This window comes from Podarcis bocagei, assembly GCF_964188305.1.
Source record: "Podarcis bocagei genome assembly, chromosome: 4".
NCBI classification, from domain to species: domain Eukaryota; kingdom Metazoa; phylum Chordata; class Lepidosauria; order Squamata; family Lacertidae; genus Podarcis; species Podarcis bocagei.
Window position 1 is genome coordinate 31,632,764 of NC_138128.1, and position 71,705 is coordinate 31,704,468.

Below are 71,705 nucleotides of genomic sequence, written 5' to 3' on the forward strand. Positions count from 1 at the left end.
CATGTACACACTTTACTGGAGGCCAGAATTGGACACCCACCCTCCCATCTCTTCTGAACTGAAAAGACGTGCAAAGAGCTTCTCTTTGTGATTGTGTGTGGCGGCGGCTGCCTTTCCCCTCATTGATGGGACAGCTGATGGGGGGCATGTCCACACAACTCGGTTGTCCTGTCTTTTTGTTTGATTTAGTCATATGCCATTTTCCCACAAAGAGCTTACTGCAAACATTCAAAGCATCAACATACAGAGCACTTGGAAACATGCAAAATACAGAAGATGATGGTTAAATTAAAAGATGACAAAATTCAACCATGTGGCGGAAACAGTATAAATTCCATATTACAAAAAAAAAAAAACCCTTAACAATCTAGTCTTAAGTACATAAATACAAAGCAAACCAAGTCAACCGACAATTAAGTTTCTGGTACTAGTCCAGCTGTATTCCAAGCAGCCTGGCTTAAATACAGTTCAGAGAGTGGATGGCATCCGCTTGTTAAGATAGGGCAGGTATTATGCCGTAACCCCTGACCCGCTGGTGCCCACAGCACATTATCAAAATTCCAGTATGGAGGCACTAATAAGAGCATGATATGCAATCTCTGCAAAATAATACTTATAGTTCTACTGCATGGCATACAGAGCAGTTTCAGTTGAGGTGTGCCAACTTGCTGTGACCTGTTGGTTGCAATATACTGTTTGTTTACTTTCTGCAACTGTGATTTTCTATTTGTGTGTATTTAGGTTTTGAGATTTGGATCATTGTTCTTCCACTGGTGGGTCAGGAGTTTGAAACAGATCATGTAGGATATCCTGGCAATTGGGGGGTTGTGCATCCACACATGCCCAATGATGTTGTGGGTAGGTGTATACGAAGATCACAATCACTACTTCATTCTTGATTCACCTGGGGCATGTGTAGGGAGGAAGAGGTATGGGTAACCTAATCAAGGGGAGGGTTTTAAAATGTGTACCAAGTAACCACACCTTCATGGACCACAGAATCTAGAATTTATCTAGGTTGAAAGCAGCACGCTGAGGACAAGAACGAGCAATTCTGGAATGAAAATAAAATATATTGTTGCGCTACAAACGGGTCAGTATGTACACAGCCAAAAAGAATGTGCAAGGTCACATAAACTGTAGAGTCACATTCCCTTAACATAGTTTAGCTAGACCTTTGCATCCATAACCCATCAACCAGAGTAATTGAAGGGTGGTAAAGGGTTGGAATTGCTCCTGGTCTTCCAATGTATGCTTATAAGTTATGAGGAGATTCTGATTCACATTTGTGATAACAAACAGGAAACCAGGCAGAGGTAGTTAGTTATTATGAGTTATTTAAAGCAGACATCAGAGGTGTGATCTTGAATATGCACCCTCAGATTCAAATAACAGGAAGCCAGACTTTGTATATGTGTAATGAACAATGCTCAGTTACAAACACTCAAATATACGGTACATTTAAGTTCAGGCAAAATAATGTTTTCACTGCAGTTAATGCTGCACATGTGAATAATATGATGCATACCTATCCATCTTCACAAGCCTGAAGGCTGCTTATTTACAAAGTTCTTATTGTCTAAAATAATTGGTACTGGAGCTCAAATCTGCTGTATGTCACTCTCTCTGCCATGTACAAAAAGCTGGCCTTATCATCTCACTCTAGTTTAGCCTTCCACAACATGGTACCCTCCAGATATTTTGAACTACAGGAAAACAAAGTTGATCACTGGTGTATTCTTGACAGCCTACTGACTGTCACAGAAGTGACTTTCAACATAATAGGTTATATGGCTACAGTGCATTGTATCCAATGTTACTCCTACTCTGAGTAGACACATTGAAAATAATGGATATGACTCACTTAGTTGGGTACAACTGGTATAAACATGTGACTTCAGAGGTTATATCCAGTAGTGGACTTTGGGCTCTGAAATTTCAGTAGCAATGCTAAAATTTGGTGCCCCCCCCACCTCTCATACTCCATTCTACAGCATTGTTGTGGTGCCCCCTGCAGCCCAGCACCCAGTGCTGCTGCACTGATTGAACTAAAACAGCCTCTGTTGTATCAGTTGCTAAAACCCTCTTGAAACCTATTTGCTATATTCATGACAAACTGTAATTTTTGAAAAAGGGCCATCATATATCAATTCCATCATTTCAAATTTCATACCATCTCCAAAGTGTCTTAGCACTGATATATATCTGAAACAGGCCTACAATCCTTTATCATTTCACTTCATTTCACAAATTATCCAACTCCAAACTGACAAAAATATGGATTTGCTGTTGTTCTTAGCGACACCATTCAAAACATTTATGAGAGTCTTCTTTCAATACTGCAAAGTATTAATGTCCATATGGAGTAATACTGTTGACTTCCAACAATTTTCACATTCTGAATTTCAATGCCAATTTCAGCACTCTTAAGTTCCCAGTCACTGAAAAAAACAACAACATATGCAGCCATGTTGGTCTATTAGGGAAAAAAGTCCAAAATAGTACAGCAATACTATTTCCTGACATTTTGTTTTAATAAATGTATTACCATATTGTGGATTTCAATTTGCACCTGGCACTTAAGAAACACATCATTTATCTTTAGACCTGAACTTTTTAGCTCTATCCTAGCATGTTGAAATGAATAACAACCTGTTTTTTCAGTCTCAGTATAAAGTTTATTGCAAGCATGACAAATGAAGGCAAGCTGACCTGTATATATGCTATATGTGGTTTCTACTTACACTGGACGAAATTTTGGTACTTTATGATATTGACATCTGTGAAAGATTAATGTTCTATGGGTGTGATCATTTAAATTTTGTGCAAAAACAGGAGAAGTTTGAAAAATAATTTGGGAAATGTGCATGAACAAATAGCAGTAGACAGAAGGCTCAAGCAGACATGATGAGAGTGAAGACAAAGTCCTGTTGCATCCATGGAAGCTGCCAATCAGAGTTTACAATTAAGATTTATACCCCTCCCTTTGAGCATGCTATCCGGATGGCTTGTCATAAATTATTAAAAACACTGTAAGATAATTCATAAATAAAAATAAGCTAAACCTGGAAAATTGGTAAAAGTAGCATTAAAAATACTATCAAAACAATCAGAATAAAACAAAACAAGTTCACTTGAAGCTGGAAAAATCAGAGTGGACACCAGGTGAGCCTCTAAAATTAGGGTGCCACAACTGACAAAGTCCCTCTCCCTGATGGGCTCCCACAACATCTTTAGATGGTGGAAAAACCTGGAGAAAGGCTTTTGATGATGATCTCAAACTATGGAACATTTGAAGCAGATGAGGTGCTCCTCATTGTTCCTGTGCAGGATGAAGTACATGGAGCCACATGGGTCTTTTCAGTGGTAGCCCCCTCCACATGGAGGTTCCCCTCTACGGAGGACCCCTTCTATTTAGTTTCAGGCAGCTAGTTAAGGTACACCTTTTTAGGTGGGCATTTGGAGAGACCTGATCGGATAAATTGGTTAGTTGCTGCTGCTTTTGGTAGATTGTTATTTAGTAAATTGTTACGCAGCTGTTATTTTAAAGGTTGTGTTAATTTATTGACTTTATGCATATGTGTGTGTGTGTGTGCATACACACACACTGCCCAATAAAACATCTTGCCTTTCCTTTTCATGGGATTAATTCACCCAGTCACCTGCACCGGCTCTTTTTGCAGCTCCTTCATCTGGTTTGTATTATTCTGTTTTCTGTAATTATCTTATGGTAGACAAGCTAGAGTATTGTCAAGTATTTTCAACAGCTAAAATAAAATATCGTTTCCTAAGTATGCCTGGTTGGGGAAAGTTTTGTTTTCTATTTGCTTATGCAACACAGCTGTATCATAACTAATAAAAGTAGTGATGCCTTGTGGGAGACATGGGGTAGGCGGGCAACCTATGACCCTCCAAGTGTTGAGCCATCCCTCAGCATCCCTGACTACCATCGATGATGAGAATAAGGAGTCTGAGGTAACCCAAGAGCCACAAGCACCCGCCCCTGGTTCTACGGGAGAAATAGCAGCAGCAGCAGCCACGAATGTGTGCGTGTTTTACATGAGGGCCCCGCAGAAGATGCGCCATTTGGTCCACCGCCAGCCAAACGCCCTTGGCCAGGCACTCAAGGCGAATGGGGGGGGGGCGCTCCAAACCTCCCGAGTGATTTCCTAAGAGAGGCCTCCAGGCAAGCAACGGGTTAAAAGCGGGTTTAACCGAAACAAACGACCAACCGCACTACGTGCAAACCCGAATCGCCGCCTCCTGCCGCCTGCGTAGCACGTGACAGCTAAATCCACCCACTCGCCGCCTCCTCCGCGCCACCACCCGCCAATCACCAGCACCGCTCGCTCGCTCGCCCGCCCGCCTCCTCCAGCTTCCCTAGGGTCAGTGGGAAGAAAGACAACACTCCTTACCTCTCCACCCCCCCCCGCCCCGCGCGCCTCCTATTATCGCGGGAGCCGTTTGGAGCTCTCGCGAGACTTGGCGGCCCCACTCTGCTCCCCCTTCCTCCCTCCTCCCCGCCGACTGCGCTCCTCCCCTTTCCTCCTCCCTCCCCTCCTCTCTCTCTTGCGCCGCCGCCGCCCCCGCCGGATCTGTCTGTGTCTCTGCGTGAGGGGAGGGGGGGCCTGTTCGGCCCTGCGCACTGAGCGATGTTTGGCCGCCATCGCGGCGGAGAAGGAGGAGGAGGCGCAGGAGGCTGAGGGAGCCGCCGCCGCCGCCACTGCCGCCGCCGCGTACAGACGGCCACTTGGGCCTGCCTCGCCTCAACCTCGCCTCTCCGCCCGCCCTCGGAGTGAAGGTCGCCGCCGCCTGAGGGGGGCTTCTCCCCGGCCCCGTTTCCCTCTCCCCGCCCCTCAGGAAAGGGGGGCTCCGCTCCCGCCGGGCCCGAAGATGTCGAACCTGAGCAAGGGGACCGGCAGCCGGAAGGACACCAAGATGCGGATCCGAGCCTTCCCGGTGAGTGAGGGAGCGAGAGGGACGTCGCGGCGCCGGGCCGGGACCGGGGCCTGGCGGCGAGACGAGCCGCCGGCCGCGGCCTTGCGTGCAAGGGAGCCCCGTCTCTTCGTCGCCCGACCTGGCTTGTCACAGGGGCGTCTGTGGGGCGGCGGAGGGAGCGGGCCGCGGGCTCTGAGGGGAGGCCCTCCGGGGAGCCCCTCAGGAGAGGCTGTCAGCGGGCGGGGAGCCCAAGTTCCCGTCCCAGGAAAGGGAGAGGCAGGTTAGAGGGCCCGGCGGCCCCCCCGCAGCCTCCCCAGGAAAGGGGCTCTGGGGAGATCGCGGCTTTCCCCTCGGGCCCTTGACAATGGCCTGCCTAGTACAGCGCCTGTTATTAAATAATAATAATAATAATAATAGTGACAATAAATTGCGTGAAGGTCTTAAGAACACACATATACACACACACTCGCCCGAAGAGTCCAACGTCATACTAGTTCTGTATCAACTTCAAACTTGTTGTGTTTTGTTTTGTTTTTTGTCTCGCCAGTATCAATAAATGAAGCTGAATATTGTAAGGATTTTGACACCGGACAGTTTTTATGACATCCCCCCCCCCTCTGTGGGGTTGTCATACGGGGAGGGAGCATTTTCGAGGTGATTTGTAGCATAAATTACCTCATATCTTTCCTGACCGATAGTTGTTTCAGCTGAAGATTGAAAGCCAATGGACACCCAAGATGAAGGCCTGGGTTTGTTTTTTGTAACGTGTAAAGTTTTTGTTTTAAGGATATCTGACTTGCTGATTGCCAGAGTACTGGAGTGTTTATACACATACATATATGCTTAAAAGGAGATGTTTGGTTGTACGTTTTTTAGGCTTGAGCAAAAGTTTTTGTTGCGTTTGAGTCAGGAAACTAGTGGCAAATAATTGTTGCCTTCACAAAGAAACTGGCTCTACCTGTTTATGTGAATGAACTAACAACTGTCACCGTCAGCATTTGATCAACCTGCAGTTCCATTCTCAAAATTAAACTTGTATTTATATATTTTAAGTTATTACTGCCCAATCCTATTTACTCAGAAGCCCAATTGAAACCATTAGTGTTTTCTTCCAAGTCAGCATAGTTAGATTAGGAAAATTAACTCTGCAAAAGAGCAACAAAACTTGCTTATTATATATTTACCCTGTTTTTCAGCTAAGATTGACTCCCTGAATGACAATGTAATAGATTCTGAAGATAAAGAGATCTGTGTTTTTAAATAAAGTGCTGTGTTCTTAGGAGCTGTTGAAAGTACAACATGTTAGTCAAGTTAATTTTGAAATGTCTTAAAGTTGGTTTTGGCTGCCTGAATAGCAGTGGGAGATGCTATCATGATAATCAACAATGACAGTTGCTTACAGTGTTTTACAATTATTCTCTAAGTAAAACATATATTACAAGTGTTTCTTGAAGCCTTTTAAATTTGGATGATGAGATTTATGCATCAAACACTTGGTTGTATATGGGAGTTGAACAGATTGAGAGAAACAAAGTTTGCAGTCAGGGTAAACATTTTTCATTTTCCTTTCTTGCAGATGAGCCTATAAAATGTTAGTGGGTGAAGAATGTTCACACAGCCTTCTCACACAAAGTAGAACATTGTTTTCCCTGTAAAAGTGTTTTTTGTTAGCAGTTGTCATAATTGTGGCTCATTCTAGAAAAATATTTTAAAATAGCTATATTTAATGCCTACTTAGTGGGGAGGGTACATAGACATCATGAGCTGAAGATAATTAAAATAACCATTGTTAAAGCAAACTAACAGTAGTCTTCAACATTTTTGGACCAGGGACCGGCCTTTAACTCAAAGATGTATTTGGGGACCCAGTTTCTTTGTATTTTCCCCCTTACTACATATGTGTGCATGTTTTTATATGTATGTACAGAGGTGCCCCGCAAGACGAATGCCTCGCAAGACGAAAAACTCGCTAGACGAAAGGGTTTTTCGCTTTTGTGTTGCTTCGCCAGGCGAATTTCCCTATGGGCTTGCTTTGCAAGATGAAAACGTCTTGCGCTTTTTTTTTAAAGCCACTTGAAGAGGCGCAGTTGTGACGGACCGTGCTTCGCAAGACGAAAAACATTGCAAGACGAAAAGACTCACGGAACGAATTCTTTTTGTCTTGCGAGGCACCACTGTATTGTGGTAGTGCTGCATTTGCACCCTACCTTGGATCAGACTGATCTGGAACTGAGTCCAGCCCACCAGTTGGAGCTAATTTCTAGACAGGTTTATATACAGTGGTACCTTGGTTTAAGAACAGCTTAGTTTATGAACAACTTGAATTAAGAACGCTGCAAACCTGGAAGTAGCTGAACATGTTCCGCTTCCTGTTTAGTGTGTTCCATTTGTAAATTGAGTGCCCCACTGCTATGGGAAAGCACACCTTGGTTTAAGAACGCTTTGGTTTAAGAACAGACTTCCAGAACGGATTAAGTTCGCAAACCGAGGTACCACTGTATATATAAACTGCCATTCTTTACCATCCAACTTCCAGCAGCAGCAAAACAAAGCAAAAACAACAAAACCTTGCGTTTTTACCTTGAGGCATACCTTTTCATGTTTTGGCCTGGAATAGGGAGGGGGAAGCATATTTTTAACTCAGCTCTTTAGAATATCGTGGGGAAGGGTTGCATCTAAATAATTTGACTGAAGGCTGTCAGTAGGCAAGAAGTTGTCACTGAGCTACCGATAGAAGCAAAGATCTTCAGTACATGGGTACCAAGCATGGTGCAACTTACTCAGCAAAAAAGCAGCATTAGAAAATCAAGAGGAATGACAAAAAGATGGGTGCCCACAATTCAAAGTTGAATTATGGGGATAATTAACCACGATCTACACTAGTTTATACATAAAGTATGTACAATGTAGTATTGATCACATGCTGAGACAACCTTACTTAGTCCATATATTGACTTTGGATTGGGTTGATGAAAGTTTTGAATTTGTGCTAGTGGGTTGTAAAATTTTGTGGACAGAATTAATTGTTGCATAAGTAGACTTGCATTTGTGCCTTAACCTTCCTTTCCCTTAAATAACACCCCCAACCTGTTCCCAAAATCCACTCCAGAAGGCCTTCTAGCCTTCTGTTCTACTTGTGCACAAACAGCATACAACCCTGTGAGAGACCCCTAATAAAATCTGATGGGTTACACTTAATGACCTATAAAGTGCTTTCTAACTGACTTTATCATTCATAGGGGAACACACTGAGAGAAAGCATATTTTTCTTTGGGAGTTAAGGGATCAACTGACCTAAGTTCAATATAGTAATTGAACAGGTCATTATTGATCACAATATCTGCTTTTTAATTCAGTGCCTGTTATGTGATCTTAATGTCTGTTAAATGTCAAATGAAGTAAAATAGGATATTGATGTAATAAATAAAAGTTATTTTGCTCCAACAGAAATTTGGACAGATTCTGAAAACCTCTCCCCTGTAGCAAAGCAATGCAGTCTCAGAAAGTTTAGGAAATGGTTGGGGCAACATCCAACTGTCCTTCTACCAAGAGTGATTTTGGTGTCCTAGCTCAGTTTCCCAACCTTTTCCTGACCATGGCCCTCTTCTGACCTTGTTTCCTTCCTGTGGCCTCCCATGGGTGTAGCCGGGGGGGGGGCAGGGGGCAGTTGCCCCCTCCACTAAGTAAAAATCAATGTTCTTCACCCCCCCCCCAACAAAAGACTGCCCCCCTAACAAAATCCTGGCTATGCCCATGCCCCCCTCATCCTACTGGTAGAAAGGTAGCTATTTAAATATTTTGTTTGTAAATAGAACATGTTTTATTTATAGTTTTTATTATTTATACAAAATACAATTACATAAAATGATAGGAACATAATGAAATATTGTTGAAGGAGAAAAACATAGAATCATGGAGCTGGAAGGGGCCCCAAGGGTCATCTTTCTAGTATAACACCATGCAATGCAAGGATACTCAGCTAAAGCATCCATTACAGATGGCCATCCAATCTCTGCTTAGAAACCTCCAAGGAAGGAGAGTGCAGAACCTCCTGAGGAAGATCCATCTTCCACGTAGTATAAAAAGTAAACAACACTTATCTGACCTCAATTATTTGACACAGGAGAAAACCTACAGATAAAAGTCCAAAAGGCGTGCAGGGAGTTCTGTATATAGGAGAATTTTAAAAATCAAGTTCTCCTCGCTGACCTGGTGCAAAAAGATCTTGTCATCTGGAGGAGCACTGGCTGCCTAGATAAAACACTATCCCCTCCACACCCTTACCTGGGAATAAGGCCCACTGAATTCAGTGCAACTTTTTCTGAGTAGACACTTAGTTATTTACTAGATGCAAGTCAGCAGTACCAGATGATTTCACTCGGCTATGCGCTGGGGTGGATTGCACCCTGCATCTTGCAGAGTCAGGCCCAGGCTGTCACCAGGCCCAGCACTGGCAGCAGCAACAAGCAGCTCCGGCTCACCCATTGCCACACCACCACCGCACTTACCTGACCTGGGGATTTTGGATTGCGGGCTCTACTGGTCAAAATTGGAGCCTCAGTGATCGCCCCCTCTCGCCGGAAACAATCCAGGACTTATCCAAGAAAACACACATGGCAAAAAGGAGCTCTAGGCCCTGGTGGGCCAACCCCTTACCCGTTTGTGATTGGCGAAGCCGATAGCCAGCCGATCAGAACTTTTTTTCTTTTTAAAAAAAGGTTTTCCCCTCCTTCACTTCTCACATTCCTCTCTGGCCTCCTAGCCTCGTGCTGTGTCCTCCCTTACACGATTTTCACCTGTGGCCCCCTTGGACTATCCTGGCCCCTGGTTGGGAAACACTGCCCTAGGTGATGGTTAAACTTAGCCATACTTGTTTGTTTCCCTCTTGCCTGCCTCTGCATAGGCTCCTTATGTGGTGCTTTTCTACAAGCTTTCCTTCTGCACCCACCCTAGGCAGTGACTTTAGTGACAGTGGTAACTTTTCCCTGTAGGGTAGGGATTGTTAACCTGGTGCCTGCTGCCAACAAATGTTTTTACCAGTGCCCTAGGGCAGAGGCCTCAGACTCTGTGAAATGGGAGTCAGTGTGAGGTGGCCACCTTGTATTTTTTTCCTGGTGCTGAGGATTGCTTCCTGTTGCTATTGGACAAAGACAGTATCAGTGTGTTTGTAAAAAAATAATATTGTGTGATCTCCACAGTAAGGATTAGCAGGACATAGATGGCTTCCCATAGTAAACATAAGGATGTCATGGGTGGTGATCTCCTATTGTGTGTTATGCCATGCTCCCCATGGCAGCCATTTTGTGTTATACCACAACCTCACCCCAGCAGTTGATTTGTTATGGGAACCCTCATCACTCTTTCAACATTCAAAAGTTGTCCTCTGGTCCAAAAAAGTTGGTGATTCCTGCTATAGGGAGTGGCCAAGTCACACAGCAATAGATATAGGTATATTGTTTAAGTTGAAGACTTTGTGTCTTACTTAAATATTTTGTAAACAAGGACACTGCAAAATATTGCAGATTGGTGTAAACATATTTTATGCAGCAGTTCTACTAGAAGGTGACAATTCTGTTTTTGAGCCCATTGTTCACTGCCTAATCCCTTTCAGCCTCTTTCTTTGTGAGTTACCCAATACCCTACTTCAGGAGATATATTTGTAGTTTGCTTCACATTTTCAGTTTGAATAATGATGCATTCTCTGTTTGATAGAGGTGGTGGCCAATTCATTTAAATGAAATTTCAGCAAGTGTTTGTTGAGTTTCCCAGTTGGTAAGTGATGCAGCCTTGCAATTCTGAACCCCACATCTGGCTGGAGGGAGTTAGAAAGAAATAACAATGGCTCTTCAGTAGGGAAGAGCTTCGCCAGCAGAGACTCATAATCTGCCATTGAGGGACCCTGCTATGCCTTCATATACTTAGATCTACCACTGGCCGTCTTTCTACCAGTGGTCCCAAAATGGGAGTTTCTGGGACAGGACATAGGCAGCCTTGGATTCAAGGATCTTTCATTCATTCGAGAGGTCCTAAACTGGATCCTGTATGTCTGGTATTGGTGTAACTATTTCACACACACTAACAGATCAAAAGAGAGGTAAGTCCACCACCACCCCTTCTGTTCTGGCTGGTGTGTTTGTTGGCAGGATTTTAGAAGTGCTGATAGATTCTGGAACTTTGCACACATCCCCATCACATTTAAGGTTGAACTCCTAGTCACAAACCAATCACAGGCCTTGTATTTTACTTGCTTGTTATGGTGGTGGGGGCAAGACTTCAGTGTGCAGTAGGAGGGTATTTTTGTTGCAATTATTATTCTGTCTCGGGGTAGGTTACAACAATTTAAAAATACAAGATTGAAATATGTTAAAGCAAATTGCTGTTGATAGAATAGTTGGGTCTTAAAAATAGAGTTCTGTTTGAAGCATGTTGTCATTATAACACTCAAACCTGTGCTCAGTCTGGCATTTTGTCCAATTAGATAATGCATCTGTAATAAGGGTTGACAAAAGGTGCTTTCAACTGCTTTCAAAAATCTCCATACTAAAAAAATCACTTATTTTATTTCAGAGTTCTCTGTTTTTCAAGAACTTTTCCCATTTGTTATAATTGAGACTATAAAATTGTGCTAACCTATATGTGGTGAGGCAGCCAAGTATGTTTGTTTGCATACTTGCCCCATTCACAGGAAGCAAGAAGGTCTACTTTTTACCCCCGCAAAATGTAGTTGCCAGGAATCGAACTTCCTACACACTGCTGTTTGGAGAACTTTTGTCATGGCCCTGGCTCACATTGGAGCCAAGCTTGGCGAAAAGAGCCTGAAGGGATGCAGGGTTCAGGATGTAAGGTATGGGAGGAGGTAGAGTTCAGCTGCTTTCAGCTATAAACTTTTTGCTGGAAAATGTAGATTCTTATCACCATACATTAAGGCAATGGATGTAAAGAATTTTTTTTGTTCCTGTCATGTCTTGTGTGGCCCTTAACAGGAGCCCACAAATCCTAGTTTACCTTAGTAGGTCACATGCATGGAGGTGTAATCCTTGACATTGCACTGTACCCTAAGGACCAGGAAAATTATCTTCTGCCCTTTCCAGCTTCAAACTTGCCACAGTGGAGGAAAGAGTTGTTCCCACTTCAGCCCCTTGGAAGCACAATCTAACAAGCACAAGTTCTAGCCCTCCTCTTGGGCTTGGAGTTGGAGCTGAATAGGGGAGTGTCCTTGCAATTGCATTGTTTTTTGGAGGGCCTCTGGTATAGCACAAATGTGGAGATAACTTCTCCCCTCCCCACATCCCCAGCTTTAAACTCAAGAGAGTTTAAACTCAAGGGGTTTGTGTATGTTGCATTGTGCTTACAAGAACTCATCATGGTAATTGGAATTGTGGACCCTTGGCAAGCCTCAAATGTAAATATATAAAATTCATTTTCATTACCATTATTTCTCAGTTATCAAGAAACCTAAAACATTGATAATGAAATTATGGCTTTGGGGTTGAAGAAGTCTTAAAACGTGTAACTGATCATCTTGCATGTCCAGAGATCTATACCCAAACACGCTCTTCCTGATTCCTGTTATGGAAGTACATGTACTTTATTTGTATCTTAGTGTTTGGTTTATATCCATTTCTGTGGTGGGAAGCAAGAAAATACTTCACATGTATTACTTTTATTTAGAAAAGCCAATAGCAGTCTCTGTGCAAAGCCAAAAAGCAAACTTTGCTTCCTTGAAATATTTCTTCTTGCTATGGGTTTTTGATAAGTTAGGGGGCTATATTTGGAAATATAAAGCTAGTGTAAGTGCTGAAGTTATCAAAGTCTTCCTAAACTTATTTTAAGTTATAGGGAAGTCCTGAATCCTAAGTTTAATGAAGAGTAACGGAACAATGAAGAAGACAAAAATTAGAATGACACCTCATAATTTGGGATTCTAATAGTAAAGACATACATAGGTGTGATGGAACTCGTTGAAATGCATATTTACTGCCATGAAGAGAAATGTGTTTTTACAGCAGTAAATGTTTGTTCAAACAATTTGCAGCAAAATTAAAATATTACATCTGTTTTTATTGTAAGAACAGGGTGAACAGTAAATACAATGTTACAGTTTAGGATCATATTTTTGACAAATTCAGAGTTTAATAACCAGTTGGAAAGCAAAGAGAAATTTTAAAATGGAGTTTAGTTTTGAAAAGGCATAAATATATTTATTTAATATGAGCATATTAACACAGGAGAGAAGCAGATGCACAACTTCTGGCTTATGTGTTACCTTTATCACACTTGACAGTTTCTCCATGCTCCATCACAACATGTAGCAGTGGCTATCATATGATTTTTTCACATTTAAAAAAGAGTTTCTACATGAGCTCCACCTGTTCCTAATAATATCAGGTGTTGGCAGTGGCATGGAAAGACTTCATACCAGAAAGCCATATGATTAGTCATACTGCATGTTACAGCATCAACATGGAAAAGCTGATAATTGGTGATAATTTACAACTTTCCTCTTCATGAAAAATGTAATGTCTGGACTGGCTCCAGAATGTAACTAATAACTAATGAAAAACCACAGTAAGGTTTTATAAGTATATCTGAAGAAACTCAAAGAAATTGAATTGACAGTTACCCTCAACAGGAAAAATGACAGAATTTATGGAGACTGGGGTACAGTGGTACCTCGCAAGACGAATGCCTCGCAAGACGGAAAACCCGCAAGACAAAAGGGTTTTCTGTTTTGGAGGCGCTTCGCAAGACGAATTTCCCTATGGGCTTGCTTCGCAAGACAAAAGCCCATAGGGAAATCTCCGGGGACCTCTTTTAAATGCTGGTGGTGGGGAGCAAAGCCTTTCCCCCCCTCCGGCCTTCAGAAGAGGTCCAGGAAGGCCGGCGGGGGCCGAAAGGCTTTGCTCCCCACCGCCAGCATTTTAAAAGCAGTCCGGGATAGCAGGGAAGCGCTTCCCGCTATCGCGGACGGCTTTTGAAGGCAGGCGGGGGGGAGCAAAGACTTTCGCCCCCCGCCCGCCTTCAGAAGAGGTCCAGGACCTCTTCTGAAGGCGGACGGGGGGCAAAAGTCTTTGTCCCCCCTGCCTGCCTTCCCAGGAGAGCGGAGAAAGGCAGCACGTTTCTCCGCTGTCCCGGACGGCTTTTGAAGGCAGGCGGGGGGGGCAAAGACTTTCGCCCCCCCCGCCCGCCTTCAGAAGAGGTCCAGGACCTCTTCTGAAGGCGGGCGGGGGGGGCAAAAGTCTTTGCTCCCCCCTGCCTGCCTTCCCGGGAGAGCGGAGAAAGGCAGCGCGTTTCTCCGCTGTCCCGGACGGCTTTTGAAGGCAGGCGGGGGGGCAAAGACTTTCGCTCCCCACCCGCCTTCAGAAGAGGTCCAGGACCTCTTCTGAAGGCGGGCGGGGGGCGAAAGTCTTTGCTCCCCCCACCTGCCTTCCTGGGAGAGCGGAGAAAGGCAGCGCGTTTCTCCGCTGTCCCGGACGGCTTTTGAAGGCAGGCGGGGGGGCAAAGACTTTCGCCCCCCGCCCGCCTTCAGAAGAGGTCCAGGACCTCTTCTGAAGGCGGATGGGGGGCGAAAGTCTTTGCTCCCCCCTGCCTGCCTTCCCGGGAGAGCGGAGAAAGGCAGCGCGTTTCTCCGCTGTCCCGAACGGCTTTTGAAGGCAGGCGAGGGGGGGCAAAGACTTCTCCGGGGACCTCTTTTAAATGCTGGTGGTGGGGAGCAAAGCCTTTCCCCCCCCTCCGGCCTTCAGAAGAGGTCCAGGAAGGCCGGCGGGGGCCGAAAGGCTTTGCTCCCCACCGCCAGCATTTTAAAAGCAGTCCGGGATAGCAGGGAAGCTCTTCTGAAGGCGGGCGGGGGGCGAAAGTCTTTGCTCCCCCCACCTGCCTTCCTGGGAGAGCGGAGAAAGGCAGCGCGTTTCTCCGCTGTCCCGGACGGCTTTTGAAGGCAGGCGGGGGGGGCAAAGACTTTCGCCCCCCGCCCGCCTTCAGAAGAGGTCCAGGACCTCTTCTGAAGGCGGGCGGGGGGCGAAAGTCTTTGCTCCCCCCTGCCTGCCTTCCCGGGAGAGCGGAGAAAGGCAGCGCGTTTCTCCGCTGTCCCGGACGGCTTTTGAAGGCAGGCGGGGGGGGCAAAGACTTTCGCCCCCCGCCCGCCTTCAGAAGAGGTCCAGGACCTCTTCTGAAGGCGGGCGGGGGGCGAAAGTCTTTGCTCCCCCCTGCCTGCCTTCCCGGGAGAGCGGAGAAAGGCAGCGCGTTTCTCCGCTGTCCCGGACGGCTTTTGAAGGCAGGCGGGGGGGGCAAAGACTTTCGCCCCCCGCCCGCCTTCAGAAGAGGTCCAGGACCTCTTCTGAAGGCGGGCGGGGGGCAAAAGTCTTTGCTCCCCCCTGCCTGCCTTCCCGGGAGAGCGGAGAAAGGCAGCACGTTTCTCCGCTGTCCCGGACGGCTTTGGAAGGCAGGCGGTGGGGAGCAAAGACTTTCGCCCCCCGCCCGCCTTCAGAAGAGGTCCAGGACCTCTTCTGAAGGCGGGTGGGGGGCGAAAGTCTTTGCTCCCCCCTGCCTGCCTTCCCAGGGGCTTTTACATCGCCCCGGACAGCGGAGAAGTCCTCCGCTGTCCCGGGCGATTTTAAAATGCCGCCCGCCAGCATTTTAAGATCGCCCTGGACAGCGGAGAAGTCCTCCGCTGTCCCGGGGTTTTTAAAAATGCTGGGGGTGGGAAGAAAAGCCCTTGTCCCCCCCCCCCCCAGCCTTCAGAAGAGGTCGGGGGACAGACTGTCCCCGGACCTGGTCTGAAGGCGGTTTCCATAGGAACGCATTAATTGATTTTCAATGCATTCCTATGGGAAACCGTGCATCGCAAGACGAAAAACTCGCAAGAAGAAAAAACTTGCGGAACGAATTAATTTCGTCTTGCGAGGCACCACTGTACTTCATATTTACAGAGAATGGAGCCTTGCTTAGATGTAGAACACCAATGAAGGCAAGGCAAAAATCCTTGTCAGGATAACAGGAAAGTGTGTTTAAGAATTCTTGGATAATCTACAGTCATTCAAATGATGACAATCTGATTACATTAGTTAATCAGTATTGGACTCCAGAATTCATGAGACAGTTGTACAGTCATAGGAGACTAAAGAGCAAATGGCACTAATGTCTTAAAAACAAAAACAAAAAAACTTGGTTTAGTGTCTGTGCTTGAAAAGTGATGAAACAAATAAACTTGTAAGTTCTCATGAGAATATGGAATATTACTTGTCAGCATGGTATTATTGTTTAAGAAATCTGCATACCAACCTAAGATGTACTACCCTAGTTTCCTTCTTGAGCAACCAACTGGTTTAATAGACTAGAACAGGATTTCCACACTTGTGTTTCCAGCTGTTTTTGGACTACAACTACAACAACTGAGCTAGTGAGATTAGTGGTCAGGGATGATGGAAGCAGTAGTCCAAAAATAGCTGGAGACCCAAGTTTGGGAAACCCTGGACTAGAGGAAAACAGCAAAGTTTCGGATGTGGTTTCATGTGATACTTTGATTCAGGAGCAGTTGTTGAACAAGATGCCGCTAAAGAGCTTGTCTCCAGAGCCAGTCCGGCACTTTTGATTCAGTGGAGAGAGTAGGTGATATTTTTTTCCTGATTCCTGTCTGCAGCCATGTGAATCAGCTTTAGAGAGCAGCATGTAAGGGGTGAGGGGTGGGAACTGGTGAAAATAATCTACCCCTCTTCTTCTGTTAGTGGATGTATCTGCGGGTTCAAAACTCCATCTCACTCAGTATGCTAGCAGCTCTTTGGGATCTCAGGTAGAGGACTTGTTAGCCTGCTATATGATCCCTTTTAACTGAAAACATCAGGGATTGAATCTGGATCCTTTTGCATGCAAAGCATGTCCTACATTGCTAAGGACATTGGTTCCTCTTCAACGTGCTGAATCTGCTCTCTTGGAGTTTTGATTTTTTAATTTCCTTACAATGCCATATAAAGTTTTCACATACACTATGAGCTAAAACATTTGAGTGATGGTGACACTTTGATCTTTATAATAGTAGTGTGTCTTCACTTCAAAATTTCTTAGAGATTTCCACTAATACAAGCACTGAAATGCTCAGACATTTAAGAAAGTTGCCGATATACGCTAAGTTTTGGCTGGAAGCTTGTGTGCTCCCTCCCTCTTTCTTATTTGTCAAGTGTTGAAGTCTCTTATTTATAGACTCCTTTTTAAAGTGTCAAAAATGTCTGGGGTTCTGAGCTTCTTTGAATACATTAAGATTAAATATTGCTTTAAAAATGGTAAAATGATTAGTTTTAGGCCTATACTCACCTGGGACGAAGCACCACTGAACTTACGGGTGCTTACCGGTACTTCTGAGAGGTATGTGTAAAATTGCAGTGTTAAAGCAACATCTAAAATACTGATAAGGATAACATGAGTTAGATGCCAGGATACATAATTCTCATTGAAATAAATATATAGGGTTGTTTCCAACACTGTTGTTCCACTAGTGCAGCAGATTTATATTTCCACAATGGAACTTACTTGTTCTTTTCCCTTGAGTGCCCCCATGCACCCTCAAAATTTGATCCAGAGGGCTGAAGAAGCCTCCAGAGCTGATTTTTTGGTGTACAGGAAGAGGATGTGCACAGTCCTGGATACAAGCTTATGTATATGTTCTTTCATTTTACAGTGAGGAAATTTTGAAAAAAGACAATATAAATGGTAGACACTTGCATTTCTAAGCAGTTACACCATTTACAGTGTTTTGTGGCTCACTCGGTGTACCTGAATCTTCCATGTACATCACCGAAAATAATATTGTCTGCACTGAACTTTGGGGGGGGGGGTAGATGAAGAAACCTTGTGGTGGAATCTGGTTGCAAGAAATCTTTGAATTTCTTTAAAAGATGGCTCAACATTCTAATGACATCACAGACTACTCTTGTGCCCCTTGGTAACCACATTAGAACATTGAGTTTGTGTGTGTGTGTGTGTGTGTGTGTGTGTGTGTGTGTGTGTGTGTGTGGTGAATAAATGAAGGCAGTTTTTGTAAAACTATTTAAAATACTTGAAAATAATCCTTTCAAAGGATTCTTAGAAAAGTGTTATAAAGAAAACACTTCAGAGGTAACAGTGTATTATAAATCCTTCACTTGAGAAAGAAACTTGTAGTCAATGTGAGGTATTGCATATTGCCTACAAAGCAAAACAGAATTTTGCAGAAGTGTTCCATGACCTGTTCACTGGTGTGATGTGTTGCCAATTGATTCAGAGGCCTCTGAACTTCGTTTTTGTGGTAGTACAGTTTCTCCAAGTTACTTGCATGTATTTCGGCAGTGGTGGTGGTAGGATGTCCTGTATGTAGCTGCTGGGCTTCTGAAGGTAATGCATGGCTATGGGAAAAATTAAACTTAAAATCCATCTTTTCCAGGGTTTGATACCCCTATTATTTGGCCAGGAATATACTGGCTTTCTATAGTGATGTTGATGAGGCTTAACCTAAGTGAATGACCATACCTTATAGTGCTTTTTGAAAGTGTTGGTTAGTAGACAACCAGGGTGCATATTTCCCAACTCATTGAGAGAAAGTGGAATACTTTCAGTTATAATTTTAACTAAGCACCAGGCTCGTTTTATTCAGAAATGAGATGCTTTATTGAAGCAGATGATAAAATCAATGTTGAGTACTGATAAAAGGAGAAACTTCAGACCGATTGCCTGTAATGTTGCCATGTCTGTTTACATCGATCAGTGCTAGTGAATTTAGAAGAGGTGAGAATGGTGAAATGTGAACTGACTCCTCATGTAGCAGGCGGTATGTGCTACAACAGTAAAAGTTTAGGAAAAGGAAATTTTCAGAATCTTTTTTAAAAATGCAATTCTCTCTCTCTTAAATCATTCTTCACATTTTGGAAGTTGCTTGTTATTTTAGCAACGTAAACTGTGTTATGTATAACTTAATATACCCTAGAGTTATCAGTTTTTGTATACTGAAAGTTCAGTTTATGGGACAATAGTTACAAATTATATTTGTTTTTAAAAGTATTTGATACAAATGGAGCTACAAGCTGTTGAACTCTTAAGAAACCAAGCATCTCTTTGGTTTTTCTGCTTTATGAGAATTAGGTAAAAAAACAATAAAAACAAACTAAATTATTATTTATTTGGAAAATTATTATGACTCCCATTATTAAGCAGCCATAAGGCATTAATTTTTGTAAAAAGGACTGAGAAAAAGAGGAGAAATGGAACAAAACTCAGGAAATACTTTGAAATTTAGTTAGTCTCAAGTTTTTGCTATCACTTTCTGTTCTTCATAGTTGTCTTCCTATTTATCATGGACTTCTAAAGACTGAAGGTTATCCCAGATTGAAACAAGCTTTTATCCTTTCACATGTCAGTTTATTTCTTGTTTTAATGTATATCCAAACATAGACCATTTTCTTCAACATGCTGCGGAAGATGGTGGAATCTGAAGTAGGTGAAAAGCAAGAGAAGTCTGAGGCTGTGTTGTGCAAAAGGCCTTGCCACCATGTTACATGAGGGATATGCTTGGCAGAATCCCAGAGTGCATTCCTTGGCCAAATACTTGAAGATGTTCTGTGCTTTGCAACATTTGAAAGTACCTTTCCCTAAATCTGCAGCCTGTTTTGTAAGCCAGTCAAATGCAGAAGCAGTGCTATCATCATTTACATTTCTACCTTTGAATCTTGGATCTGACAGTTTTGCAACAACATGAACTTGATGGCAACAAAATTATGTTGCTCTGTACTTTCTCCCACTCCTTTGAGACATAGTAAAGAGGACAGAAACAGATCCACCAGCTATGCCAACAAGAGGAAAGCACAATCAAATAATGCACTGCCTTCCTTGTGACAATGGCATTGCCCTTCCAGTATTGGAATGCACCTTGCTCTTGCATTTGAAAATTATACTCTCTGTATACTACTCAGGACTTGCTTGTCCTCCAATGTACAGGAATTGTGATGATCTAATTCTGTACATAAAACTCTTTTTGTTACAGTTTTAGAAATAATTTTGGATTAGTGAAGTATGAATTCCTCGTCTAAAAAATTTTGTCCATTATTCTAAAGCAAAAAAATTTACAAGCCAAAAGAAATTAATTCTTTTGGGAACCTACCCCCAAAGGTTTCAGAGGTTCAGGCTTTCCTCTTTAATTTTACTGTTTTTTCTTGGGCTTTCACATATGTCACATGTGCTCATATACATAGCACAAAATAATGTCTGTTCAACATTTGTTTTATTTATACTCTGTATCGGAAAATGTGCATGTGCACAGCCTGATTCATGCCCATGTCTGGTTAAACAGCCTATTTTCTTAGTCTGTGTGGTAATGTCAATTTTTTGCCATAATACAGCTTTCTAGGGTTAACGCTTGACTTCACCCCCGGAGGCACACTGCTGTCTCTCAAGACAGATGGATGCCAACAACAACTAAAGAGGATCTGATCACTTAAATATATGGTAGCTCAACTCGTTGATTTATAATAAAATATTAATTTTGTGTTATATCCATGTGTCTGCTGCCCCTCATCTCTCTTCCTCTGGCGTGGTCATGCAGAGGTTATAAGAAGCATTTGTTTCTGCTTCAACTAACCATGGTTTGTTATGTCTGAATAGGGAGCTACAATGCAAGCCAGGATTGTAATCCATTATTTCAAGTCTTTCTGCTCAGATTTAACTATGATTTAAATTAGCCACAGTTCATCCCAGTACTGACCTAGACAAACTGTGGTTGGTTAGGTGAAAACAGAAGCAGTTGCTTCCAGTCTCCTTTTAGTTGCTCCAGGTGGGTTAAGGGGAGAATAATTCATGCACTCATGGCTCACCCAAGCACATGGACTTCTGTTTCAGTGTATTTGAAGAAGTATGCATGCACACGAAAGCTCATACCAATAACAAACTTAGTTGGTCTCTAAGGTGCTACTGGAAGGATTTTTTTTATTTTGTTTCGACTACGGCAGACCAACACAGCTATCTACCTGTAACCAAGCTCATTATTGTAGTATGAAACTGTGTCAGAACCCAAGCTATTGTGTGCAGGCTTTTGATTTTTACAACAAACAGTACAACTTGTTTAGAACATTAAGATTAAAAGTACATTGGAACCTCGGGTTGTGAATGTGATCCGTGTGGGAAGCACATTTGCGACGTTCGCAACCCGCAGCGCCATGTCTGCGCACGCTTGGGTCTCAACTTGGCGCTTCTGCGCATGCACGAAGCACCGAAACCCAGAAGTAACCCGTTCCGGTACTTCCGGGTTCAGCGCGGTGCAGAACCCAAAATCGCGTAACCTGAAGCGTCTATAACCCGAGGTACCAATCTATTTACTTTCTTCACTTAGGTGAGATATCGATCTGTCCTATCTATCTATCTGTCTGTCTATCTGTAGCATAGTGTTTGTACCTTGCTTGAGCTAGCAGTGGTATTTTCTTTTTTTATATATAAGAAGAAATAATAAAATAATATAATAAAAATACAGAAAGTGTAGACTTAGTTATGATATACAAGTGTTGATGTCAAATTGATCACTAGCTCCACTTGTAAGTGGAATAAGCCTCTGCATCTTTTTTTCATCCTTCCCAATTCATCCAGCACAGCATTAGTAGCCAGGAAATTTGTAACTGGAAGTCATTTCATACCTGCTGAAATAGTACTTCAGGGCAGTCTTGCTACTTTCTTTGGACTTTAAAACATTTGTTTTGTAAAAGGAATGGTGGTTCCTGGAAAAACAATGTCATGAAAGCTTTTCCTATCTGCATGTTTTAACAGTGAGTAGCTTATTGCTATGCAGTTTTGGTCCCACTTAATACAAGCACCCGTCCTCCCTTTCTGCTATATCATATTGTCTGATTCAAAACAGCTGTATACAAATGGGAATTGGTAAGTTAAACATTTGACCGGTCAAAACGGTCTTTGAGTTGACTAGTTAAATATTGACCCAAGCCATTTCCTTGGCATATATTTTCGGATAGACATGTTTGCTGCTGCTGAATTCTGAAGTAGTTTCTATTTGGCTCTGATCATTATACAAAACTAGAATGGAAACAGGTTCAAATTAATTGGTGGAAATGCAACAGGTAATGTGTCCAATATGAGATAGAGCAGGCAATCTTTTGCTAGATGGGATTTCCTTCAAATTGGGGTTGCATCATTCTGCTCTAACGTGCTTTTAAGAGAATGGGAAAAAGTGTAGTACAGAGTTTCTCCCAAATTTTAAAGTTCAAATTCAGTGTACTGTAGGGAATGCTTTTTGATTATAACTTTCCTGTCTGCTAAGGTCAGGCAGTAAGATTCTGTTGGGCCTCATATCCTCCAGAAGTTGAACTGTGGATGGATAGGATAGGGCCTCTTCTGTAGTGGTATTGCAATTCTGGAGCCAATTCCCTACAGAGACCAGCTTCGATCCTTCATTGTGTACTTTTAGCCAATCAGTGAAAACGGTTTTATTCTGACACATTTGGAAGCTAGCATGATGTGCTTCTTTGGCTATTCATAGAATCCTATAACTGTAGAGTTGGAAGAGATTCTGTGGGTCATCTAGTTGAACCCCCTGCTATGCAGAAATCTCAGCTAAAGCATCAATAGCAGATGGCCATCCAACCTCTGCTTAAACACCTCCAATGAAAGAGAGTCCACCATGTCAATTCCACTGTCAAACTGCTCTTATCATGAGAAAGTTCTTATTGTTGTTTAGTCAGAATCTCATTTCTTGTAACTGGAGCCATTGGTTCACATCCTACCCACCAGAGCAGGAGAAAACAAGCTTGCTCCATCTTCCATGTGATAGCCCTTTAGAAATTTGATGGCTATTATATCTCTGCTGTTTTGTCAAGATACATTGGTTGCATAAAAGTTTTATTCATTTCACTGTACAACTTTGATTTTGTTAGCTTTTATCTTGACTTCCTTGAATTGGAGATTCTGAACTAATAATTTTAAAAGTGAAGGGACTCAATCTGTTCAGAAGTGATGCAGTAGCCCAGTTCAGATGATGGTCTTACTGCTTTATATGGTGAGATACAAACAAGCCTCTTGCTGGTTCAAACAGTCCATTTGCTCCTCCCTTTTCAGCACACCTGAATGCAGTGCAGAAGTTTCTATAGTTTTCTGTTTTGCATAAACTGAGCACCATGGTTATCAGTTTTAGGACAAGCCAGAATCCTAAAACATGATCAAATCCTATCTTAATGCATTGCCTTTTGATTTTTGGCTTTTTGGGAAGCTCAGTTTGCACATAACTGCTCCATTCTTTCACCGGTTTTGCACATGGAAGAGCAGCAAGGATATGAGTATGTGTATGAATATCTTACATGTTATGGCTTATTAAAGCCAGGGTTTGATTGTGTGTACTGGGTTCATTGGGTCAAGTTAGACTTTTGGCTTCTTCTGAAACAAAAGCATAGCTTCCTACTTGTATGAAATTGCAATTTGTGATTAACTAGGGACTTCTTGGTTCAGTTGCTGCTTGGACAGAAAGCTTGATTATATATTGGCTTAGTAAGATGAGAGATGGTTCTCCAAGATATCTAGCTAGACTTTAAAAGTTTTTATTATAACCTTCATTGTGCATGTTTTAAAAAATCTTCCAACTTTGTAGTCCTAACACATAATTGAGGACAGCATTAGTATTGCGAAATGATCAGTGATTTAGAATCATATTGGAGATTGAACTAGTAGGCTACTCTATAGTATAGTGATGAGACAGCCATTTCAATATGGTTTTGAAGAGTAATGCTATTAGTATTATTTAAATTAATTGGAAATATGCCTAAAACAGCAGTGAGGGATTTCTTTAAAGCATCAGGCTATATCTGAAAGTCATTGTAGGTGGTTATGCTTATTATTAACATATTTATGTATTACTGGAGTATGAATGATGACTATTAACTGAGGTGGCTGAGGATTTTTGCCTTAATCTATGGTTTATCATTAAACAATTGGGTTTCATACATAAATAAAAAGCCCTCCTGTTAATTTCACTTACCGTATTTTTCGCTCTATAAGACGCATCAGACCACAAGACACACCTAGTTTTTGGAGGAGGAAAACAAAAAAACAAATATTCTGAATCTCAGAAGCCAGAACAGCAAGAGGGATCGCTGCGCAGTGAAAGCAGCAAATCCCTCTTGCTGTTCTGGCTTCTGTGATAGCTGTGCAGCCTGCATTCGCTCCATAAGACGCACACACATTTCCCCTTACTTTTTAGGAGGGAAAAAGTGAGTCTTACAGAGCAAAAAATACGGTACTAAAGCATTTGTAAAGCATTACATTAATGATTTGTCCAAGGTTATACCTTTATTTGCAAGGTATAACAAGATTTACTACTAATCTCGCATGTGTAAATTATCTAATATGTCTTGCTTTTCTTACTTTGTTACCCTACTTTTCAGCCAAGGTTGTTTCCCAGATAAATAGTGTAGTTGATAATGTGAAAGTATAAAAACATTTAGCTTCTCTTTAAGTGTATTTGAGACATTTATATTGCCATAGGCATATTTCAGTAAGCAAAAAACAAATGATTCAGCAGTGACTCAGATCAGTAGCTTTTGTTACACATTGGACTAGTAATGCACTAACAGTAAGCTGAACACCTGATCGCACCAGCAGTGCAAGGCTCACTGGTAATATGCATGATAGTGTGGGGGAGGGGAAATTGCAGTGATACTTAAATCTATTTCCCGCGAGATCCTATTGTCTAGTGAAACTGAGATGGTTACTTTTGCATCATAATTACTCAGTGATTGATAGTTTGTAGCTGAATGTGTGAACTGATTCCTCTGGAAAAGGTTGTATTTGAAGTAAGATATAAGTTCTGTGTCTGTGATAGCTTACTTATGTTTGCAAGACAACATCAGTCATCAAGTGATAATAAAACACGTGTGAATCAGTGGTGTGTGTTGCAAAGAAGAATGTCTGATATCTTACAGAGTTTTGTGCAGTGTGAAGATCTGTTAATACAAACTGCTGGAAAATTAGTCATGTATCTGGTATCGGGCTTGACTCACCTGTCAGCTTGGAACAGAGCTTCTGATAATCACATATATTTGGGGTTATGAATGTGCAACAGTTTTGAAAGGGAAATAATTTTGAAACTTCCTAATCAGAGTAGTTTCTGAATTAGTATTTTTCTTTGCCTTTGCAGATGACTATGGATGAAAAATATGTGAACAGCATTTGGGATCTTCTGAAAAACGCAATTCAAGAGATTCAGCGTAAGAACAACAGTGGTCTCAGCTTTGAGGAACTCTATAGGAATGCATATACTATGGTATTACATAAACATGGCGAGAAACTATACACTGGACTACGAGAAGTGGTTACTGAGCATCTCATAAACAAGGTATCTACGTGCAATCAACACCATATGCAAATTGGAAGCAAATGGCTAAGGTTCTAGAAGAAACTCATTTCTACTTAAGGCATATGGCTGTCCTTAGAGAATCATACACAATGTTCTGGTTACATTATGATTGTTTTCCGCATGTTAGCAAATGCTAGACAAAAATTATAAAATTTAGCTTCTTGCACTGGGACGTTCTCTTCAGACACAGTGAAACTGTTACTAGTAAAAACTATTTATAAATCACTTTTAATATGTAGAAAGTTTTTACAGTCTTTCTCGTGTTTACATTCACAGCTATGTTATTCTTAAAGTAAGCCATATTAATTTTACAGGTGAGACTGAGACTAAAAATTATTATTCGCCAGAAAACAGAAACTTCTAATTTCTTTTCTTGTGCACGTAGGAAGAAGCATGGGAATCAGAACAGAGGCCACTTGTGTTTATAATGTCAAATCAGTTTTGGTGTCTCATCTGAATGAAATCACGTTTCATTCAAACCAAAAAAAATGTAGTTTTCCCACAAACCAGGATCCCAAGTCGGGATTTGATCCTGGTTTGTGGGCAAACTATGGTTTGCCAAATTTGTATAAAATGATGAATGATTGTTTACTGCAAACCAGAAATGAAAGCTTCTAATTTTGTTCCTCACATGGAACAAGGGGGGATGAAATGCTTGAGCCCAAGACTTGCAACACCAAACCTGATTTGGCATATTATTTGAATGGAACTATTGCCGTGGCTTGTTGTCATGAAGGTGAGCAGTGTGAGCCGGCGGCTAGGCACTCCCCTTTCACTTCTCATGCATATGCAAATAGTGTAAAGGTTGCCACAATTTTCAACACATTTTTTTTTTTTTTGGTAATGTCTGAATACAAGAAAGAGTGATTCATTCAAAACACAATTAGTGCAACAGCTCAGGCCTTGTTTAGACCTTACATTTGAACTGGATGATTGACTTGCTCAAGACCACATACTTCATCATTCCTGGCTAGCAGGACCAGTGGTCAGAGATGATTGGAGTTGTAGTCCAACAAACAGCTGGGGACCCAAGTTTGAGAAACCCTAATTTAGTGAAACCTTTCATCTTTCACAGATGTTGGTTCACACTTTATGGTTGGTGATGGAATAAAGCAGAGAACTCTTACCCTTGGGGACCCGGGGCACATTTGGAATAAAAAAATGACTTCTACTTCTAAAAGAGCAAAATAGAGACAGAACCACAAAATGCTGTAGGCACACTCACCCCCCTCCACCACAAAAAAAAAAATCTGTGAGGTTCAAGGCGCCTACCACAGCAACTGCCATGCTTGTTCACAGATAGAAAACTTTTTACAGTGTTCTGAACAGGTGGCAAAGTCGGTGTCTACCGTATTTTTCGCTCTATAGGACGCACTTTTCCCCCTTCAAAAATGAAGGGGAAATGTGTGTGCGTCCTATGGAGCGAAGAAGCCATAGCCCCGCGACCCTCTCCCGACTGGAGAGGTGACACGCGGCTATGGCAGGAACCTCTACAGCCCCGTGTCACCTCTCCAGCCGGGAGAGCACGCGCACGGGGCTAAAGAAGCCCCCCGCGACCCTCTCCCGGCAGGAGAGGTGACGCGCGGCTATGGCAGGAGCCTCTATAGCCGCCCATCACCTCCCCAGCCGGAAGAGCGCGTGCGGGGAGTGTCTGCAAGCCTCGCGCACCCGGCAGGAGGTCCCACCGGGTGCGCGAGGCTTGAGGCGGCAGCCTGTCGCCCGATGCACGGGGAGCCCTCGGGAGGGCTCCCCCTGCTTTGGGCGAGTGTCTGCAAGCCTCGCGCACCCGGCAGGAGGTCCCACCGGGTGCGCGAGGCTTGGTGCGGCAGCGGACTGCTTGCGCGCACCTAGAAGCTTGGGGCGCGCTGAGCTCAGCACGCCCCAAGCTCCTGGTGTAGCGCAGCGATCCGCTAGCCCTGGGAGAGCCCCGCGGCTCTCCCAAGACTAGCGGACTGCTTGCGCGCACGCAGAAGCTTGGGGCGCGCTGAGCTCAGCACGCCCCAAGCTCCTGGTGTAGCGCAGCCATCCGCTAGCCCTGGGAGAGCCCCGCGGCTCTCCCAAAACTAGCGGACTGCTTGCGCGCACGCAGAAGCTTGGGGCGCGCTGAGCTCAGCACGCCCCAAGCTCCTGGTGTAGCGCAGCGATCCGCTAGCCCTGGGAGAGCCCCGCGGCTCTCCCAAGGCTAGCGAACTGCTTGCGCGCACCTAGAAGCTTGGGGCGCACTGAGCTCAGCACGCCCCAAGCTTCTAGGTGCGGGCAAGCAGTCCGCTGCCGCCCCAAGCCTCGCGCACCCGGTGGGACCTCCTGCCGGGTGCGTGAGGCTTGGGGCGGCAGCGGACTGCTTGCGCGCACCTAGAAGCTTGGGGCACGCTGAGCTCAGCACGCCCCAAGCTCCTGGTGTAGCGCAGCGATCCGCTAGCCCTGGGAGAGCCCCGCGGCTCTCCCAGGGCTAGCGGACTGCTTGCCGGCACGCAGAAGCTTGGGGCGCGCTGACCTCAGCCTGCCCCAAGCTTCTGGATTAGCGCAGGGGTCCGCTAGCCCTGGGAGAGGCGCCCGGCTCTCCCACGCTAGCGGAGACCTTGCCAGCACGCAGAAGCTTGGGGCGCGCTGAGCTCCGCACGCCCCAAGCTCCTGGTGTAGCGCAGCGCACCTGGGGGGGAAATAAATTTTTTTCCCTTTATTTCCCCCCCAAAAATCTAGGTGCGTCTTATGGAGCGAAAAATACGGTAATTGTGGCATGTAATTAAATGTGAACATGTTAAAGGGGACATGTTGAATGTTGGAGGGGCCGAGCCAGTGCAACCTGTTTCATGCATTATGGATTTTATAGGGGATATTTATGAGACCTACTATGGGTGCCATGTGAGGTACCGGCTGTCATACTAGTGTCCATGTTGGTGCCCCTGACATAAAGACTGTGTCACAGAAGTAGCTGTGGTGAAAAAAAGTGGTTGTCTGCTATTGGGTCTGGAAAGTGTCATCTACTAAAGTTGATTTTGGTGGTCAATAGCCTAGTGAATTAGAGCTGTCTTTGCCCGTGGTGGTGACTGTGCCACCTGCTGATATTGACTCAGCTTTGGGACTGCTGCAACTAGTGTGAATGTATCATTTTGGGTAATGGGAGTTTCAAGGCCTATTGCTGCAGAGGTATGGTTGGCTCAGCTCCATGTCTGGATCGCATTCTACTGTGACAGTAGCGATAGGAAGCAATCACGAGGAATGGATTGCTGACACAGCTACTTCCTATGTTATCATTGCAGCCATTTGGAAGTGACAGGCACACTTGTGATAGTCTTTTGTCATCAGTCTCGTCTTGTTTGAATCTGTTTCATTTAGTTCAGGGGTCAGCAAACTTTTTCAGCAGGGGGCCGTTCCACTGTCCCTCAGACCTTATGCGAGGCCGGACTATATTTTGAAAAAAAAAAATAATGAATGAATTCCTGTGCCCCAGAGATGCATTTTAAATAAAAGCACACATTCTACTCATGTAAAAACACACTGATTCCTGGAAGATCCGCGGGGCGTATTTAGAAGGCGATTGGGCCGGATCCGGCCCCCGGGCCTTAGTTTGCCTACCCATGATTTAGTCTTTCCCGAAAATGACAAAATATATTTGAGAATACAAGGACAGATTTTGCACCTGTATATAAAATGCACTCAACCTCAGATATGAATGGTTTAGGTTGCTGCCATTGTCAGAAAAAAAGATAGAAGCAGGAACACCAGACAATTCAGAAGCACACTTTGCCATCTTTCAGAAGCATTTCAAAACCTTTATTGTTTAGGCCTAGTTTCAGAAATCAGGGCTAAACTGACAGAGGATTGAAGAGTTTTTTAAAATATAGTGTTTTCTAGTTCTTCATTTTTGTATTGTTTCATTAATTTAGGAGGGGGAAGGTTGTTGGAAAAAAATAAACTTCAGGGTCCTCTATTAGAAAAAAACACTGCTACAGCTTTGGGATTTGGGGAGGCCTTGTGTGTTTTCGTAATGCTGTCTTGGGCACTACAACACAAACCACCTTGATGAAGCCTTATGCATTTAATATTTGCTGCTTATAGTGGGACAGGTGTGCTGAGCACAGCATATCCCTTTAGCTCCACTCATGTATACTTGTAAGTAATTGGTGTACACATCACCCATGGAAAATCATAACTACATTGGTATAAAACCTTTAGGAACAATACTTTTAAAATGTTCCAAATGTCCTAACAATATCCCGTAAAGCAAGAGTTCAGTTAAGGGTCAGTTCAGGATAATAGTCTGGGAAGATTAGTAAACTGCTACTTGCTAATCACTGTATACAATTTTAAATGCATGCATTCATGTTTGGAATACAAAATTGTTACTGTTTGGAGTGGGATTTCTTTTTATTTTTTACTGTGGCGCATATAGGAAGTATTCCTTTCAATTTGTTCTAATTTGTTTGCTGAATCTTCACTCAGACACTGGTACTTTAAACAAAAATTATATAACCTAGTAAGACAGTGAGCAATTATTGTTAAAAATCTATTCATGATTGTACTTGTTGGTTGTCATTATCTGCAAGCAGTGAACGTAAAACTTAAATGAGCAAATGAAAGCGTGCAATTTTTGCATGAAGTATGAAATACTAAAACACATATTGTGATTCTTCAGCAGCCCAATTTTATGTACAGTGGTGCCCCGCAAGACGAATGCCTCGCAAGACGGAAAACCCGCTAGACGAAAGGATTTTCCGTTTTTGAGCTGCTTCGCAAAATGAATTTCCCTATGGGCTTGCTTCGCAAGACGAAAACGTCTTGCAAGTGTTCCAATTTTTCCCCCGCTCCCCCCCCCTTTTTCTAAGCCGCTAATAGCCTTTTAGCCGCTAAGCCTTTAATAGCTGCTAATTCCGCTAAGCCGCTAATAGGGTTGCTTCGCAAGACGAAAAAACCGCTAGACGAAGAGACTCGCGGAATGGATTATTTTCGTCTTCCAAGGCACCACTGTAGATAGAAGATCTTCTAACATGACTAGCATCTAGTATATGCTAAAAATAGGAGTCATTTTTCTATTTTGTATAATCTGCTGTATAATCTATAGTTGTCTTAAGCACTTGACTTTCATGAAGCTTCTTTGCCTTGGAAAGAAGGGCTGCATAGGTGATAAATGTGAAGTAACTTTAGTGAGCAGATAACCACTACATACTCCATACCTATTCTTCCTCAAAGAAACAGGTTGCAATCAGTGCTAGAAACTCAGCTATATAAGCTAGAGGCCAAAGGTTACAGTTGGCAAAACAAAATGTTGAGTTGCCATTTTGGGGCAAGACAGCTCTAAAGTCTTTTTTCCCAAATGATTTGCTGACTGTGATTGATTATCAGTTAAACATCTGGGTAGTTCAGATGATAATCTTGAGCTAGATTAAAAACTTTGAGAAGAAAAGCCACTTTATCCAGGGATCGTCCACATATATATTGGCCTATTCCTACTGCTTTATCTTAATGGTGACACAGACCATGCATAACATAAAAATATTCTTCACAACTGTGAGCAGGGCAGTAGGGTGGGGTAAGTGAAGACAAGCTACAACAGCTAGCTATAACATTGTTCACTGCTCCTGCTTAGGCTTCACAGAAAAAGCATTTTGGTTCCTGAAATCCATTGTGATTGTGCAGATAAAATATAACTGATAGAATTCTACAGGATGTGGTATTAGTGTGTGAAAACAATCAAGATCCAATGATCCCCAGACATGCACCTCAAGATAGTGATGTCAGGTGCCATACTGGCACCCAGGGATCTTCACTTGGTTGCCGACAAGTGGCCGACAATCAGGTGCAAAATGTGCCAGGTAACAGGTTAATTTCAAACACTGGTTGAAATAGATGTACAGGGAGTGATACAGATCAAATGCACTGTCAGTAACAGCTACATCAAGTCTCTATGTGCTATGCAGGAGAACCTAGACTTTACAGATTAAAAGTGAATGAAACATAAGGCATCTTCCCTATGACTGACTGACGGACTTCATCTTCTTTCTCCCAAAGAGTGCTTTTGTGACTTGGGAGCAGAAAGACCTCTTAGCTGGTCCTTCTGAGTAGTACTACAAGATATCCAGAACTGTTTGTTCAAGTGAATGTTACAAGAAAAACTTGAACACCTCCTTCTCAAGGACCCGGTGTTCATCACAGAGACTATGGCTGTTTGTATAGCAGGAAACAGAGCCAAGACTTCCTCTGGGATATTGCTATGTGACTTCACTAAATAATAAACCTTTTTATGGAAAAGCAATGTCAAATGCTGCTATTCTTAAAACACATGTAAATAGTCCTGAAATCTAGATGTTTATTTTGGTGTGCCTGCTACCACCTGAGAATTTTGAAGTTAAAAGGCTACAGGAGCCTAATTTATCCCCCATTCCCAATATGCCTCTATATTGTATAAACATTGAACTCAACAGCTGGTTGAAATGTAGAGACTAAGAATTTTAGTTGTGGACTAGCAAATTCTACTTTTTTAAGGATAAGAATATACAGCCTCTGACTGTTACTTGCAGCTGCTGCTAAATGACAGTCTCCTCCCCAAATTTATCCTTGAAACTGCAGGACTTTCCATGGACTACTGTAGGAATCAAAACAGTTACATGCTTGTATCACAAAAAGTAAGCTGCAAAGGGGGATTTAAAGAACAGCAAACAACTTTCAAATATTTTGAGATGAATACCTGTTAGCCTCAGATAGGATCTTTCTATCCAAAAAGGACCATTCTTTAACCTTGTAAATCAAGGCACAAAAGTTACTAGCCTGCAAAGTTTTTGCTAGTGTGTTGGTGGCTGGCTGAGGAGGGATAGAGAACTTGGTCCCACCTCCAGCAGCCTACTACATTTCTATCATCGTTATCATTTTATTTGTAAGGCTTCCATACTTGTCTTTCATTTCTGGGACATTGTGCAACATTAAGATGAATGAAAGTGTCTTTAATAGTATATTGCCTTGCTGTCTCTCCTTCACCCCTAGCTATAATGCTTTTATAAGGACACCTCATCCTCTTACTCATTCAAAGAAATCCCCCCTCCAATAAAACCCCCAAACATTTTAATTGGTTCACGGAAAGTGTTTAATTTGAGTTAGGGCTCAGTGAATGCTTAGTCATAGAAATATGGCCCAAAAACAACAACTGTATTTTAGTGATTAGGAAAAAGAGTGGTAGTGGTAGATCAGAGCCATCAGAAATTGTGAGGCATTATAGAGGAAGGCACTACATTATTTCCTCCCATTACAGTTTTATGATAAAATTAAGAGTTATATTTTAAACAACATTGAATACTTAGAATTCCAGACAGAGGTTGGGTGCCAGTATGTGGGAATGTAGGAAGCTGCCTCATACCTTCTCAGACCATCTAGCTCAGTATTGTTTACTGTGACTGGCCATAGTTCTCTAGTATTCCAGACCTGCATCTTTCCCAGCCCTACCTGGAAATGGCAGTGATTGAACCTGGGATCCTTTGCATGCAAAGCATTTGCTCTACTACTCACCTGCTGAGTTAAAAATGAACAGAGGCAGGCTTTGTCAAATGCATCCAGAACTCAAGGTCAGCAATTGCCACAGAAAGAGGGGGGAGAAATCCAGAAGAGGCAGACATCAAAAAATAAACAAGCAGGCTCCAAGAACCAACCAAGAAGCTTGCTACTCAAATCCATTTTCCATATGCCATTGTAGCAAAGAGCCGATGGCATGGTCAGTCAGCTCTTGATAAGTAAGCATGATTACTCTTCCTTTTGCATTTTGCACACATTACAAGACAAGTCCCAGTAGTACAGCAATGCACATGACTGACTAGAGCTGTTTCCTGTCCTTCCAGTAAGAAAGAAGTGTAAATGTTTGTGAGTAATATGACTTGCTGTGAGGATCACAAAATTAATTTGGTTATGCTTCTAGGAGCTTCAGGGCTAAATGTATCATTTATCCTATATGGTAAAGCTGTCTACACTGCTAACAAAATATGATAAATTAAAAAGTTTCATCTATATATTTCATTTATATACTCATGAGTCAGACTATCTGCAGACAATACTTGCCTGTTTTTTAAATGCAAAGAGCTTCCTAATAGTGGTGTGATTTGAACTGGTAGTGTGGTTATTTGGCACGTCTTTTTGCTCTTTCTTGTGACAGTAGCATAGCAGTAGCATAGCATAGTAGCTTTCAATAACTTGTATTAAATAAGTTGCCTTGGTTATTTTGAAACATTCTGTTTGGTTGCAGGTGCGAGAAGATGTGCTAAATTCATTAAATAACAACTTCCTCCAAACATTAAACCAAGCATGGAATGATCATCAAACAGCAATGGTGATGATTAGAGACATTCTAATGTATATGGTAGGTAATGTCTTATTTTTCTCTCTCTCTGGAGCTAGAAGTATTTAGTCGTAAGAACAAACCTGTAGATCTTCATACTCATGGAAGAACTAGACATGATAAGTTGAAATCTTTAACTGATATGAATGTGGAGCATACACACACTGGAGTCCACTTTTCCTCCTCAGTAGTTTCATTGTGAAAGGTTCTTTTGGGAAGCTGAGATTGGAATAGAGGTTAACAAGATGTGCTTACATAATGAAAGAGAAAGGCTCATATATCGGCCTCCATGTGGGGCACCTGCATAATGCATTGTTCTAGATATGCGGTGGAGTAGCTACACCCATGCCTCCATGTGAAATCTGTTGCTATCATCTCTCCTGAACTAGGCTAAAGACTGCTAATGAAATGTCAAGAGATCAGGATCAATTGTTGTTGTTGTTGTCATTTATCTAGTGCACTCTTTCAGATTTCCACTTTATTCAAATACTGTTTTGAACTGAACACAGTTTTAGATGTTTTACCCTTTACATATCATGTCTTACTCTGTATGCGGACCATATTGTCACTGGAAATTTTAATTTTTAAATGGAAAGAGCAGCTACTCTTTACCTTTACAAGGAATCTTGCAAAGCACAATTTAGGGTTGGGTTCTTAGATCTGATATTTCCAGTGCCATATGAAAACATGCTTCTACCAAGAGTGTTTGTATTACATTGTATTACATTTTTATGTCTGCTTTCATCTGAAGAGCTCCGAGGGTTCCCAAATAGTCTCTCTTCCAAGTTTTGACTAGGACCATTCCTGTTTAGGATTAGTTACCCTGAGACCATTTTATGATGCTCTCCTCTTCCTTGCAGTCAGTGTTCTCTATTATGCATGTGTACATCTTTCATAACTCACGGGATAGATTTCTTTTTTCTTTGTATGTAGTCTGAGCTCTACTGTATTGGTCAGCTTTATCATCTTTCAAATGGCAAAGTTTTGATTGCATCGATTAAGGGTATGTGTGTGTTACATGGTGATAAACACACACATGATTTGAGAGAACTTAAATGATAGTGTGTTCCAATTTATTTATTTTGCCCTGATAATTGTAAGACAGTTGTTTTATGCAATATAAACAATAACCATTTATAGTTATTTTGGTATCAGTTTTCAAGACAAAGTGCATTGGAGGTTGTTTTGGGGAGGGGGTGACTGAGGTATGCTCATGTAGCTGTAAGCAGTCTCTGGATAAACTGCATGCGAGTGGTATTGTATACAAGCCTTATTATTTATATTTTAATTTTAGGACCGTGTATATGTACAACAAAATAATGTGGAAAATGTCTACAACTTGGGATTAATTATCTTTCGAGATCAAGTTGTACGTTACGGGTGTATTAGGGATCATCTACGACAGACATTGTTGGACATGATTGCAAGGGAACGGAAAGGAGAAGTTGTGGACAGGTACAACTGCAAAAAAATAGCTTTGATATCATTCTTGCAAGATCTTTGTTTTGTGTGCATGCGTTAATCTTGCTGCTATTGCGATTTTGTTTGCATTTTTAAATTTCATTTTTAATTATTAATAGTGGGATATATTTTACGAGGCCATCAATAAAAATTCCCTGGGTAGCTAATACTGCAGTACACTATATTATCAGAATCAAGATGATAACTGATACATTTTTTAAAAAAATACATGCCATCAATATATTCAGTATCCATTTCTTACCTTCTCTGCCACTGCAGTAGATATTTGCCTCCCCCCTCCCCCAAATTCCTTACCATTTTAAAAACAATTTGAAACTTGATTCTATTTTGGCTGCAGGTTGCCCATTGGCATTTTATGAATATATGGCTGTATATACCAGTTGCTCAACATTCTCCTTTGGAGTGTTTAGGGAGCTTCATTCTCAGCACATCTTTGCTTGTAAACAAATTGTTCTTCTGACACAGTTACAGTGTGTTACAGTGTTGGAGCTCTAGTAGATATTAACACTTTGTTAGTAATTTAAAATGTGTACACAGTATTTCAACTTGGCCAACTCCACATTGCTAAGCAAGCCTAAAGGCTGTATTCAAAGTAGTGCTGTGTGGCCCATTCTGTTGGCACAAGGATATCTGCTTGCACAGTGGAACTTCCCTTCTGTGTACTCCCAAATCTATTCCAGGGGTTCCTTCAACACTCTGGAGTAGATATGGGATTGGCATATACTGGAGATGGCGGAAGAGTTTTGTTGTGCAGGCATAAATCCTTGTGCTAGTGGAATGAGTTCATTGGATATTGCCCTTAATGCTTATCAAGATATTGATATCTACAAATTTACACAAATAAGCTAGTGTGAAGTTCCTATTCCGATTTCATAATTTAGCTATTTTCCTGTACAAAATTGCATATGGACTGGTTGCTGTGACTATTAAATTATTATTATTTTCAGCTGAGGAGTTTCTAGAGATGGAGAAAGTTGTGAAATTAGGGGATTGGTGTATGTGTTTTTGTGCACTTGAGAACACTGAATAAGATCAGTGACTTAAAGATGAAGTACCTAAAAATTTTCAGAAGAGCCAGTAAAGGAACTTTTATAATCTTGTCTAAAATAATTGGTTCTAAACAATCTCCTTACTCAGAATAATACATAACATTTGCATACACTCTCAGTGATCCTCTTAAAGTCTGTGAAACAGGCCATTGCCTGCATATTGCAGATGGCGGTGAGGATAAGGGAAGGTATCTAATGCCACCTAGTGAATTCATGGCAGCTGGAATGATAGAATTTATGACTTCATGGTTCAAGGTTCAGTCTCTTCAATAACCAATTATACCAGATCTAAATGGAGACAACCAGAAATCATTATAGCTAGGAAATCAAGTTGAGCAGCCTATCAGTTCTGAGTAAACCCGGTGTCACTATAGTCTCCAAAGAGCCCACCAAAGGAGGGATTCCTTAAACTGCCTCTTGAAGTTCAGCAGCAATACATATTTTTGTTATCTCTGCATGGGGTTAACTACTATAATCTCAGGGTAAGAGTGGAGAAGTCTCTTCTTTGTTCTCTTCTAATTCTTACATCCTTGATGAGAGGGACTTGCATTGATCGCTGAGGGTGGAAATTATATGAGGATGTTTTGTTGAATGACTTTGAAAATGCTACTTCTGCTAAAATATATCTAATCTCTACATCTGATTTAATATTTTGACAGAGGAGCAATCAGAAATGCTTGTCAGATGTTAATGATTCTAGGCCTTGAAGGAAGATCTGTCTATGAAGAAGATTTTGAAGCCCCATTTTTAGAGATGTCAGCAGAATTCTTTCAGGTACAAAATATGTTTCAAGTGTATGTGACGTTAACTGTTTATTGGTGTTAATCTGTTTAATGAATTTGTTTGGAATTACTTGCAAGTAATCTTTCTAATCATCCCCACCCCATATAAGGTTTTCAGTTGTAGATATTGACTGCTATGCTGCTTAAAGATTCACTGTCCCAAACATCCAGCAAAAATAAAATGTTATTTGGAAAATAGGAAAAAGCTTGGTTATATCCAATGCTGGTTATGCATAAGCAGAATGGACTTCCACTTATGCAGTGCAACTTTGTCTTCCTCTCCTCCTCCCTGAAACGCTTTTTGTGCCCTCAAAATCTGCTCCGGCAGGTAGGGTGGTGGCCCTCCAGAGCATAATTTGGGCTGCAGTGGGAAAGAAGAAGGCGATGCCTCACACTCTCTATATATCATACGGATGGTATTCTTCGCGCACATGGCATCTTTTCATCTCTGCCGCTTTTCAGTGGGAGCCCCCTTCCATGCATGCACTCAGATTCACGGGGGAGGGGTCCTTTGGAGTGGAATCCCATAAAGTGCAAGATGCTCCAATTCCAAAGAAAGATAAATATTGCTTCATCCACAGTCCACATAGAGACTGGTGCGCAGATGGTGGTGGGAGTGAATCCCAACCAATATCCACAAGGCTGTATTACTGGGTTCTAAATTAGCAAGTATCACTAATTAGGGGGCATGTTCAGAGCTGATGTAGCATAGCAGAGTTATAAATTGGGAAATTCCTACTTCAAATCCTGCCTGTGTCGTGGACATGAGGCCAAGCCCCATCCTTTAATCTTCATTGTGCATACTGTAATATATGGATAATAATACAGGGTTGATGTATGGATTACATCAAGGTAATAGGTATGAAGCCTTATTTCAATTAAAAATGTTTATAGTGGGGGAGTGCATCTCTAGCACTTCTTTCAGAATATTATAGTATCACATGGCGTGCTCTGCTTTGTTCCAATACAGATGGAGAGCCAGAAGTTTTTAGCAGAAAATAGTGCTTCAGTTTATATCAAGAAAGTAGAAGCTAGAATTAATGAAGAAATAGAACGTGTGATGCACTGCCTTGATAAATCAACTGAAGAGCCAATTGTAAAAGTTGTTGAGAGAGAGCTTATTTCCAAGCATATGAAAACTATAGTGGAAATGGAGAATTCTGGTCTAGTTCACATGCTAAAAAATGGAAAAACAGAAGGTAAATCCAGATTATGCTGCTTATAAGCACTGAAGTCGTTTATAAGCATGAAGTGTACTAAATATTTCTTAATATTTATTCCTTTTTGTTAGAATATCTATATTCTAGAATATTGTTAGAATATCTATATTCCTTAGAGATTTCTGTTGAAATATGAAGTGATATATGTACTGTGTTTTCCATTCCCTCAGTAGCATTATTCTATCTAAAACTGCCTAAAGAATAATTATTGTGACTAAGCTATACATACTTCCTACATGTCCAAAGATTTTGTAAGAAATGCCATTTTATTTTAGAAAACTATAATGTCTGCCCCTCATCAATGTTTACTAATGTAAACTTTTTGCTTTGCATAGTTCCATTAGCAGATTTGTATTAGTGTGTGCTGGGTATGCTTGTGATTGTAACTAATGAGTGAGATGGTAGCTCACCTGAAATGAGTTTCAGCTCAGTTCATTCCTTGCAACAGCAATAAAATGTTATGTACCTCCAAGAAACTTTTTAATAGTTTATGTGGTATTCATGCTTCCTTATTGTGATCAACCAAATTCTAGTTAAATATAATTATATTTACCAATCCTAGTTTAAAAGCCAATGGTCACTTAGCATAACATAGCATTAGGATTCATTAGGGTTTTTAATTTGTAATCTGGCATTAGTTTTATTGTATTTTGTTGTTGAATTGGACATTCTGATAATTTTTTAAAATTTAAATTTTAAACATTTATAGCTCTTATATTCAAAGACACTCAATGTGCCATACTGCTGCAGCAAATCACCATAATGATTTTATTATTTAAAATAATATAGCATCCAAAATGTGAAGAACAAAAATTAATGTAACATTTAGGACAGGTCTGTTGTGTCTGCTATTCCAGGGCAGAAGGAAGAGCCTCACAATGAGACTTAATGTTAAAATATGAGTTGACAAAAATTTGAGAACACTTATTCTGTTCATCTGCTGTCTTGTGATAGAAATACCATGTTGGTGGTAGTTAATATACTTTCCCCCCATTGCAGATCTTGCTTGTATGTACAAGCTGTTCAGCCGTGTGCCGAATGGTCTTAAGACAATGTGTGAGTGTATGAGCTCCTACCTCCGAGAGCAAGGTAAAGCTCTTGTATCTGAAGAAGGAGAAGGAAAGAACCCAGTTGACTATATTCAGGTAGTTAAACCTTACATTTCTCATTTGCCCATCTTAACTGAACTTCAGATCTGGCTGCTCTTCTGCCACTGGTGGACTTGCCACAAGAAAGGGCAAACTTTGCTTGACTCCTTTCTCATCCCTGTAGAACTGACAAGACTCAAACTTTCAACATTTCTCAGGACAGACCAAAAAAAATCACCTGCAGCAGCTAAAGCAGCTAGAATAGAAGCAAAGGAAACCCCACACAGGAGAGTCCCTTTGTAAAGATCACACCTCTTAGCAGACAGGTGGACATCATCCTTCTAAAGCAAGTGGGGCAAGTCCAAAGAGATCACTTGTTGACAAATGGCTACACCAGTGCACTAAAACGCCACCTCGGCAATTTCAGCACTGATCTTCTTTAAGCCATCTGAAGCACCTTGGAATCCTGGGGCCCTGCCTACACACTCCTAGGCAGCATCCTCACCCAAGTCACCTTGGTCTAAGGGAAGATATTCAGGATTTCATTGAAATCGCCCAGTGGTCATTGAAATGGACTGCACTCCCAGAACCTTCCCCAAATCATGCTTCCCCAAGTGTAGAACCAAAATACAGAGCAGTGAAGAGCACTTTGCTATACGCTAGAAACCATGGCACCAAGACCCAAACTGTTGAATGTTTGAATTCTAGGAAGAGCCAGAACATGCAGTTGTCATTCACTTCACAGTCCAGTATGTGAGGCTGTTGCCTGTGACTTGGACCTCCAGGAGCAAATACAACCATAATGAAAAAGAGTTGGTGGTGGTAGTTGCAAGATGGTGCTTGAGGTTATACAGGATGCATGTGAACCCTGGTAACATCCTCTTGCTAGCTGTCCTCTGCACTTGAGAAAGAAATCTATACTTAACAATGGATTTTCTTTCCCATTTAAAATACCAGGTTTTTCTAAGCTTAACCTAATGTCAAGTAAAGTGCTCTAGACACTTTGAAGCAATGAGCAAATAGTTTTCAGTCAAATAACCTCACAATGGATGTGATTTCCATACAGCATATAGTAGAAATCTGTAACATATTTGAACATTATTTGAAATAAATTAAAAAATTGTCCAGTAGCACCATAGAGACCAACTAAGTTTGTTCCGGGTATAAGCTTTCATGTGCATGCACACTTCTTCAGAAATCTGAAAGCTTATACCCAGAACAAACTTAGTTGGTCTCTAAGGTACAACTGGACAATTTTTTAATTCATTTCGACTGTGTCAGACCAACACAGCTACCTACCTGAAAATAAAAATATTCTTTATTTTTCTAAGGGTTTACTGGATTTGAAGAGTAGGTTTGATCGCTTCCTTCAAGAATCTTTCAATAACGACAGGCTCTTCAAACAAACCATTGCGGGTGACTTTGAGTATTTCCTCAACCTTAACTCTAGGTCTCCAGAGTACCTCTCATTATTTATTGATGACAAGTTAAAAAAAGGAGTCAAGGGAGTAAGTATATTTTCAGTTACAACTATCCAAATTTGTGACAAAACAGCAACATATATTTATGCAAACTTCTGTTCTCTTACGGTCCTGAAAGTATACTGTTTTAACTTTCAAAATGCAATAAGCAGTGCAGTTGAGTGAACAAATTGTATGTGCTTGTCAGAATCTTTTGCAACTGCATGAACTATATATATGTGTAAATAAAGAGAGAACTGAATAATTCTTGATTGACTTAACCACTGTTAGTCGTAGTTGTTTTTAGAATGATAATGCTGATAATTATTGACATTTAAAAATGACCTATGTTAAAAGGAAAGTGTTACTGGTGGCAGTGTCAGACGTACCGTATTTTTTGCTCTATAAGACTCACTTTTCCCTCCTAAAAAGTAAGGGGAAATGTGTGTGCGTCTTTTGGAGCGAATGCAGACTGCGCAGCTATCACAGAAGCCAGAACAGCAAGAGGAATCACTGCTTTCGCTCCACAGCGATCCCTCTTGCTGTTCTGGCTTTTGAGATTCAGAATACAGTCTCTTCGTCTTGCGGTTTTTTCGTCTTGCGAAGCACGGCTATTAGCGGCTTAGTGGCTATTAGCGGCTTAGCGGCTATTAACGGCTTAGCGGCTTTAAGAAAAAGGAAACAAACTCGCAAGAACTCGCAAGACGTTTCGTCTTGCGAAGCAAACCCATAGAGAAATTCGTCTTGCGGAACGACTCAAAAAACGGAAAACTCTTTCGTCTTGCGCGTTTTTCGTCTTGCGAGGCATTCGTCTTGCGAGGTACCACTGTATTTTTTTTCTTGTTTCCATCCTCCAAAAACTAGGTGCGTCTTATGGTCTGGTGCGTCTTATGGAGCGAAAAATACGGTACTGATGTATGTGTTCTGGTGGGTCTTGCACAGCAATACATCTCCAGCTTACAGTATGATACCTTCAAGTTCTTTGTAGTTTAGCATGCTGACCATGTAATCAGATTGCTGCTCCCCCACCCCAGCAAAATATGTTCCAACAAGTTACTGTTGCACCAAAAACTTGAAGTCCATGCCTTCGTACATTTGAAGATATGTCTCCCATTCCCACTTAGTGTTTTATCACAGTGAATCACAGACAGTGTTACTTCGTGAAGTGTGAAGCTGCCCTGAGAAGGCTGTGGCTGCCATGCTACACACTACCTGAGCAGAGCAGGATTTATTTCTCAGTAAAAATGCATTGAATGTGCTATCAGTGTTGCTTAATCATAGGATTTTGTGAGCACAATCTCTAGCGATGGAGATTGGCAGCATTTGGTTGAAAAATGATGTTTTTGTCTTTACAGCTAACTGAGCAAGAAGTAGAGACTATATTGGACAAGGCAATGGTTTTGTTTAGGTTTATGCAAGAGAAGGATGTTTTTGAACGATACTATAAACAGCACTTGGCAAGGAGGCTTCTAACAAACAAAAGTGTTTCAGATGACTCTGAGAAAAACATGATATCTAAGCTAAAGGTAAAGTTGGTCCCTGCAATCTTTTACTTAGTGACGGTTTCCCTTTTGTTTCTGGTTTCAGTCCAACATTCAGTTGTCATAATTTTAGCTAATGTGCGATCATTGCAGTATGCTATATTTCTAAATACTAAAGGTAGGGCAATAAAAAAATTTCATTGCCAGCAAAAGTCTATTCATACTGTTTTTAAAACTTAAAACTGCGGTATTTGGAACTGCAGTCGATTTCCTGCCAGAAAGCTTGAAAAGCAGGGAGGAGCTGAAGAGGATAGAATAAAGCAGGTAATGTCAATTTTCCCTGTTCACAGATTTTCTGGAACCTCTGGTGCATGGCAAAAGGTTCCTCCCCATTCTCCATCTAAGCTATAGTCCTCTTCCTTATTTTCACAACAAAGTGAATACTTACCTGCTATTCCTTCTTGGAGAAGGATTGAAAAACACCCCAACCTAACCTTCCAATCCATCTTTTCCTCTTTTTTACCCTGCTAAAAAAAGCACTTCATATAATGTGCTTCTTTGGATAGTACAGCTGGAACTAAACTGGGATTTTAAGAATGCACCTGGGAAGAAATTTCTAATTTTTTTAATTTGAAATCATTTATATCCTGCATTTCCTCTTAAGACATACACAAATAGAAAAAAGAGGGGTTCAAGCCAGTACACAAAGACATGTGACTTTGTATGCTGACCTGAACCCCTGTTTTTTCTATTTGTGTATGTTCCTATACAGTGGGTTCTTTATTTTTGTGTTTCCTCTTAAGGCAGAGTGGTATTTAATAAAAACATAAACCCACCAAATAAAACAATAGGAGATAGCACGTCATTTAGAATACCTTGGAGGGCTTTAAAGCCTGATTGAAAAGTTGTAAATTTCCTCCTAAACATAAAGAATAAGGAAGACATATTTTGTTATATTTTTAGAAAGACAGCAGGTTCTTCTGTTCATTTACAGAACAACTTTTATCCCCCCCCCACCTGATGTAGTAGCAGTAGTAGTAGTAATAATAATAATAATAATAATAATAATAATAATAATAATAATAAAAATTTATACCCTGCCCATCAACCATTAAAACCATGGCATACTTTTGCATTAATAGCACAACATTTTGTAGTAAACATTTTGGGATGTTTTCTACTGTTGGAACTGATGTTTGGAATCAAACAGAATATGTTTAGCTTTTTCATATCTTTAACAAGTTCAAACATATTCTCTATATTTTGTAATGTTCTGGTTCCAAGTACGTGGCCTGAAAAAATATATATAATGGCATATATAATTTTAAAAGAATTGTTCTCTTCTTTTTTATAGACTGAATGTGGATGTCAATTCACATCAAAACTGGAAGGAATGTTCAGGGATATGAGTATCTCAAACACAACAATGGATGAATTTAGGCAACATCTACAGGCAACAGGGGTAAGAAGCTAGCTGCTTGATCTGAACACTAATTTCAGTTATTCTAACAAAGTTTTTGAGTGAAATGCCTTTCTGAATAAAAAAAATACTGTTTTTTATTTAATTATTTTTAAATTATTTTAGAATAATGGGTTATCTTTTTGCAAGCTAGCAGCCAAAGCAGTTTAACAATTAAAGAAAACCAGTAAAGTATTTAGCACTGTAAAATACAAAGAAGCAGCAAGATAAAACAGCAACATGTGAACTCAAATAAAGAGAGCAGCCAGTAAATAAATTAGTATTTTTTCCACCAGAAAACTAAGTCTGCTACCCAAAAAGCCGCTGAATCTTAAATAGGTCAACTACTGAAAGCCCAGAAAAATAGTACAGTCTTGGTTGGATTCCTGAAATATGCAATAAAGGTTGCAGGTGGGTCTTCTTGGGAAATGTGTTCCAAAATTGGAGTACAACCAGAGAAAACATCATCTTCCGGGGATCACCTTGTGCAGGCAGAGGTGCCAAGAGAATGGCTTCCAGTTAAGATTATAGTTGTTGGCTATATTCAGAGGGCAGCAAGCAGTCTTTCTGATAACCAGAGTATTAGGACAGGGGTGGAGAACTATTTTTCTATTAAGGGCTGTTGACCTACAGAAAAAAGTCTATGGTGGAGCACATACCAGAGTGAATTCTTGTATTGCTAAGTGAGTTGTTTTACAGGTTCTTAATTATATTATACACAATAGATAGATAGATAGATAGATAGATAGATAGATAGATAGATAGATCGATCTGCCTAGGAAGATGGTTCTGGGATATTACCCTCTTGAGAAGATCTGGCTACTCAGGTTGGGATCCATTGCTTAACAGGAGCAATATAACCATCCCTGCAGAGAGAAGCAGGTAAAAGCTGTTTGACACTGGAACGAACTCCCTCAGGAGGTTGTAGACTCTCCTTCCTTGGAGGTTTTTCAGCAGAGGTTGGATGACCATATGTCCTGGATGCTTTAATTGAGATTCCTGCATTGCAAGGAGTTAAACTAGATGACCCAGAGTCCCTTACAACTCTACAATTCTATGAGGACACCTGCTCCTTTCAAGGAATGGATGAATGGAAATAGATAATTCCAACATTTTATAAATTAGGTGACACCAGTCACCGGGCTCTGTGTGAGCAACTTGTTCCAGGTAAAAACTGGGTTAGCATGTTTACTCTGAAGTAACTCCTCCCAAATATTGCTAGCGGGTGGGAGTGTCTTATCTTTTATGCTATTCTCAGCACAGAGCATTACCTCGGTGGTGAAGAGTCCTTAGAAAAGTTGGGAGGCTGATGAAATTAAGTAGGGGACTGTAGGTTCCCTGCTTCTAGTTTAGGGCTTTGAAGGTTAAAACCAACACATTGAGCTGCATCTAGAAATAAACTAGGAATCGCTGGAGTTAAGAACTAATGCAGTATTCTCACAGTGCCAAGCTCCTGTCAGCAGCTTTACTGCTGTCTTCCAAACCAGCTGAAGTTTTTAATCACCTTTCAAAGGCAACCCCAAATACAACACAGTACTTGATTCAAAAGTCGCACACTTCTGTAGGAAAAAATATGTCCAAACTTCCAGTCAGGACTCCACTACTACTTCCTGAGGCAAGGAATTAATCCTTGGTGTCTTTGCACCTTGTTCTGCCTGCAATAAAGTCTCCTTGGGAAATGGGTACATTCTGTAAATAAATCCTTACTCTGAATAAATCCTCTTTATCCCAATTACAGGCATTTAGAGTAATAATATATTCATCATTACCTCCCCAGTTTGGGAGTGAGTCATTTTGTGTCCCTGCTGTTTTTCTTGGATGTAGTAGCCATTTCTCAGGTTTCCTCTGGGGAAATGTAGATCTCTTTGGCCTCTTTCAACAAGCACAGAAAGTACCATCAAAAATTAGATGCCCATTTAAATAATTTCATCATTCTTTTGTGGGCCTGCAATTGGAACACAACTTAAATTCTTTAACAAATCAGATAGAACAACAATTCAGTAAATTTTATATTGTTCCTTGGTAATTACCCAGCATTTGTTAAAATCATTGAACACTTTTGCATTTATAAACTGACACTGATTTAGATTTCAGTGTAGACAGAGTTATGAAAGTATATGAACTGGCTTTACCTTGATTTTTCATTTTATCAGCATTTCATTTTGTATTCAGCTTACTGACTTTAAATACATATGTGAATAGAATTGAACTGATTTTGTGCTGGTTCTTTGCTTTGTGTATGCAATTTCAGCTATTCCTCTTCCGCCTGCTCTGTTTATAGTTTTGGATCATTGTTTTTTCTTCTTTCCCATTTGTTCTCTAGTAATTAGACACGACTGATTTCCCTCCTCCCACTTGCTCCCCAAGGGAAGCAGCAGCAGCAGAGAGAGAGCTGTGCTGGGCATTATTACGACAAGCTGCATATATAACTCTTTTGTTCTCTTTTATATTAAGGACAGAGACCTGTACTCGGGTCTAAAAAGTTATTTGTCCATTTCCTATAAATTCAGCAGCTTTGTATGTATTGTGCATATTGAGGAGGAAAATTGAAATTTTCCTTTATGTAATTTATTTTGCAATTTTTACCGCTGTACATCGGTAAAGGGGGGGGGTGAGAGCTCTGTGCAGGAAGGCAACAGAGGAGAGGAAGCTGGTGGTGAGAATTAACAGAAGAGGAATATGAGTTAAGTTCAGTTACAGGGACTTAGGCTGGGTTTCAGTAAGGGATGAAGTATTGGAAAAGGGAAAGACCAACATCACTACTGCAGCTTGCAAAGCAAAGTGTGGCAGAAGGTGAGAGCTGCAAAACTGGCAATGCCAGCCCTAGGAAGCAAGATTTCTGTAGTGGTGTGTAGGTGAAGGGTTTGAAGGAGGAAAAGATTGTCGGGTGATTGCTTTCTGGGTGCTGGAGCAAGAAAAGGGGAAACAACAAATTGGGATCAGATGAGAGATGATAGTGCGTGGGATAATCCTAGGAGTGACCACCAAAAAACTGAGGATTGTATACAAATGGATAAACTGGATGTGAGACTCTTTGGAGGATGAATTATGAGGCCAGTGCTTTATTCTGGTTCCCACAGAATCATGGGGCTTCCTTTTTTTTAAGGACAAAGGAAAACAGAGACACGCAGTACACAGGGATTTCCTTCATCACCCATCCCACCAGCACCTGCTAGCTTTGGGATCTTGTAGCTCCAACACTAAAAGGGAGATGGTGTGATCCCAACAAGAGAAGCCATCTTCAGGACAGCCATGTTTTCATTGCATAGTACTAATGGCAATTCTGCCTTCTGAGTTCCACAAGAAGTCAATATTTGTAGCATTGCATTGTGGAAATTGTAACGTTTGTGAGGCAGTAAATTGATGGCCAGTTAGAGCCCTTTCTAGAATACAGTGGTACCTCGGGTTACATTCGCTTCAGGTTACGTACGCTTCAGGTTACAGACTCCGCTAACCCAGAAATAGTACTTCAGGTTAAGAACTTTGCTTCAGGATAAGAACAGAAATCTTGCTTCGGCGGCAGCAGGAGGCCCCATTAGCTAAAGTGGTGCTTCAGGTTAAGAACAGTTTCAGGTTAAGAACGGACCTCCGGAACAAATTAAGTCTTAACCTGAGGTACCACTGTATGTGCTACTTTTTGACTGAAGAAACATTTTGAATCTTAAAAACAAAATCTGTTAACTGAACTGCTTCACCAGCAGGTGGCACACACCTGCTTTTTGTTATTAAAATAATGAAATATAATTAAACTTCTGGCAGTATTTTTGTGAGCGCTGTGACCTTTTGTAGTTCATGCATTAAAAAAATAAAAGCATCTGTGTCATCAGAGTTTTAATTTTCAGAACTCTGTAACAGCTTAGCTCATTGGATCAAACTGACTTTTGTTACCTGATATTAGGACCTATTGATAACATCATTTTAAGGACTGTTTGGTTAAAGGCCAAAATAAATGACCTGTAAAATCGGGCTAATAGCTGAGAGGGCATATTTAAATTGGGGAAACGGTGCAAGGAAAGGGTTGAACCTCCCCCTCCCTCCAACCTCAGGATCATATTGCAGTTGTCCCCCCACCTCCACCCCCATATCATTTCTAAATAAATTAGAGATTGCTTACATCTCCCATCTTTCAATGTCTCATCTACATATGCTTTCAAATTATAATTTTTGTAGCATGTCAAAACAAACACTGTACTGGGATTATAATTAGATCAGAATATTGACTGTAAAACCTAAGCTTGTTTATATTTAAAAAAGTATTAATAGTGCCCTCCCCTCCCCCCCCCCCGATGCTCCCAAAGGGGCCCTCAAGCATGAAGGTATTAGGCTTCCTCTATTCTTAGTCCTCAGCTTCTTGAACTCAAAGCTATGCTGCCTCAAAATCGAGGCCTCTGAATATGTTTAACTATCCTGGCATATGAAACAATTAACAATTAATTTCAATAACTATTTAAAGAATATTTAATTTCAGTAACATGCCAAATATTAAGCAATTGTCAGAAGATCAAAGCACCTGCAGAATGAGTGTACTGATAGATGTAAACAGTAAATAAAAGACTTAGCAGTCTTCAAAAGTGGCAGCAGTAATATGAAACAGAGAAAGTGCTGATATGCATAAATGTAGTTCTGTTAACCTCAGCCAACATGGGGACAGCATAAGTGATCCTCAGATCATTTTCCCCTCCATCCCCCAAATAATCCATGCCAAGGGTTTCCATATGCTTTTCCATATGCGCACTCTCTCTCTCTCTCTCTCTCTCTCTCTCTCTCTGCACTATACACACACAACACACACGTGTGTGTGTGTGTGTGTGTGTGTGTGTGTGTGTGTGTGTTGAACTGATGGGAATTGTGGTTCAGAGGGCAAAGGGTTCCTCACATTAGTTCTATGATTTCCTCAGTTAGCCTTTGCAGCAGTTCAGAATAGCAACTTTTTATGATCGGATATGCACTTTCTCTCTGTTTTGGCCTTGGGTAAATCCTTCAGTTCATGCCTGTCTTGGCCTCCATCTGGTTAAGTACCTATAGAATGTACACTGCATCCTTCTACTACTACTTTCATACTACTTTCACTACATCCTTCACTGACACTCTCCTCCCACCAGAAAACCTCTCGATTATCTCCATGTGTCTGGGTTGCCCTCCTATACCCTTCTGCATTTCATAGAAAGTGTAAAGTCTCCTGCTTCCACCTAAGGCTCACTTTGCACATACAAGTTTTTCTGCTGTACCCTACACCCTTGAATACCAGCTTCTAATTAGTTTGTTTAATGAAACTAAGGCAGCCACTTCTGTCTTGAATAGCAAGCTATGTTATTTCCTGCCATGTGGAAGACAAAAACAACAACAACAAATGTATTTCTTTGTATTCATGCAGGTCTCATTAGGTGGTGTTGATCTGACAGTGCGGGTTCTCACAACAGGCTACTGGCCTACTCAGTCGGCCACACCAAAGTGCAACATTCCCCCAGCCCCCAGACATGCTTTTGAAATATTTAGGAGGTAAGGAATGGTTAAGATTATTTGTGTGAATGGTTAGTGGAATGATGTGTTTTTTAAAAAAGAAAGAAGATACAGCTAATGGCCAGATAATCTGCATGCATTAAATGCTTCTTTATATGCATGCAGTTGAAGTTTGCTTGCCACGTTATCAGTCACAAAGTAGTAATCTTCTATATTGATATAGAAGAAGCTCTTGCTTCCATAGTTAAAAGTATAGATGATCAAATGGCCATTCAACTTCTTGAATTTTGTAGATTTTATTTAGCCAAACATAGTGGAAGGCAGCTGACACTCCAGCATCATATGGGCTCTGCAGATCTCAATGCCACCTTCTATGGTCCTGTTAAAAAGGTAAGAGCTGTGTCTGTAAACATATTATTGCTTTGAATTGTGCCTTCAGCTATTGTGAACTTGGAAATAAAATTCAGTTCCACATACATTTCAGTATTTCATATATAAGCTCATGTTAACAATACTTACCACTTTTAATATATATAGTCAGCTGTGTCTGTCTGTCTCTCTGTGTGTGTGTGTGTAATATCTACACACACACACACACACACACACACACACACACACACACACACCATCTAGCACTGCAAATTTCCCAGAATAGCACTCTCTGAAAATATATATATTTTCATCTTTCTGGCAGGCTTCCTTTGCTTCTGGCTCTCAGTGGAATTATAGTTCACTATGAGAAGCTGTGGGGTATCAGAAGCTGTGGTTATATAAACTGGGATAAAACGGAATGAGTATCTCAAAACGAAAATCTTTGTTTTGTATTTACAAGCAGATGAGTCAGATCATGACTTATACCTTATAGTAAGTACATAGAAAGCTGAAAGAAGGAGCGTAACATAATGTTCCGAGAATGATTTTTGACTTTTTTGAAAATTAAAACAGGAAGATGGCTCAGAGGTTGGTGTAGGAGGCGCCCAAGTAACTGGCTCTAACACACGGAAGCACATATTGCAAGTCTCCACTTTCCAGATGACGATACTAATGCTCTTTAACAACAGAGAAAAATACACTTTTGAGGTATGAGCTTTGACTTTCTCTGCTAGCTGTAAAAATTTTATCTCCCAAATATGCATTCATCTTCCTCTACCGTATGGAGAAGAGGGATTATTCATCCCTTTGAGCCATTTGTACAGGAAGTTCTTGAACTATTGATATATGAGGCTGCTAACACTTTTAGAGTATTTTGGAATCTTATTGGTCCTCATCCAGGAATACCCTCACTTGTTAGTGAAAGTCTGAGATTGTATCATTCATTATATACTTAAATACTTCTTGGGTTCAGCTCTAAAAATAATTTATATGTTTCAAAGCCCTGTGATTCAAGGAAGATTTTAAAATTCCTTTGAATTGTGTTGGGTGAAATTCAAGTGTTGGAAGCCCAAATATATTTATTTACAGTATTTACTGATAGTAATCACATCTTTTTCATGGTGTGTACTCATTTTTTACTTGCCATGTAATGATGTGGAAAACAAATCCTTAGTTACCATCTTGCCACCATGTGCGTGTGACAGTAGTACTTAAGTGAAAGTATTCTTTAAGTGTCACCACACAAGGTGAATTGATACATTGTGAAATTAAACAAAATCAAGCAGCCTGAATGTTAACAGTTTGTGGACAGGAAGTCTAGTTGCTACTTCCCCTTAAAACTATATTTAAATCAAAGGAAATTCAATCCTGTAATCAAGCAATTACCATTCTTTTCTAGTTTGATGTTTTAATATATTTTGTAAAAAATCTCGTTCTTATATAGACACTAATTGCTGAGCACCATGTTCAAGTGACAAGAGTATTTCCTGGACGGGAACGCTTAAGTCTGCAGGTGCAGGAATTGCATTTTTGAATGCTCCCCCCACATTTAAAAAGAAAAATCCTTACATGTAGAAAATGAGGGAATCTGGGAAGGGTTTCTAGCAGCCTTCTTTCAGTGCTTCTTTATAGTAAGGAAGCCTTTTACAAGGAACTCTCACTACTTCCTACCTCCTACCTGGAGTCTGAAGTGGTATAGTTCAGAGGGACTCTTCAGCACACCTGTGCCAAGAGGGAAGGGCCATGGCTCAGTGGTAGAACACATTCCTTTAATGCAAAAGGTCCCAGGTTCAGTCCCCAGTATCTCCAGGTAGGGCTGGGAGTGACCTTTGTCCGGAACCATAGAGAGCCACTGTCAGTTAGAACTAAGTACTAAGCTAGATGGACCACTAGTTTCACTTGGTATATGTAAAACTTCCTATATTCCTATATGCTGAACATATAGATCATCCTACTCCTCTACAGATTTGTGAACAAGGTGTCCTGTGCTACAGTAACTTGCACAGTTGAAGTTTATATAGATTACTGTATTAAGTGATAAAATTAAGTGCTAAAACACAATGCTGTCAACTTTTACAGTCTAGAGTAACTTTCACTTTTTCTTTAAATAGCCTTTTCAGCTATGAATTATATATAGATTTACTGCCATATGTTTTCTGAATTTGTCAAAATAACCATTGATAGTCTTGAACTAGTTTGATTAGAGGGGGAAGACATCTTCAAAACTGTTCAGAATTTTGTTTTCTTCATAACTACCTTTTGCCATCATCATAATAATAATAATAACTTTATTATTTATACCCCACCCATCTGGCTGTTAAATTTAATGTAGGAAATACAACAAGAGACTGATATCCCTGAAAGAGAGCTTGTACGAGCGCTACAGTCGCTTGCGTGTGGAAAGCCAACACAACGGGTTCTCACAAAAGAGCCGAAATCAAAAGAAATAGAAAATGGACACATATTTACAGTGAATGACCAGTTCACATCCAAACTGCACAGAGTCAAGATTCAAACAGGTATGCTCACTTTCATTTTCAGCTACCACGTCTAGAATCTGTCCAACTCCTGAATTTACAATATTGGAATCATACATTCTAGTATGGAAACTAAACTAGTCACCCATTCTTATGGGTGCCTTCAAGGAACTAATATTTTCTTGAACCAATGCTTGCCTCATTGCAAGCTGGATAGGGTTCTGTTATGTATCTTCTATTTGTGATCCTTTCCATGTCATGTACTGTGGAGAATATAAATATTCATAAAATCATGGCCTTATAATTCCAGGTGGGTGTTTAATTTAATAAACTGGGCATATATTTTGTGAGCTTTATGCTTGCACGTCCTTAAAGCCTTCATTTACTTCAGACATGAGAGCCCTGCTGTATCAGCCAAAAGACCCATCTGGTCCGGCATCCTGTTTTTACAATAGCCAACCAGATGCCAATAGGAAGGCCGCAAGCAGGACCTGAATGCAACAGCACTCTCTCCGCTTGTAATTCCCAGCAGCTGGTATTCCAAGGCATACTGCCTCCGACAGTGGAGGGAGAACATAAACCATCATAGCTAATAAACCCTGGTAGCCTTATCTCTTCTTCTTGACTAGTATATAGTTAAACTGATTACCAGTGATACACAGGATACTCATACAAAATGAAAATGGAGATGGATCCAAATTGGAAGGGAAATGGAAGCCTAAAATGAAGAAGTAGGCTAAAGATCCACTGACAGCAGCTACAGATGTAGGGCTATGCAGATAGAAAAAGCATGTTATGACAGACCATGCTGAACTACTTATGCTAGGAAAGCTTCATGATTATAGCAGATGCAAAGACCCAGTTCTCTTATTATCTCAGTAGAAACTGGCACTTCAACAAAGCAAGCTAAACTAGCCCCAAAGGTTGTATTATATAACTTGTTTCCATGTGTGACTGAATATATGAAACCCAGTGTTATCCAGAATTGCAATTTAACAAATGTGAAGGAACCTTTTAAATGCATTCAGTTGTGGTCTAAAAATATCAAATCCCTCAAGAAGCATTTGACCTGTTTTAAAACTTGTTGCTGTAACGGATAATCATTTATTAATCTTAAATAGGTTCCAATTTTGCACTTCGGCTGGTTGTCCTTTTGCATCATATTCTGTTTCAAGTATTTATTGACACTGCTAAAGAAAAATATTTTGGCTTCAGTATCTTTAGAATTAAATAGCTGCAGTGTTTCTAAATTGAGATATTTCTTCTGTTCTTTCAGTTGCTGCCAAACAAGGAGAATCGGACCCAGAAAGAAAAGAAACAAGACAGAAAGTAGATGATGACAGAAAACATGAGATAGAGGCTGCTATAGTCCGGATAATGAAATCTAGGAAGAAGATGCAGCATAATGTTCTAGTAGCAGAGGTAATCTCACTCACTGAATGGGGTTAGTCAAGGGTGGATGTGGCCCGCAGACCAAAAGGGTTAGCCACCTCTGCTTTAGAGCAGTGTCAACTGTGTAATAAAAATAAATTGCTGCTGAACTCTTGAGGCTACTAACTACATCTTTTAATACAGATGATTGGTTGCTTTATAGAATGTTGATTAATATGCAGTGGCCTTTTGTGAAAGACAGCTAACTGAGGTGGCACAAGTTCCCTCTTGTTTTAAAGTCAGTGTTAAGTCTAGTGTGTGCCAGTATAATTAACAATATTAAAATATTTTTTATTCCAGGTAACCCAACAACTGAAGGCACGATTCCTACCAAGTCCAGTTGTTATTAAAAAGCGTATTGAAGGACTTATTGAGCGTGAATATTTGGCACGAACACCTGAGGACCGCAAAGTATACACTTACGTAGCATAAAATGTGTTCCGCAAATATGATTTATTCTTGGACTATACTCTTCGCATGAACTGGGAAGTTCTTTTAAATCATTAAATATTAAGACGACCATCTCTTCTATTAAATTACAATACATGTTCTAGATCATTCAGATCAAGCCTTTTCTCCTTCGGAGAGTTTTTCAACATCAAAATGATTGAGCTTCAAGCTTCTCAGCGTTTATCCCAGTAGAAATCATCCTTACAGTTCCTCGGGAAAATGTGAATGTGCCGCGTTTTGTTTTCAATACTGTATGAAAACAGGAAAAAATAAAATAAAAACAAATTTAGAAAATACAGCTCATTAAAAAATAAAATTGTTGGAATTTCATTTCCCCGGATCTTCAGTGTTGATGTAAATGTGTTTTCTGTAGTGTTGCTTAGCACTTTGCGCATTGTATACGTTGGGTTACAAGAAAAACACAGCTGGTAAGACTGAATTTCCAAAAATACTGCTCTGCTTTGGACATTTCTTTAAAGAGCCATGTTTAATTTAAATATTTGGTGAATTTATAAAGACCTGAGAACACAGTTTTGGCATGCTTTACTTCTCCACCTGCATTCATTCATGTTCCAACTAATATGATCAGGAACCTTTTTTCTGGGCACAGTTATGGGCTGTAATATTTGGCCTTCCCTTTGTAATTTGAGTTCTTCCAAATTAAGTTACATACTGATTAGGTTTGATCTGGTTCCTTTATAGGAGAAATGGGAAGAAATTTAGTGTGTATAAACTGTATGATACTTTTTGCTGTTGTACTCACTGCTCATAGTGGATTGTACAGAGCGATGTTTTTATTTCACTCAATGTAGACAAAACAAATTTAAAATAAATGGATTTAGTGTACAAGGAGCACTAATTCAAGTGTATTTAGAGCACAGGGATGGCAATTTATTAAACTAAATATTGCCCCTTGGAGAAGCACATTAGCCTGCACTCTATTCACGAAGTAGAGAGGGGGTTATGGCTTTTGATTTCCCACTTTTCAGAAGGTTCAAGTGAAGCCATTGTGCACTATTAATTTACTGTTTTAAAATGCAATCTAAAAATGCAATAAATATTGTTACTTTGATCTTAATGAAATCTCCAGTTCTTACAGCAAGTATTTTCTCCCTCTCCTCAGGGTGGTTCAGCATAACATTTACTCCAGTGCTTTCAAAACCAGGGTATTTCTTAGAGGATGTTTGTAAATGTTAACTTTATGTAGTCCCTGTACCATATAACATACATGCTTTTGCATCAGATAACTATCTTCTTTAGAGATCACCCTCAAGTTGCCACTGGTGAATTAAATCTAGCTTTATTTCATGCATAGTAATAGATAACCTCTCAGATGTTACAGCTCTGATTGCTTTCTCTGTAACATTGTGAACTTAAAAAACAAAACCGGTGCAGCATGAAAAAAGTTGAAGTTTTCTTGGGGGGGAGGGGGGGAGTTGCAAATTCCCTGCCTGTTATGTGTTGGCCCCTTGTAAATGGGTCTGTATTTGAACAATATTCACCTGGCAGTCCATGTTGGTCTCTGTCAGGATGAACTGGGCAGCAAGTGCGAGTGAGAAGGGAAAACCTCCAAGAACTCAGCTGAGCATTTTGCTGCAGTATATTTGTATGCTTACTTGAATATATAACAAATACCTTTTTTGTAGAATAGCTGCTACTTAGCAGGTGTTTAGCACATCTGCAATGTTTCTCATATATTGTCAGTTATCCTTATGAAGATGTAGTAAAGTAAGTCAAAAGAATGATGGGAAAGAGAAATTGAAAGGGGGGGATTGTAGGGGGGAATCTGAAAGACAAAGGTAAAAGGTAATGGGACCCCTGACCATTAGCTGATAAATAAAAGTGGTTCTGTGACACAAGCTGTTTGAAGCAAACACAGATAAAATGCATAGGCTTCAGCAGCAACAAACTGAATATATTTATACCTTCCCAAGATTTCCCATCCAATTTTTTAAAAGTACCGGTAACTTAAGATTGCAGCCTATACTTACTTGAACATGAAGATGATTGCTCTTAATATTTCTTATTGAGGCTACTACTGTTTGCTGATCATGTTCACTACAAGAATTAGGCAAGTTTGCTTTAACATTCCTTTTTGTAGTATTGTTAGCATGCCATATCCTTGCATTCAATTCTTTTCGTAAGCTTGAAGGGCATGGATTTGCTAGGGAATTTATAACAAAGTCTGCAACAAGCATGCTAATTAGCTGTAAATTTAAGAAATATATCTGGCAGACTTCTCATTGTGACTGAAGTTTAGCTGCTGCAAGATAAACTTTACTTTGCTCTATAAAGCCACATCCTGTCTGCCCTATCTTTCAGTAGCCATTTGCTGATAGGAAGGAAGCAGTGTTGTCTTATTGCACTGTTTCAGGCTCTAGGGCTGATAAACAGCCAGTAAGATGCCCCTTAAGGGACTGTTGTGTCCTATGGAATAAGGTATTCACAAGATACAACATACATCTGCTCTGCAGGTGAGGAATGCTGGCATGCAGGACTGGGATAAGGCTGCCAGCTGGTGCAAGCTGACAAGTTTTCCCCTATGCAAGTGTATAATGGGGACCTATAGACTTGATCCTGTGATCTAGTGTCTGAATGCAAATAGGGCCAGAAGCTTATACATTGGGGGGGGGGGGGAGGGGATAAAAAATTTAAGTAGCAACAACTCTGGAAACAAAATTTGTTTTTGCTGAGGGAGGAGGGTTGTGGGTTGCTTAGCCCTTTCTGCCATTTCTCACACTGAAATTCCACCCACCCCACAAGCTATTTGCCCTGCTGAGGAAAATGTATTGAGTTCAATCTCCCACCCTAGTATGCTGTTTAAAAAGGTATATGTGGAATGGGGATCTGCTTCTAGATTTCCTGCACATCATCTAGTTTAACCTTTATATTGTTGCCAATTTATATTAAGGCTGACTAATACTCTATGATGAACACTGTTTCTAGAGGTTTGGGGAGGTGGGTGAAGGAGTTTTTTTAAGTTTTCCTTGCTCAACCCGTTTGCTTTGACTCCTGTTTACAGCCTTGGCAGCATTTGCAAATCCTAGTACCGTACTTCTTGACTCCATTTCCCCATTGTTCTGTGTCAATTAGGGCAGAAAGCATTGTGTCCACTCCAGATATACTTCATGATGATGCCACAGAATCGTTGTAGAGTTGGAGGGGATCTTGCGGGTCATCTAGCCCAACCCCCTGCTGTGCAATGATCTCAACTAAAGCATTCATGATAGATGGCCATCCAACCTCTGCTTAAAAACCTCCAAGAAAGGAGAATCCACCTCCTGAGGGAGTCCGCTCCACTGTCAAACAGCTTTTACTGACAAAAAATTCTTCCTGGTGTTTAGTCGGAATCTCCCTTCTTGTAGCTTGAAGCCGTTGGTTCAGGTTCTACCCTCCAAATGATGCCTATCAAATATCTTACCATTTCAGATTTTACCAGTGTAGCAGAAGTGAGCGTTGTTACACCATCACTGCTGCTAACACGAGTAAGCAGTTCCAGTTATATGGGTGTGGGGAACATTTGGCTCTCCAGATATTGCTGAACTATGGCTCCCATCAACCCCAGCAAGCTTTACCAATAAATATGACCAATGGGAGAAGTAGTTCAGCAACATCTGGAGGGCCAAAGTTTTCCCACACCTGATATTACAGGTGTTAACAAAGAATGGCCAAAAGGTTGGGGGGGTCCTTCTTGCATCAAGCAGACAAGTTGGGACATGTTTTGGCTCGGCCTCTGTGAACATGTTTATTTTCTATCATTAGACAATGCCATAGTGCTGTTTGCTGGCACAGAGCCAGCAAAGGGTATCCACTATCTCTCAGGAGGCATAGACAGCCATTCTGGATAGAACTGCAAAAAACAGACCCTCAAATCTATAATGTGTTGAGACAAAGTTTTTCAGTCCTGTTAAGATCAAATTACACTTCCTAAAAGCAAACTCTTAACCATATGAAAGAACCTTCCTTGAAAAAGGATCCCTCTTCAGCATGGGAGTAAAATCGTTAAAATCACATTTGTTTGAATCCAGCACAGTAAATATGAAAACTGCAAATACTAAAAGGATGCCTACATAAAGTTCTGATTGTGTTAATGTGCAACTTTAGAGTAAATTAATGCAGCTCCTGTTTTCTGTACTTAGTATTTTTGTCATGCTTACTGTAAACCTTATTCTGCTTTGTTTCTGAGCTCCATACAGCTTTTCCCTTAAAATGATTGCTGCACTTTTATATTACTAAAGCAGTGATTGACATGTTCTGCTTAAAAGCGGGATGTTTTAGAAGGCAATGATACCATAACTTTCCACAGAATTCCAATTTCTATGAAGCTACTTGACAATAACATCTGAAGCCTCTAAATGACAGAACAGTCCTCTCCCATCATAGTATTGTGACAAGAACCCACTATCATTTGGTGATGGAGGCTGGTTTATAATCTACCGAGACACCTAAAATTATACTGTAGAGCAATCTGCCAAGGCAGCTTTGCAATTATGTCACAAAACCTTTTGTAGAGCATTACGGGAGGAAATGCCGGGTTACCTCCAATGCATATTAAATTGTGGCTTTACCCTTTGTCGTGGAGCTGATACGCAGAGCTACATAGAATATTAACATGCATTGGATGAAAGTTACAGATGAGATGGAAGTTAACATGATCCCAAAGACTTTGTTTGAAACTAGGGTTGACTGAAATTTAGTTGATTATTTGCTTTAGTGGGTTAGCCAGTTTATTGGTTAAATCTGCAAACATTTGCATAATATAGTTCTGAAGGGGGAAAGGTTTACTTTGAGCCAGAATCAATGAAGCAGGTGTGCTAGCGGGAGCCAGAGCAACAGAACTTATCCCACCCACAATCCACCCCCATGCTGCCAAAGTTAGCATTTGTAGAATTTCTACACATTTTTTCAGGTGGAGCACATTGTATTCTTTGAAATGTGCACATCTTCATTTTAATTATTGCCATGTCTACAGATGGAATGTAGACATGCATAATGCTCAAGAATTCTGCACCTGATGACAGGCCCGCATATCTTTGACCATATCTCAAAGATGATAGCTTCCATCATTTAAACGGATCAATAGATCATTCACAATACTTGCAACTTGAGCTATATCCAATCAATAACAAGCAGCCAGACAAAAATTGCACAACTTGTCCTGCATTTTGCAGATTTATTTACAGCCTGCACTTAGTGCTGTCCTGTAAATGCTTTCTTAACTGCTGTTGGAAGATATTTTACTGTCCCTCAGCCCAGTTTTACTACTTAATGTAAACTAAAACACTTTTATCCAGTGGAGGCTATGTTAGGTCATATTATGAAACTTTTGCTTCTAACAGCATCAACGTGTTTGAGAATGATAGAATCTAGTGAATGCAGTCTGAGCAAGTTTGCACATGCGTTGACATCATGAAGTAATTATGGTATCAAGTGAGGGCTGGCCTATTTGGAAAAACCAGCACAGGGTGGATAGGACACTTTTGTAATAACAGCTTTGGTGGAGACAATTCACCTATTGGGCTACAAGTAATTAATTGTCAAGAGCTTGGGTGGCACCTTGTTGGATGATACATAAACGGATGAATAAGTAAGGCATTGGTGAACAATTTGATGTGGGAATGAAAAGCATGAATTCTGCAAATAGTCTGAGAAACTTTGGGGCCAGACTAACCTACAATACGGAGTGGGGAACCTCAGGCCCCACAACCAAATACAGCCTCCCAGGCTTCTTTCTCTGGTTCTGCCGCCTTGCCGGTGAGTCTTGGGGAGGACCGCTCCCCCTGCAAGCCCATTCTCCACCTTGGGCCTGGGGGCGGGCCCCATACTCCACCTCGGCATATAAGGCTCCAAGGAGGCCTCGGGACATCGCTGCTGTTGTTCTGCCAGTGAGTCTTGGGGAGGACCGCTCCCCCTGCAAGCCCATTCTCCACCTTGGGCCTGGGGGCGGGCCCTATACTCACCACCGCCACAACTCTAAGGACACTGCTGCGGCGGCAGCAAATGTTTAAACGTTTTATATATTTTAAAGTGTTTTAAAAGTGTTTTTATTTTTTACTCTGTTGTGTCACCAGAAACGGTGGTTTTTATCCATGTATTTTTATTTTGTTCTGTTTTATTTTGGGTTGGGGTGGGATGGTTGCTGAGTGGGGTGGGGATTGGTTTTGTTTTGATGTAATTGTTTCTTTGTTTGTTTGTTTGTTTGCTTTTATAATTTGTAAATGGAGGCGAGTATGAGGCTTGGGATTCCTACTGTGGAGGGGCGAGGGAGGTATGGCGGTGGGGGCAGATGTCATAGGCGAAGGGGATCGAGATACGGATATGCTCGTACCCCTTCCAATCTGCGCCCCATCCCGAGAGACGAGGGTAGGGTGAGCAAGGATTACTCACCTCCGTCACTGGTGTTGTGCAATGCCAGGTCTATAGGCAACAAAACCGCCACCCTGCGAGATTTCATCATCTCGCAGGGGGTCGACCTGGCTTGTGTGACGGAGACCTGGGTGCGTGAAGGGGATACTGTTACCTTACGAGAGATGGCGCCCCCGGGTTTTTCCGTCCTCCACCAGTCACGGACTGTGGGCCGGGGGGGAGGGGTGGCACTATTAATCCGGGAAAATTGTTCTTTCAGGGCTCTACCACCGCCATCGATCCCCGGCATTGAATGTGTTGGCCTAGTGTGGGGCTCCGAGGTGAGCTTGGCTGTCTGGCTGGTGTACCGGCCACCTAGCGCACCAGCAGCCACCCTGTCAGGCCTGCTGGAGGCGGTGGCCGGCTGGGCCTTGGAGTGCCCTAACCTATTGGTATTGGGGGACTTCAACATCCATGCCGATGCCACTCCCTCCTCACAGGCTCTGGACCTGGTGTCTTCCATGGCAACACTAGGGCTCTCCCAGTTTGTTTCGGGCCCCACACATCAAGCAGGCCACACGCTGGATCTGATCTTTGGCGTCGGTATAGATGTGATCATGTTTCCTTCGATGAAGGTGCCATGGTCTGATCACTACGCTCTGAAAGCCAGGATTGATGTTCCACCCCCACCCTGCTTAGGTGGTGAGCCGATTTGGGCTCGCCCGCGGAGGCTGATGGACCCTGATAGATTCCGTCAAGCCTTGCGGGACCTTTCTCCCCCTGGCGACTCATTGACTGAGCTTGTTGAGGGCTGGAATACCCAGCTCCTGGCAGCCATCAATGAGATCGCACCTAAGCGCCCTCTGCGACCCCGCAGAAACCGGGCTCCCTGGTTTACTGAGGAGCTCCGGAAAATGAAGCGGGACCTCAGACGGCTAGAGCGAGTATGGCGGGGTGCCCGTGACGGAGCCTCAAGAACATCTTATAGGGTTTTTATGAAAACCTACGAGATGGCAGTGAAGGCCGCTAAGAAGTCCTACTTCTCGGCCTCCATTGCATCCGCTAGCTCACGCCCGGCACAATTATTTAGTATAATTCGGTCTTTAACGTCCCTCGAAGGACAGCCAAATTTAAATAACAATTCGACACACAGCTGTGAGGCATTTGCGAGCTTTTTTGCGGAGAAGGTCCTGTCGCTCCGCCATGACCTCCCTGCCAATTTGGATACAATAAAGGAACTGGAGGCCCCTCGACTGTCCTCGGGTCCAGTATTGGACCACTTTGACCGGATATCCCCAGCCGATGTGGACAGATTCCTCCAAGCTGGAAAACCCACCACTTGTCCTCTCGACCCGTGCCCGTCTTGGCTGATTAGAGCGTGTCCAGACGAGGTGCGGGCCCCCCTGGGGGATATCATCAATTTGTCCCTTGGCACCGGGACATTCCCAGGGGAACTGAAGGAGGCAGTGGTGCGTCCGCTCTTAAAGAAAACATCATTAGATCCCTTAGATCTATCCAATTACCGCCCAGTTTCGAATCTTCCATTCCTGGGTAAGGTGATTGAGAGAGCGGTTGTTGAACAGCTTGGTAGGTTTCTGGATGAAACATCGGCTCTGGATCCATTCCAGTCCGGCTTCCGCGCTGGTCATGGGACCGAGACGGCTCTGGTCGCCCTAACAGATGATCTTCGTAGACAGCTGGACCGAGGCGGGTCGGGGCTGCTGATTCTTCTAGATCTGTCAGCAGCTTTCGACATGGTCGATCACGAACTTCTGGACCACCGCCTCGCCGACGTGGGGATCCAGGGCGCAGTCCTTCAATGGCTGCGCTCGTTTCTCTCTGGTCGGGGACAGAGGGTGGCGCTTGGGGGGGAACTGTCATCCCGCCACTCCTTGGTGTGTGGAGTGCCTCAGGGTGCGATTCTCTCCCCGATGCTTTTTAACATCTTTATGCGCCCCCCCGCCCAGCTTGTCCGGAGTTTTGGGCTGGGCTGCCATCAGTATGCTGATGACACCCAACTCTATCTGTTGATGGATGGCCATCCTGACTCGGCCCCAGACACACTGATCAGATGCTTGGAAGCTGTGGCTGGATGGTTACGTGGGAGCCGGTTGAAGTTAAATCCTTCGAAGACAGAGGTCCTCTGGCTGGGACGGGACGATATGGGATTGAGGGGGCAACTCCCATCTCTTGCGGGGGTGCAATTAGTGCCAGCACCGTCCGTTAAGAGTTTGGGTGTAATCTTCGATACCTCCCTCTCCATGGAGGCGCAGATTGCAGCTATAACAAAGGCGGCATTTTTTCATCTCCGCCAAGCTAAGCAGTTGGCTCCTTACCTCTCTCGCCCTGACCTAGCCACTGTGATCCATGCGACGGTCACCTCCAGACTGGATTATTGTAACTCGCTCTACGTGGGGCTGCCCTTGAGACTGACCCAGAAACTCCAGCGGGTGCAGAATGCCGCAGCGAGACTCCTTACGGGGTCTTCGCTGCGGGATCACATTCATCCGGTGCTATACCAGCTGCACTGGCTCCCGGTGGAGTACAGGATCAGGTTTAAGGTGCTGGTTTTAACCTTCAAAGCCCTATACGGCCTAGGACCCTCGTACCTACGGGACCGCCTCTCCTGGTATGTCCCACGGAGGAACTTACGGTCCTCAAATAAAAACAACTTGAAGGTCCCAGGCCACAGAGAGGTTAGGCTGGCCTCAACTAGAGCCAGGGCTTTTTCGGCTGCGGCTCCAACCTGGTGGAACGCTCTGTCACAAGAGACTAGGGCCCTGCGGGACTTGACATCTTTCCGCAGGGCCTGCAAGACAGAGCTGTTCCACCAGGCCTTTGGTTAGGGCACAGCCTGACTCCCTCCTTTGGCAATCTTTACAATACTTTAGTTTATGGTTGCCATCAATTTTGATTTTAATTAATTCTTATGATGTTTTTATAATGTGGCACTATTTTAGTGTTGTTAGCCGCCCTGAGCCCGGCTTCGGCTGGGGAGGGCGGGATATAAATAAAATTTATTATTATTATTATTATTCTTAGGGTGCTCCCAAGAATATACCTCCTCCTCAGATCAAAAATCTCAAAAAAGCTATGTCCTACACCTTTCTTGAGTGATTTTGACCAGCCAAGATGTGACAATGTCCCTTTCTTTCTTAGATGTATAACGGTGGAGCGGCAGGAAGCAGGTGATTCTTGTGTTGCTGGAACAGATCCTTCTCTATAAGTCATCCACTTTTTTTTTGCCTTTGGCCCCCGCCACTACTGGCATGTGTAGGGGTGCAGGTGGCGCTATGGTCTAAATCACTGAGCCTCTTGCGCTTGCAAATTGGAATGAGGAGAGCTCCCATTGCTCTGTCCCAGCTTCTGCCAACCTAACAGTTCAAAAGCATCCCAGTGCAAGTAGATAAATAAGTACCACTGCGGTGGGAAGGTAAATGGCGTTTCCGTGCACTCCGGCATTTGTCACAGTGTCCCATTGCGCCAGAAGCAGTTTAGTCATGCTGGCCACATGACCCAGAAAGCTGTCTGCGGACAAACGCCGGCTCCTTCAGCCTGAAGTAAGATGAATACCGCACCCCATAGTCACCTTTGACTGGACTTAACCATCCTGGGGTGATTTGCATTTACCTTTTACTGGCATGTGGCCCTTGGGAGGCCCTTTGGCTGTAAATGCTTCCTTGCTCCTGCTATGATATGTGCGCCACTGTATCCGTGTCTGGGTATCCTTGCAGAATAGCAGTGCCTGCAGAACAGGGGAGTTGCAGGGTTAGAGAGGAGGGGGTAAACAGTGCCTTGGTTGCTCCGCCCACCGCCGGCGTGTGGTTCTCAGGAACTTTGGCCCAAAAGGACCTGACTCAAGTTCCCCAGCCTGTGGCAAGGATTCGGCCTAGCGCCGCATGGTGCGCCACGCAGGTGTCCCACAACCCCCAGCGACCTACGTGCGGCCCTTTCCCCTCCCTGTTTAAGTAAAAGGGGATTTGGGACTGGCTGGGGGTACAGCTTCGCTCCTGAGGCAGCCGCGTCGTCCCCCCCCCCCTGCAAGCAGCTGCTAAAACCCGGCGCGGGCGCGCGCGGGGAGCGCGGCGGTCCCGCCTCCGAGTGGCGCGCGGAGAGGGCGGGCCGTGGCTTGGGCAGAGGCGAAGCCGGCGTCCCGGCTCACTTGTTGCAGGATGGGCTGCAGGCGCGCTTGGCTGAGGAGGCGCAGGAGGCTCCGGGGCGCCTTCCCGGCGCAGGCACCATGGAGCCGGGCGCTGGCTCTGTCAGGTAGGCGCGGGGCTGCCAGGGGAAGCGCTGGAGCCGCTGGCCCGAGCGTTTGTTGTTTGGTATCCAGGCTGCGGCGCGTCTCTTCGGACTCCGCCGTTGCTCCTTCCTGTATCTCGAGTCCCTTTCCTGCCTTTTCTCCAGCGAGGATGGGTAGGGGGTGCTTTTCCCAAGGAAACGGGAACGATAGGCGTCGGTTGGGGGGGGCTACTCCTTTAACCCCCCACCCCAAAGGTCACGTTGCCAACTTTGTTGCCCAGGCTTGCCAAAAACTTAAAATACAGGCTCCTCCAGCCCGGCCCTTCCTAGTCTCTCAGGGAGCTGAAGAGCGCTATGGTGGTTGTTTATCCACCGGATGGAAGTTGGGAGCAGGAGAGAAATGCAGCTTTAAATATTTTACCTTGTAAAAGTGGCATGAGTGTTTTTTAAAGTTTTTTTCAGGGTCGTTTTTCATGGAATTCATTGTTTAATTGGTCCCCACCCCTATTTTTAATTATTGTGTATTTTTTAGTCAATCGTGTTTAAATTTAGGCTGCCTTGGGTCCTGTACTGCGAAAAGGTCGGCTGGGCTAAGCGAGATATAAAATCAGTCAGTTAATCAATCCATTAATAAAATCCAACTTTTTCAGACCCAGAACCCACCTTTAACCCATTGGCAGTGCTGTTGCTGTTGTGATCCACCTTCGATCAGGCTGTGTGACCTGGCAGTGGGTCGCTTCTCACCAGCCAAAGGCAGCTGGTGTAAGTAATCTCATGGGGCTGAGAAACGCGTAGGGTGGAAGAAGCTGCCTCAAACCAAAGGTCTTATCTAGTCTGGCATCCTTTCCGCCTTCAAAGCAGCCACCTCGATGCCTTTAGGGTGCCCCGAAAACAAGAGCATGAGGTCTGTAGTCTCCTCCCTCTGCTGTTTTCCTCCAACGACTGTTATTCAGAGGCAGGCTGCCTGGGCTCTTAACATATATTATTTGGATTGTAAATGGTTTTAACTGATTCTAATGGTTACTGTTCATGTATTTATAGAAGTATTTCTGTGCTTTCATATCATAAAATAGGGTGGTGAGTACAGAACACCATTAAAAGCAATGCAAAGAATAATTGAAGTGACTGCAGATGTTTAATTAGACGAAAGCTTGTCTGCCTAGAAAGGTCTTCAAGAGACTCCTGAAACTTTGCTGGACTAACACAGCATGGGATCAACCATCAACTTCTAGTTGAGGCCAGTAAGGTGTCTTTGACACAGGGATGATACTGTATTTTTACATTGTTGTGACCCACTCAGAGACCTTATGGTGAAGAGTGGGCTAATAATAATAATAATAATAATAATAATAATAATAATAATGCTGTCACGACTAGTATCTACAGATAGCCTTATTCCCATAGCTAATGTCTGTAAGAGTCCTTTGCTGATCAAGTTTTAGCTGCAAATAACAACTTCCGCTTTTCCTTTCACCTCTTTAAAGGAGAAGCGCAGTGCAATCTTCTGTATGTTTGTTCCGTACGAGTCCAGGGAGACTTGCTTCCAGAAGAGTGTGTAGGACAGTGTTTCCCAACCTTTTTTGGGCAACGGCACACCTGTTTAATGAAAAAAATCTCGCGGCACACCACCATTACAGCCCCGTGACGTCAGCGCGCAGCGTCACGCCGGGAGGGACGCACGAAAGTGAAAGTTTTTAATTTTTTCCCCTCCCCCTTGCCGGGGAACCTCCAAGCTTTGGGGGTGGGGGGGGAGGAGGCAGCAGAGCGAGGGACTGAGGGACGGCGGCAGCTGAGGCGGCGGCGGCTGTTGTGGTGGTGGCGGCGATAGCGGGCGGAGGAGGGGGCGGCAGCGGGAGTTGCTGCTGCTGTTGTTGCTGCTGCTGCCCGGACATGCCGGCCTCCTCCTCCTCCGCTGTCTCGCGCTCCTCCCTTTTGCACGCGCTGCCCCGCCGCTCGGTACCACCACCGCGGAGCCGCCCCCGGCTCGACGTGGATCCTCGCCGCCGCCGCCTCTCACCGCCCGACTCGCCCGCCTCCCTCCCACGGCACACCAGCTGATGTCTCACGGCACACTAGTGTGCCGCGGAACACCGGTTGGGAAACACTGGTGTAGGACTGTAGCATTAGGCTTACTTTGGAATAGGAGCCTCTGAGTAAGTTCCATTGGGTTAGTTCATTGGGGCTAGTTTAAATAAACGTGTAGGATTGTGTTGTTAAGCTTGCAACACAATGCACCAGGCATTATTGGTACTGTCCCCAAAAAGGTTTTTCAAACGACTGCTAGATAAACAGTTTATTCTCTCTTCCCATCACACACATACATACACCAAAAGCCTGTTTGTCTTCCACTTATAGTATGTACACATCCTTCACTCTCCCAAAATCTGGATGTGTACTTATTACAAAGAAACCACTAGTCCAGGGTAGGCAGCTTAAGGCCCGGGAATCAGCATGTTTTTACATGAGTAGAATGTGTCCTTTTATTTAAAATGCATCTCTGGGTTATTTGTGGGGCATAGGAATTCGTTCATATTCCCCCCCAAAAAATATAGTCCTGCCCACCACATGGTCTGAGGGATGGTGGACTAGCTCACGACTGAAAAAGGTTGCTGATCCCTGCACTAGTCCTTCACTGCTTACGCTTACTGTTTGGTGCAAAGTGGGTTTGCCATGCTGTTCTGTTGTTGAATGAGGAGCAGATAAAGGGCCATATGATGAAACTTTGCAGTATCAGTTTTTATACACACATACATTTGTATTCGGCTAAATCTGTTGTGTGTTTTTTAAACAGAATCTTCACAAAATGATGTACATAAAAGCAAAAGTAAAAATGTAAGAACGAAAGCCCATTTTGCAAAGAAGTAATATATCAAGAGGTTACCAGGGTAGCTTGGCCTTATTCATCCTCTTGGCTAGGTTATTTGAGAAATGTGACCTTTTGACTTGTGCTTAACTTTGGTCTCTGGCTTCCCTGCCTGCAGCTCCCTAAGAACTGCTATGGGAACAGTTCTGCAGCCTCCAAGAAAATGAGGTGATGAAGGGCAAGGAGGATGGAAAGAGAAGGGAGATTATATGGCTATTAATCAGTTGTTTTGGCATTGTGATGGTAAAAAGTGACCTATCTGTGGGAACAAATAAAATCATTATTAACATAGCACAACCTGGGTGTGTGGCACTTTAAAAAGCAACATAAGCAAAATATAAGTACCTCCTGCCAAGCCTCTTATAATCTCTTAATTTAGATCAAGAAGTTGGAAAGAGGCAAGAAAATTTTGTTACTCATGTAAAACAGAATCTTATACACACTTAACCTTGAAGTGATTATTAATGGCACTTCTGAGTAGAGGTGTTTAGGATTGCTCCATTAGTCTTCATACCCAACTGGGGGGGGGGGGGAGAGACTAATGGTACAATCCCTTATCCCATTTACTTGGGAGTAAGCCCCAGTGAATTCCATTAAATGGACTTCTGAGTAGACATGGGTAGGGTTGCACAGTAAGGGGTTAAACGAGCAGCCTCAAAGAAGTGCGTTTTGAGTTGGGATCTGGAGGATGAGAGTAAGGTAGCAACATTGCTGTGATCTTTAGAAGCTGAGTCACAAATCAGAAGTCCTCAGTTTTCTGTGCAAACTATCATCAACATTGAATTTACTTCTCTTTTAAAGCAAAGGCAAATCTGCCTTTAAAGCTTCTTATTTTGGATATTTGAACGGTTGAGATGTAACTGATCTAACTAAATTGGAGTATCTACTCTTGCTTAAAAACATAACTACCATGCTAGCTTGTACCATGTTTAACAAAGACCATCATTCTTTACAAGAACCCCACAGGCATTTGGTGTTTGCTGTGGACTGCCATCTCCCTTGTGTCCATCCCTGATACAAAGAACCAGCCTCTGCTCAGGAATATGAAAAGTGTGAACCCCTCTACCATAACAGCACAAAACTGGGGTACTACCCAAAGCTCTCACAGCTTTGTGTTCTTGTTTTTTGGTTGTTGTTCACAGAGATTTTGAAGCATAGAATTTTGGCAGGTGGCAAGAGTCAGGGAAGACAGTAATCCTTATGAGATAACTACTGACTCTCTTGCACGTTTTTCTGTGTGCAAGAAAGTACCGGTATGTTAAGAGGGTACAGGCCAGGGGGCTTGCATGGATGGGGCAGGCTACACAGTGACAGTAGGCTCTTGGCATATTGGCTTTGTCTGTTTGGCGGTGGATAAAGTTTTAAGTGTTAGAATCACAGAATTTTTGGAAGGGACTTTGAAAGTTGAAGTAAATTAATCTGTTTTAGTGTGTTAACTTTTGTATGTTTCAAAGTACTTTGCAATTTTTTCTTGATTTCGCTGTTTCATCTTTTGGTAAACTGGGGTTTTTGTTGTTGTTTTACACAATCAAGTGGTGTATAAATTTTACAAAATAAGTAATTTAGTCATTGATACAGATCAATACGCATAGTAGTCCTGGGCTGAGCTTCACCTAAAGCAGTTTCCCAAACTTGGGTCTCCAGCTGTTTTTGGACTACAACTCCCATCATCCCTAGCTAGCAGGACCAGTGGTAAGGGATGATAGGAATTGTAGTCCACAAACAGCTGTTTGGGAAACTCTGATCTAGAGTAGCTCAAGGCACCTCCAACAGCTGGGCTAACTCTTCCCTTCCCAGCAGCACTCCGCAGGAAGATTTCCCCACCTCCCTGGGAACAGTGACTGAACTATGCTCCCCGCCCAGCCTAACTGTAATGTGTACCTGGCCCATATGACTTGCTTAAAGCAGTCCTAGCATCAGTTGGCAATCTCACCATAAAGGAACAGTGCCATTTGAAAGCACCCATGTTAAGTAAAATCAATATGGCTGGACTAGATTATCCAATGTACCCCATATGTACCAATGTACCAATAACTTCTCTTTTTTCAGGTTCCAATGCAGTGGATTGACAGCATTTGCCACAAGTAAGTAATCCTTCCCTTGCAGTATATATGCTTTGATTAAGGAAGGGATGCTAGAGATTAGATGCCCAAGTCCTGAAAACTAGCCCAGAAACTTTAGTTGGTTGGGTTCTTTCCATTCTCCTTGCAGTCTGCAAAGTATAAAAGCCTTATATTGGTCCAAATGTAATTCTAGCAGCTGTCTGAATACTGATAAGGTTTTCTGCTTTATGGGATCTGGTACCACACATCATCCCCGAGTGCAATTCTTATTGAAAATGCTAAGAACTCCAAATGACTCAGACTGGTATGAATTAGCATTGCTTCCTTCTCGATGGACATATATTAGTACATACGCATCAGCAAGTCAACCTGGTGCCAAGAGGAGAGATGCCCCCACTCATTCCAAGCTCCCCACAACCCAATGTAAGGCAGTTTGGAGTGCTCTGCCCATTTCAAATATACTTTATATTATATCCATACAATAGGAATATATTTTTCTATTGACCTTAGGGAGACACCCCAGGAATTCCAAATGGCCTTGGTTTGAGATAGCATTGGGCTTGGAATTGTCCACATAGGCAGGCGCAGTCAAGCTTCATACTTTGAGAAGTTTCATCCTTTGGGAAAGCTACTCCAAGCTATTGTGTTTACCATCCCAGTGAAATTTACTTGGTTCTCTCTCTTTCATTCTGATTTTCTTTCTTTTTTGCCAGGGTTAGAATTTGAAAAGGGACCAGCTTTTTGAGGCTCCATGAACAGCTCAAACAGCCGCCGAGAGAGGCGGAAGGAACAATGTCATGCCAGCTGCAGTATAAATTACCAATTAGAAAAGCTGTCATGGGTGTGTTTCATGTGAGGACAAAGCATGAGCTGTTTACGACCAGAAGGCCAGAGGGATGTGCGTATGCATGCCTGCTGCTCCCATAAAGATAGCCTTTATCTTTCTACTCTAAAGTGGAGAAAGCCACAAACTTTTATTAAGAGTTTAAACTTTTTATTTTCGAATAGAAAGGATGAAACTATTAACACAAGCCAAATAGTGTTAGCTCAAAGGGGCTTTGTAAAAATTAAATTGCACCTCCTAAAAAGTATTGCATTACCTGTTTGGTGTGCTCAATATTGTAATCCATCTTAATTGTACAAGGGAGCGATCCTGGCTCCCGTCCAGGAGAGGTGACACCACAGCTGCATTCAAAGCCCTGCTGTGAAAGCCAGTCAGGCTGCAAGGTAGGGGTGGGTGGTTTCTTCCCCATTTTGCAGAAAGAGCCAGTTCAAGCCCATCACTGGTAGATGAACTTGCTGAACTTGGGTCACAGTGGGTCTTCAGTCAGCTCGGCTCCGTCCCTCCCTGCCACAGAAATATCCCTATTCTGTTGCCAGTGGGGATCTCATTGATGGCAGTTTCCATCCACCTTCAATTATGGTAGGTGTAGTTAGAATACATATTGGTGGATCCCAGAAAATGGACACAATTGCTGCTTCCTAACCCGTTCCAAGGTGGTGGATTGAGCTTTAGGATTGCTCTGTGAGGCTGCAGTCATGTGCATACTCATCTGGGAGTAAGCCCTGTTGAATATGGTAGGAATTACATCTGAGTAAATGTGCATAGCGTCACGTTGTAAAGCAAGCGGGGATGAATGGATCAGTTTATTTCTGGTGCATATCAATTTTGTGTACTTATTCATAAGTCAATTCTGTCCCATTTTTGCATTCTGCGGCTTTTTGCCATCTGCAAATTTCATATTTAAATATGTGTTTTATATTGGTTATCCTAAAGTGTTTATTTGTCCAAGTGTTTATATACGGCTCTCTTGCAGAACATCAGGGCAGCATATAGCAATACAAAGACCTTTAAAAGCAACACAGAACAATCATTAAAATTTGCTTAGGTCGCTAGTAATTTTAAACCACTGCCTAGGACTATTAGCAACCCCCTGCCTCCTCCCCTGCACAGAGAACATTGGACTGTATGGAACTTAATTATTCTTATGGTAGACCTATTGAGATTAATAGACCCAAGTTAGTCATGTCAATTATTTTGAATGGGTGTCCTCTGAGTAGGACTAACATTAGATGAAATGACATTTGAAGAAATACGAAATCTAAATGAAAACTTCATTCCAATCACACAGTATTCTGGAAGGTGAGGATCAGGTATGTTCACATTCCTTAAAGCAAGTAACTGGGAGATTAGATGAGCGAAGCAAACGTAGTGATACGGAATTGGTGAAAGTTATAATAGGTACTGTTTCTTCTCTCCAGCTCCTCTCCTGTCAATGGAAGTAGTCAGTGACTACGTTGATTGGGATATTGATCATGCGGGCTTTGTCCAGAAAAATTACTTTGGACTCGCAGATACTT

The 71,705-nt window shown here is 42.2% G+C and overlaps 2 protein-coding genes and 2 long non-coding RNA genes across 10 annotated transcripts in view; 3 read left to right on the forward strand and 1 right to left on the reverse strand.

Annotated features, from left to right (window-relative positions):
- The first annotated feature begins 4,501 nt into the window (after positions 1-4,501).
- CUL3 (cullin 3) lies at positions 4,502-54,161 on the forward strand. Of its 5 annotated transcripts, none has more exons than XM_081192133.1 (17): positions 4,502-4,959; positions 25,085-25,282; positions 33,528-33,641; positions 34,915-35,075; positions 36,811-36,925; positions 37,904-38,132; positions 39,153-39,298; positions 40,573-40,749; positions 42,057-42,227; positions 43,537-43,644; positions 49,016-49,140; positions 49,395-49,491; positions 50,047-50,181; positions 50,918-50,986; positions 51,806-51,992; positions 53,227-53,372; positions 53,682-54,161. In XM_081192133.1, exons 1-17 carry the CDS (start codon positions 4,894-4,896, stop codon positions 53,811-53,813), a joined length of 2,376 nt encoding a protein of 791 aa, XP_081048259.1. In that variant the 5' UTR covers positions 4,502-4,893; the 3' UTR covers positions 53,814-54,161. The 5 variants fall into 5 exon arrangements, with proteins under 5 accessions (XP_081048259.1, XP_081048261.1, XP_081048258.1 ...); XM_081192132.1 differs by lacking the exon at positions 4,502-4,959 and adding an exon at positions 17,933-18,045; XM_081192136.1 differs by lacking the exon at positions 4,502-4,959 and adding an exon at positions 18,165-18,300.
- On the forward strand, positions 28,037-31,552 carry LOC308585975. The gene is made up of 2 exons (XR_014007704.1): positions 28,037-29,961; positions 30,279-31,552. It is a non-coding gene; the product is annotated as an uncharacterized lncRNA (long non-coding RNA).
- LOC308585976 lies at positions 53,757-56,449 on the reverse strand. The gene is made up of 2 exons (XR_014007705.1): positions 55,490-56,449; positions 53,757-55,442 (listed from the first exon to the last, which is right to left on the reverse strand). It is a non-coding gene; the product is annotated as an uncharacterized lncRNA (long non-coding RNA).
- A 7,861-nt stretch (positions 56,450-64,310) lies between these two features.
- FAM124B (family with sequence similarity 124 member B) overlaps positions 64,311-71,705 on the forward strand; it is a 16,531-nt gene continuing 9,136 nt past the window's right edge. Inside the window, exons 1-2 of one of the 3 annotated variants that reach the window (XM_081192662.1) lie at positions 64,311-64,442; positions 69,331-69,365. In XM_081192662.1, the coding sequence (XP_081048788.1) occupies positions 64,417-64,442; positions 69,331-69,365 (61 nt within the window). In that variant the 5' untranslated portion in view covers positions 64,311-64,416. Of the gene's footprint in view, positions 64,443-69,330; positions 69,366-69,388; positions 69,768-71,705 lie in introns of those variants that run through there. The other 2 variants (XM_081192663.1, XM_081192661.1) reach the window with 2 other exon arrangements.

Excerpts from the sequence above, each read along its gene's own strand:
- CUL3 (XM_081192132.1), top strand. The coding sequence starts at position 17,953 with ATGAAGGCAGTTTTTGTAAAACTATTTAAAATACTTGAAAATAATCCT. Across the intron at positions 25,283-33,527 it reads CTGAGCATCTCATAAACAAG|GTGCGAGAAGATGTGCTAAA; the intron begins GTATCTACGTGC and ends GTTTGGTTGCAG. Across the intron at positions 49,141-49,394 it reads GCTTTTGAAATATTTAGGAG|ATTTTATTTAGCCAAACATA; the intron begins GTAAGGAATGGT and ends TGAATTTTGTAG.